A 72,089-nucleotide genomic window follows, 5' to 3' on the forward strand; every position below is an offset into this window, starting at 1 on the left:
AGCTTCCTTGCATGTCAAACTAAGAAAATAAACTAGTGCATTCCCAGAAATGAAAGAAGAACACAGATAGAAACTGGCATAAAGGAAAACGAAAAGATCATCAGATACTTACATAATGATGGCAATTGCAGAGAAATCGTTGATTGAAGGAGAGGCTGCAGGTTTAACCTTACGGTCTCGAGCAAACTAGTGGTCCTTTGTTTCTTCGGCTTGGAAAACATACACAAGCAAAAAGCTCTCTGAAATGGCTTTTGGTTTCGTCCCTTTTCTTTTGTCTCTGATGCGTGTAAAATAAGAGGAAGACGATGACTGGGGTCTTATATATAGATGGTAAAAAAGGATTAATCTGAGCCATTGGCCAGAATCCTCATAAAATCCAACGGTCAGGGATTGATGACATGATGGTACCGAAAAGGTGGCAGACGAACGATCGTGGGCGGATTTCCAAGGTACTCGAGTACCTTGAATGAGCAATACCCAACTGACATGTGTCCATTTTCAAGTGTGTGGCGGTGCGGTTCTCGAAGAAATTAGTTCAAAAGTTTCCTTCTCATAGGATTCAAACAAATGCTTTTGAGGGGGCAAAATGTTACACCCATATTTCGAGCCATAAGGATTGTGATCTCGAAAGCTGGATTCGCAATGAATGGACACGTAATGTCTGGAATGTGTCAGCAACCTACGCATCGAGCCTGCGAAGCAGAGACGACTTCGAAGATGGTAGCCTCGAGATCCTCACAAGCTTGAAAGACAGACATTGAAGTACGTCTGTTCTCAGGATGACCTCGGATCAGGGGGTCCGAGCCTGACACAAGTATGAGCTCGAAGTCGCATGATCTCGGGAAGATGCTATAGCTCAAAGGTCAATAAGAGAACTGGGTGAATATGGCATTGGCGATATAAGATAATGACTATGAATATCTTAGTGAATCATCAATGGGAGACGCGGTCTACATTGATTGCTATAAATCCCCTATAATCAAGGGATATTAATTGTTCAGTTATACACCCCCTGATCTTCAGGGGACGTTTCCTTGTATATAGGATTACAGGCTTTTAATGCCATTTAATTTATTTGCATACACAGAATAACCTCCAGAAATATGTGGGATTGTATTATGAAATATTCTCTATAAATAGAGAGGTCATGCACCATTGTAACGACCGAATTTTTGTGATCTTGAGAGAAACTCTGGAGAATTCATTCTTAAAGAATTTCCAGAAATCATCTTAAGTTTAATAACAAAGACTCGTGGACTAGGCAGAGTTAATTGCTGAACCACGTAAAAAATCTCATTTGTGTTATCATATTTCTTTTGGCCATAACTGATTATTGTTTTCGTGCTCTTATTTCACTGTTGACGAAAAACGGCGTCAACAGAGGGCAAGTGGGGCATTTTTAGGATTAATGCCTCAAAAGCATGTAAAGATATTTTATTTATTTAAATAAAAGTACAATTTTATTATATTTGAATGTTATAATTATTGTTTGAATTAATTATATAATAATATCAAGAAAATTCCTTATTCATTCATGAGAATACAATCTTCTATTAGTACGAGAAAATTAAGATCATATATAATGAATAAAATAGTCAGTAACATATTAAAGTATTACTGATGTGGATAGATATCTTAGTAAATGTGTTGTATATAATAGAGATTATATATGATAGGACCGATGAAAATTAATTATCTTTATAAACTTGCCATTTAACATAAAGATTTAATTCTTATCATAATAGATGATCATTTGTAAATCATTCTAAATCCTGAGTATTCATGAACTTCTGTTTGTGTTTGTTAGATTTTTTTATTCACTCGTTAAGGTTTCTTAGTAAAATGAGGCTGTTGACCCTCGATTTGGTCAACGATATGGAGTCAGGTAAAACGACAGAATTGAGATGAAATCAGACCAAAAAGATAAATGACACAAAGATTTATAGTGGTTCAGCCCCAGAGATGGTAATGACCTATGTCCACCTGGTGTTCTTATTAATGTAGAACTCCAAAACCTGTGATCAATAAACTAGGGTTCACGAGTTTCACAAGCTTGGAGATGAATACAAATTTGGCAGATAAAAACACTATAATTCTCTCTCTACAAATCCAAAAGTCAAAAGTCGAAAGTCCCTTCTCTTGAGCCCTTTGAATCTTATTTATAGGCTCAAGGAGTTCCTTTTGGGTCGGTGGGCATTGATTACATTTAATACAAGCGTATCTCCAATAATAATGGAAATTACAATCATTACATAAATGTGCGATTACAAATCTATAAAGGATATCTGAAATACTGCGACCAGCCTGGTCGCCCATGAAATATGCTCTCTGCTGAGTGAATCCTCTTCTGATTGATGGTCGAACAGAATGTACCCACTTGAATAGTCACGTACATCCCACGTGCATATTAATTTTGTTGTGTCATCAGGCGAATCTTTTTTAGGTAAACATTTGCCCCCCAAGTTTATGTTATTGCGACCAACATATAATAAACTTACTTGACCAGTGTTTTGTCTGACCTGTCACATTTGTCAGTACCTTTTCGAAAAAGTAAACAATCATGACCATTACAGTTTCCCAAAAAAAATTCAACGGCTAATGTGATTTCCCATGCATCAAAAACTTACCCCCATCATTACCTCTTTAACTGCACCACGATCAGTATAAATAAGTCACTTTTCCCACTTTTTACTTTTTACCAAGCCCTTCTCTCCTCAAAAACTCAGAAAAACTCCCAAGAGAAACCCAGAAAACTTCGGTGATCCGAGACGTGTTCGATCAGTTCCGAGCGACAACATCCTCGACTCCTTTACAATCTGCAACTCAAGTAAGTTTCTGAACTCGTCTTCTCTGTTGTACAATTTAGAATGAATCTCGTAAGTTCTCTGGTTTGAGTTTCTTGATGTTCTTGAGAAAAAATTCTGGATAATCGGATTTGTAAGCACAAACATGATAGAATAGGTACTTTAGGCAGTAGAAAATATTAGGTGAGGCTTAGAAATCAGTGTGGGAAGTAGGAATGCTGTTTTAGGACCCAAAATTGAAGTGAAAATTCGATTTGACTGTTTTCAGAAAAACTGGGTTTTTCCCGCCTTTTTTCGGAGTCGAAAAGTTTTCCTGGAAAAACTTTTCACTTTTACTTTTTAATCTGTTTTCCAAACTGTTCGCATGTTTTTAGTGTTTACGTTAGGATGTTGTTGGTCGTATAAAAGATTAACTTTTATACACGAGCAATGTTATCCTTTCCCTTCCTCTTCATCTATCTATTGGTCATAGATTCTCATTTCCCCTTTTCTCTTCTTAGATATTCATGCACGATCCTTGGGGAGGTGAGCGGCCAATATATGACGATCTTCTCGCGTTGCTATTCGAAGATCAAGAGCAACCGCCACTTCCTTTCTCTGACTTTCCGTCCTCTCAACAAAATCCCCCAATCAGCTCACCAGATAGCCATCCACACGTGGGTCGTGTTAAACACATAGCTCGCAGGAAAAATAAAACCAAAAATTCTCCCTCTAACCAACCATCAACTGACAACGAGGGTCCTTCAAACAACCCTCAGCCTATAAATATCGCTCCACCAGAAATCCAACCCACAGACCGGCCTCGTGACGGCCTCCGACCAGAAGTTGACTGGTATGTCGCGTCTCCTAGTGTCATATTAATTAAGATGATATCAAGGTACCTCAAGAAGTACGGTCTTCCGGGGGCTACCTTAATCAAACCCACCTCTGAAAAACTGGCAAACGTGCCTGGAGGCGCCTTCAGTGCCTGGTCGAGGTTCCACATCGAGGCAGGGGCAATCTTGCCCCTGCACGAATTTTTCCAAGGGGTGGCCAATTACTTCGAGGTTGCCCCCTTCCAAATTACTCCCAACGAATATAGAGTACTATCAGCACTCTATAACCTTTACAACCATCAGAAGTGTTATATTATTTTATAATATAATGTAATATTATATTATTTTATAATATAATATTTTAGATTAAATAAATGTGACATAGAGTGTCATATATTGTAACATATAATAGAGAGTTACATTATTTAGATATATGGGAAATATCCAAATATGTAATATATTTGGTGTTACAAATTTAATCACAAATTTGTAACTTCCAAATATTACCCATTATTTTGTAAATTTGTTGTTACACAATATTGAGATGAATTTCTTAAAGCCATATGTGATATGTCTGTTAGAGGTGTGATTTTAACCCCAATAATGTGTTTTGGGGGTTACAAAATTAATTGGGAGGGTTTGGAACCGTTTGAAAAAACAGCACAAAATTTTGTCTTTAAAATGGTCAGTGGCCGCGACCTCTGGGACAGAAAGCAGTGGTCGTGGCCACTAATGTCCCTGGCCGCGGCCACAGGCCAAAAACAGACAATTTTTTCAGTTTTTCCAAATTGTGTTGAACGGCTCCAAAAACCCAAATAACTCCCAAATTTCATTTTCAATTCCGTAAATATCCAATTAATCATTGGTAACAGCCATGGGGGTTGGTGGAATTTGAAATTCAAAGGGTGTCTCTAAACTCTATAAATAGGAGCCTATTGCTCACTTAAAAGACACAACTTTTCTATCCATTAGAGCACTTGGCTAGAAAACACCTTGGGGCTTGATTATTCCAGAAAGCATTTCCAAAATCTGTGAGAGATCCCTTAGTGCTTGAGTTAGGGGGAAATAAGCTTTTGGACAAAGGTTTCGAACCTTGTTCAAGTTGGTGATCCCCAACACTCTTCACTTTGGTTGTGTGAGTGAGAGTTTATTGTTTTTGTTCTTGTTCTTGTTCTTATTTTCTACTATTGCTTTTCTTCTTTTTCTTCTTGTTCTATTTACTTGTACTTTTGTTTAAGAGTTGTAATCCTTTTATTTCTTTTGTTCAAACACTTCTAGTTTATTTGTATCTTTTTGTAATAGAGTTGTACTTTCTATTTCTATCATTTTCCATCTCTTTCTCTTTTTATTTGTATTTTCAGTGATAGAGTTGTAACATTCTTTTTAATCAATCATTATTTATTTGTAATATATTGCATAGAGTTGTATTTTCTTACCATTTCCATTGAGGCAAATACTATTTTTCCTAACAATAAGTGGCATGTGCCAACACCTCACGAGATCAACTACTTGTTCGATCTCAAGTCCAACCCCAACCAACAGAACACCGGATTTTTTCACTTTTATCACTAGGAATCTACTCGTATATTCCTGAGTGACGTCACCTACAAATCCAATGTAGGAAAATACTTCCAGGAGTACTTCCTTACGATGGACTTGGTCGCCGACAACTTGGCCTTCACCCGAGGAGGTAATTCTCTCAATCACTGGTCGTTTATTTTCTGCTCGTTTTTTCTACACCGTCCTTATAACCTTGATGTTGCGTCTAGGTCCATGGTACCGACCAACCCCCATTACAGACATGGAGATGAAGGCCGCAACCTTGGCCAACATGACGAATATTGAGAAGAGCGTCAAAGAACTGGTCACAGAAAGTAATCTGAGGCTGGTCGGCCTTTTGGCACCTCATCAGGAAGTGAGGGAGTCCACTGTGGGGAGTGCTACTGGAGAGGAAATCCCTGAGCAGCAACAGGATGTTTCACAACCCCCGAGATGACGGGCAATAGGAGTGATCATCCGAGAACCCTCTAGCAACCCTCAGACTGTTGCTGCCCCTGCCCAACACGGTAGAGGCAAGCAAAAACTTTCGAAGTACACTGACCCTATACTTGAGTCTGCAGACGGAAATGGTATAGATTTCTCACTCTTAGATAGCTTACCTATTCCTTGTCATTTATTTGATAGGGATAACAACTTTAAATTTATGACCAGCAATTTAAATTCAGACTTCTTCGAGGCAAAGGGTGAGTGTAGCAGCAGTTCTATAAATAATGTACCGACCAGTAATTATAGCTCGGGTATATTACTTTATAATTTCCCTTTTCATTATTCCCTTGCTCTTTTAGATTATATTGTTTGATAGATTGTTTATATCTTGCAGTCATGCCTTCTGAGGAAGCCTTCGACATATACACCAACGCTGAAGCTCCTGCGAGCAAAAAGAAGGCGAGCAAGAGGCATCCTGGAGAGAGCAGCAATGATCCTTCCAAGAAAAAGGCTTGAACAGAGGAGCCTCGAGTGGAAGATCCTCCAACGCCTACTCCTTCTAGGGTTCTAACACCTCCTCCTCCTCCTCGTAGCAGTAGCCTTCCCTCTGGGTAGGCAAGGAGACCTTCGGGCGACGACCATCTAAGCAGCGCCTTCAACGCTACCTATGAGAAGCTGCAATGGATTTCAAAGCACCGCCGTAGCCAGGAGGTCTTCTCACATCTTCCTCTGCTACTGACCAGCCAGGTTATCAGCCGCGGACTGTCCGAAGTCCTCAACGTAAGTGTGTCTTCTTTTTTCTTTAATCGAATATCTTTTTCTTTAATAGCCCCTGACTGGTTTACTTTTCTCTTTCTATTCACAGGGCATCCTCACCATAGGACACAACTGGCGCTGAACCGAGGAGACTGAGGCCAGATTTGCTGAGGAGATGAAGGCGGTCGAGGCCAGACATGCCGAAGAGATTAAGGCGGCTGAGGCTAGAATTTCTGCCCTGAGCGAGGAGGCGAGGAGAAGCTAAGAGTCGGTGGCCAAGATTACTGCTGTCAAGGATAAATTTAAGGAGGCTTCAGAGATGAATTACAAAGAAGCGTCCAAACTCCAAGATGACCCCGCGATCAGCCGAAAGGAAATTGCTTAGCTGGAGGAGCGAACAAAATTGCTCGAGGAAACCAATGCTAGCAATTTGGAGAAGTTCAAAGTAGCGAATTTCAACTGCTTCTACATGTTCTAGAAGAACAATCCAGAAGTGAACTTTGACTACCTCCCCAAGCAGGTGAAGAAGGTGATAACTCTACAAAATAGAGTTATTTTACCACTTTTTATGTGCTAATTGTTGCTTAATTCTTGAGTTTTTAAGTAATTTTGAATTTATTAGGTTTATTTTAATTTTATAGTTTTTTGTGTATTTTTATAGTAATTTTGTTGTAAAATGTAGTAGTTAATTATTTGAATTATTGTTGTTTAGTTTGAGGTAAAAAAACGTTGTATTATTGAACTTAAATGTTAAATATAAATTAAGTTATAATTAATATTTTCAAAGAATTAAATTGATTTATTTTATAGTTGAAAATATTTTATTATGATTTCTTTTATATTTATTTTGTAGAAAATAATGTTGCATTTTGGTACTTTGGAGAGAAGAGGAAAGACAAGAATTAAAGGTGAAAAAATATGGAGAATGTGGCATTTTTCAAAAGCACCTTCAGCTGCCTCCACCAGCCATTTCAGGCCAAACAAGCCCAAGCTTCTCAGCTCCACTCGGCCCAGTCGGTTGCTCCTCCAAAGCCCAGTGGCCCATCACCTCCCTGCCAAGCCCCACGCCTGCCAGACCACAGCCATTCGAGCCTCCCAATCAACCTCCAACCAGCTCCAACGAAGCCACACGCCCGCACCTCCTTGCACATCTGAAGCTCCCTGATGCACCCAGCCAGCCGAACACCTCCAGCCTGCTCCCAGCAAGGTCCACCACGGGCCCGTGTCCCCCAAGCAGCCAAACCCACGCCAACTGTTTCCCCAAGCCCAATCACGCCAACAACTCCCCTAGCCTGCCACCAAGCTTCTTTTTCCCCTTTTTGAGCCCACATATTGTCACTTTGTCCCCTTGTCTAAAATACCAATTCTTTTTACCCAATTTTTCCACACATTTTACCCCAAAATCATTATTACACCCTATAATTTACCCATATTTGCCATATTTTATTAATTTAATCAATTTAATTAATTTAAATTGATTATTTTAATACTCATTTTTTGGCTATAAATAAGGGATTTGAAGTGATTAATTTTGGGGAGAGGTCATACCACAAAGTTTCTACACTTTCAAACCTCTCTATTCTCTTCATCTTTTTCTTCTTTTTGGTCATTTTTTCTATGAGGTTTTAGAGGAAAAATTTGGGGGTTTTCCTCCAAATTTTCCTAAGTTATGTTTGTAATTTTTTTGTTTGTATTTTCTTTGGAGCTAGGTTAGAATTTATTAATTTTGGTTTAAAATAGTTTTCTTTTTGATTTTAGACAACTCCTTTAGGTTCGATCTCGTGCTTACATGAACACTATATTTCATATACGATTCGTACGCTTGCGAGAATAAACTTTTAAAACATACCCGTTTCGGGTACACCAGAAGGCAGAACTGGCAAAGTGTGCTGCTCGCCTGGAAGAGGAAAAGAAAGCTCAGGAATCTCTTGAAATCTCCTTGTTGACTGGCATCAAAGAGGATGCTAGGACAACAGTCGACCAGCAATCCCAGCCAGATCCTCCCGCTGCTCCTTCAGCTCAATGATGTATTTATTTTTGTTTTTGTTTTGTAACTGGGACATACGAACTATGGTTTGTAATGTCAAGAAAATTTTGCTACGTAATGCAGCTTTTTCTTTTAATTTATTAATTTACATCCGAGCAGTAACTGCTCGCGGTGTAAAATATTTCATTTTGATATTATAATATTTGCTATTATTATAATATCTGTTCGTATGACCGAACTTAACATAACATTTTGTTACGATTTTACAAAACTTTAAACTAAATTTTCTGAAAAATACTCTAAGTACCATAGTATGCTTTCCCTTATTTTTCTCATGTGTTTACATATACATGTTGATATGCTTTGCTTGCTTGTTATCTTATATGGGTATCTTATATGCCCCCCAAGTGATCGAGGAGCTTAGGGTGCTCGGTCACTTGCCATGACCAAGTCTTGTTCGAACATTACTGCTCGCGCACTTATAAACAATTATCGATAATATAGCAAAACAGCACACGTAATGAGCAAATACTTGTAATAAATACAATAATTGGCAAGAATAATTGGCTGCGCACAGTTCCTTTTATTTCTCGTAATAAATGGACAAAATCGTGCCTGTACGAGTGATCAAAAATTGATCATACACTTGTAAGTGACTAGCCCTTGTTCATAAACTTGTAAAAAGTAAAATTAATACAAGCCAGTTCTTTAAAAAGAATTGTTTATTGATAGTACTTGCGCAGGTGTTCTTCATCCAATAACGAGGAATGAGATATCCGTTTAAGCGAGCAAGTTTATATGTGCTTGGTTGAAGAACTTCTTCAATCTGATACAGACCTTCCCAGTTCGGTCCGAGTACTCTGGCAGCTTGATCGCAAGTGTTGAGAAAACCTCTTCTAAGTACCAAATCTCCCACGTTAAACTTTCTTTTACGTACTTTAGAGTTAAAATACCGAGCGACCTTTTGCTGGTAGGCTGCTACTCGAAGTTGAGCTTGCCTCGCGCCTCTCATCGACCAAGTCCAAGGACTCCATCAATAATTGATCATTAGTGCTTTGATCGTATGTTAGCCTTCTGTGGGATGGTAGGTTGAGCTCAATAGGCAGCATGGCCTCATACCCATAGACCAAAGAAAATGGAGTATGGCATGTTGCTGTTCGATGGGATGTTCTATATGACCAAAGGACTTCTGTTAATTGTTCTGGCCATGCCCCCTTTGCTTCCTCAAGCCTTTTCTTCAGGGTATCCTTCAGGGTCTTGTTGACGGCTTCAACATGTCCGTTTTATTGTGGTTGAGCTACCGATGAAAAACTCTTTATAATCCCATGCCTTTCGCAGAAATCAGTGAAAAGATCCTTGTCAAATTGTGTGCCATTATCCGAGACAATTTTCCTTGGTAACCCATATCGACACATGATATTCTTGACCACAAAATCCAAAACTTTCTTGGTCGTTATGGTTGCCAGCGGCTCAGCCTCGGCCCACTTTGTGAAGTATTCAACAACAACTACTACATATTTGACATTCCCTTTTCCTGTGGGTAAAGACCCAATCAAATCAATCCCCCATATTGCGAATGGCCACGGGCTTTGCATCTGTTTGAGCTCATTAGGGGCTGCTCGTGGTATCTTGGAGAATATGACACTTGTCACATTTCCGAACGAAATCCATAGAGTCCTGATTCATGGTAGGCCAGAATTACCCTTGCCTTAAGATTTTCTTCGACAAACTTTGCCCCCCGGCGTGATCTCCACAGAAACCTTTATGGACTTCTTGCATTAGTTCCTTGGCCTTTTCCTTAGAAACACACCTTAATAGAGGCATCGAGTACCCTTTTCTATGTATGATTCCGTCGACCAGAATGAATCGAGCCAACTGTCTCTGGAGAGTCCTTGCTTTGTTTCTTTCCGCTGGCAGTAATCCCTGTTCAAGGTATTTAATGATGGGCGTCATCTAGGTGTCTGTCGCTTGAATCACCAGTGAAAACTCTTCTGCCTGAATGCTCGGTGTCGACAAATGTTCAACAAGTACTATGTTCAAGGTGTCAGCAGCCTTCGCGCTTGCTAACTTGGCCAAGGCATCAATGTTTGAATTCTGATTGCGGGGCACTTGTTGGAGAGTATACCATTCAAACTGTGCAATAAGTCCTTTGCTTTATTCAAATAAGCAACAATTTTGAGACCCCTAGCCTGATATTCTCCAATAACCTAATTAACCAATAGCTAGGAATCACTATAAATTTCTAGTGACTTTATATCCATGTCTCTGGCTAGCCTTAATCCTCCGAGCAGAGCTTCGTATTCGGCTTCATTATTGAACGCTGTAAAGTCCAATCTGATCACACAATGGAACCGATGTCCCTTTGGTGTTATTAAGATCAAACATGCTCATGCATTGTGCTCGTTGGAAGAGCCATCTACAAACAGTTTCCAGGAAGGAGCTTGATCTTGACTTTCAGTTCCTTCCATCGGCTCACTAATTGGGATCCCAGTGAATTTTGGGATGAAGTTTGCTAGAGCCTGTCCTTTCACAGCTACTCATGGGGAATAAGAAATGTTGAACTGCCCAAGTTCGACTGCCCATTTTAGTAACCGACCAGTGGCTTCTAGTTTCTGCAAGACTTGTCGTAAGGGCTGGTCAGTGAGCACCATGATGGGGTGAGCTTGAAAGTAGGGTCGCAGCTTTCTAGAGGCCAGAATCAAGCAATAGGCCAAATTTTCAATGGGTGGATACTGCAACTCTGCTCCCACTAACCTCTTGCTTACATAATACACTGCTTTTTGTATGTGGTATTCTTCTCTGATTAAAACAGCACTAGCAGCATACTCTGTGACTGCCAAATAGATGAACAAAGTTCTTTCTCAACTGGTTTGGACAAGAGTGGTGGTTGTGACATGTGGGACTTTAGTGCCTGGAAAGCCTGCTCGCACTCTTCTGTCCATTCAAACTTCTTGTTTCCCCCGAGTAGATTAAAAAATGGGACGCACTTGTCCATTGACTTGGATATAAATCTACTCAAGTCGGCGATCCTCCCAGTTTGGCTTTGAATGTCTTTAATCTTGGCATGAGACTCCATCTCGATTAGGGCCTGAATTTTTTTGGGATTAGCCCAAATTCCTCACGAGTTCACTATGAATCCCAAAATTTTCCCTGATCCAACACCAAATGAACACTTGAGTGGGTTTAGCTATTATATTATAATATAATGTAATATTATATTATAATGTTTTAGATTAAATAAATGTGACAAAGAGTATCACATATTGTAACATATAATAGAGAGTTACAATATTTAGATATATGAGATATTTCCAAATAATGTAACATATTTGGTGTTACAAATTTGTAACTTCCAAATATTACCCTTTATTGTGTAAATTTGTTGTTACACAATATTGAGATGAATTTCATAAAGCCATATGTGAAATGGCTGTTAGAGATATGATTTTAACCCCAATAATGTGTTTTGGGAGTTACAAAATCATTTGGGAGGGTTTGGAAAAAACAGCACATTTTTAAGTGCTGAAATTGGTCGGTGGCCGCAGCCACTGAATGTTGGTGGCTACGGCCACAGGCCAAAAACTAACCAATTTTTCAGTTTTTTCAATCTTTGTTGAACGGCTCAAAAAACCCAAATAACTCCCAAATCTCATTTTTAATTCCATACTAATCCAATTAAACATTGGTCGCAACCATGTGGGTTGGTGAAATTTGAAATTCAAAGGGTGTCTCTAAACTCTATAAATAGGAGCCTATAGCTCAATTGTAAGACACAACATTGTTTATCCATTAGAGCACTTGGCTAGAAACACCTGGAGGCTTGATAATTCCATAAAGCTTTTCCAATATCTGAGAGAGATCCCTTAGTGCTTGAGTTAGGGGGAAATAAGCTTTTGGACAAAGGTTTTAAACCTTGTTCAAGTTGGTGATCCCCAACCCTCTTCACTTAGGTTGTGTAAGTGAGATTTTTCTGATATTTCTATTCTCCATTTTACTGTATTGTTTTCTTCTTATTCTCTTGTTCTTTTTACTTGTATATTTTGTTTAAGAGTTGTAATTCTTTCTTTTGTTTCAACCACCTTTATTTTACTTGTAAAATTTTGCTTAAAGTTGTATTCTCACCATACTCTTCTTCTTCATCATCTTCTTCATTTTCTTTGTTTATTTGTAATTTTCAGTTATAGAGTTGTAACTCCTTTTAATCAATCATTATTTATTTGTAATATATTACATAGAGTTGTAATTTCTTACCATTTCCATTGAGGCAAATACATTTTTTCCTAACATTCAAAAGCTTAACCCTTTGTTTGTTTCAATGGAAGGTGAGACCATCAAAATCATGAATCAAGACCTAGTGAGGTTGGATAGGTTTGATGGATCCAATATCACTAGGTGGAAAGACAAGGTGAGATTCCTTTTGACCGCTCTCAAAATCGCCTACATTCTAGAATCCACTCTAGAACCTCTCCCAACACCATCCGACAAGGACACTCCCGAGGAGGTGGAGAAAAGAAGGAAGAGGGAGGAGGACAATCTCCTTTGTAGGGGTCATATCCTCAACGCCTTATCCGATAGGCTCTATGACCTCTACACTGAGACCAAATCAGCAAAGGAGATATGGGATGCACTTGAGAAAAAGTTCTAGGCGGAAGAGGAAGGTACCAAAAAGTTTTTGATATCTCAATACTTCGATTTCAAATTTTTTGGTGATAAACCTATTCTTCCTCAAATTCATGAATTGCAAATTATTGTTAACAAACTGAAAGTTTTAAAGATTGAGCTTCCCGAGGCCTTTCAAGTTGGTGCTTATAGTGGCTAAATTACCACCAACTTGGAAGAGCTATAGGAACAGAATCCTTCATAAAAATGAGGATTATTCTTTGGAAGAAATCCAAAAGCATATTCGAATTGAAGAGGAATCGATATGTAGAGATAAACTTGTGGAGGGGTCTAATGGAGAGACTTCCAAAGCAAATGCGGTGTCACAACCAAAACATCCCAAAAACAAAGGGAAAAAGGGAAACAAGAAACCTTTGGGTCCAAAAACCAACCCAAACAAGTTTAAGGGCGAGAAATGTCCTTGCTTTGTCTGTGGGAAAAAGGGTCACTATGCTAGAGAGTGTAGGCATAGAAAAGACCAACAAGGACCTAAGGTGAACGCAACTCAAGAGGAAAACATAGTTGCTACCCTTAGTGAGGTGAATGCGGTCCAAGGCAAGGTGAAAGGGTGGTGGTATGATACATGTGCCACCGTCCATGTCACCTATGACAAATCATTGTTCAAGACCTTTGAAGAGTCAAAGGGCAACCATGAGATTCAAATGGGCAATGAGGGCAAATCCAAGGTACTTGGCAAAGGTACCATTGAAGTCTTTTTCACCTCCGGCAAGAAAGTTACATTAGTGAATATACTTTATGTTCTCGAAATGAGTAGAAACTTGGTAAGTGGTGATTTGCTTGGAAAGCCCAGTATTAAAGCCGTTTTTGAGTCCGGTAAACTTATACTTACCAAATCAAATGTATTTTTGGGAAAAAGGTACTCTTGTGAGGGAATGGTTAAATTGTGCACCAATGATGTAACTTTCAATGTTATCAATAAAAATGCTAATTCCGCCTATATTATTGAGTACGATTCTTTATTTTTGTGGCATCTTAGACTATCGCATATAGGTTTTTCAACCATGAAAATAGTAGTTAAATGTGGTATGATTGCATGCAATATTAAAAACTATGGTAAATGTGAAACATGTGTTAAGGCAAAAATGATTAAGAAACCATTTTCTAGTGTAGAAAGATCATCTAATTTACTATATTTAATCCATAGTGATCTTTGTGAATTAAATGGTGTTTTAGCTAAAGGTGGTGAAAGGTATTTTCTTACTTTTATAGATGATTTTAGTAGATATATCTATGTGTTTCTTTTAAAGCATAAAGATGAAACTTTTGATGCTTTTAAATTGTATAAATTAGAAGTTGAAAACCAACTAAATAAAAAGATTGAGGTGCTAAGAAGTGATAGAGGTGGAGAGTACTTCTCTAATGAATTCAATACATTTTGTGAAGAAAATGGTATAATTCATGAATGCACTGCACCTTATACACCACAACACAATGGTGTTGCCGAAAGGAAAAATAGGACTTATCTAGAGATGATAAATTCTATGTTGGTGTTTTCTAAGTTGAACTTCAACTTATGGGGTGAGGCGCTTTTAACCGCTTGTCACATTCTTAATTGAATACCGATGAAGAAAAATGAGATATCTCCATATGAGTTAGGGAAAGGAAGAAAACCCAACATAGGGCACTTCAAAGTGCGGGGGTGTCTTGCATATTGCAAGAAAAACGAACCTAATAGAACAAAGTTAGGTTCAAGAGCCATAAAGTGTGCTTTTGTTGGTTATGCCAACAATAGTAAAGCTTATAGACTATTAGACTTAGAGTCTAATATTGTGATTGAATCTAGAGAAGTTGAATTTTTTGAGAATATGTTATGTGACAACAATTCTCAAGCTTCAACATCTCCAAAGGAGAATTTGTTATATGAGAACAATTATCAAGCTTCTACATCCAAAGTTGATTCTCAAGAGGAGAATTCTCAAAAGGATGTAAAGCAACCCCTTGAACCTTGAAGAAGTCAAAGGTTTAAAAATCATAAAATTCTAGTAGTGGATGAGATAGATTCTCAACGAATTTCATTCTACATGGTAGAAGGAAATAGAGAGGAAGTTATTAGGAAAATTCCTGTTGTACTTCTTGTTGAGGATGATCCTAAGACTTATAGAGAAGCTATGCAATCGAGAGATAGTGCATTTTGGAAAGAAGCCATCAATGATGAGATGGATTCCATTCTTTCCAATAACACTTGGGAATTGGTAGACCTCCCACCGGGGTCTAAGGCAATTGGGTGTAAGTGGGTATTTAGGAGAAAATACCACACTGACGGCACTATCCAAACCTTTAAAACTAGATTAGTAGCAAAAGGGTTTAGGCAAAAAGAGGGTATCGATTATTTCGATACTTATGCGCCTGTTGCAAGAACAACTTCTATAAGAATTTTGTTCGCTTTAGCTTCTATACACAACTTGTATGTTCATCAAATGGATGTCAAAACGACATTCCTTAATGGTGACCTCAATGAAGAGGTCTATATGGAACAACCCGAAGGGTTTGTCCTACCAAAATATGAACATAAAGTTTGTAGACTTGTAAAATCCTTATATGGATTGAAATAAGCTCCTAAGCAATGGCATGAGAAATTTAATCAAGCCATCATGTCTAATGGGTTTAGACATAACAATGGAGACAAGTGTTTGTATTCCAAAACTTGTAAGGGATATGTGATCATTGTTTGCTTATACATGGATGACATGCTTATTCTAAGTAATAGCATGAAAGGGATAGAAGAAACGAAAAGGTTTCTATCATCAACCTTCAAGATGAAAGATCTTCAAGAAGTTGACACCATACTTGGTATCAAAGTAAAGAAACATAGTGGGGGGTTTTACCTTAGGGCAAGCCTACTATGTTGAGAAAGTATTGAACAAATTTAACCATCTCAAGGTTAAAGATGCTAATACTCCATTCGATCATAGTGAAAAACTAGAGAAGAATGAAGGAAGAGCAGTGACTCAATTGGAGTATGCTAGTGCTATAGGGAGTCTAATGTACGCTGCCCAATGTATTAGACCTGATATAGCATTTGCGGTAAGTAAACTTAGTAGGTTTACAAGTAATCTAAGTGTGGATCACTGGAAGGCAATTGGAAGAGTCCTAGGTTATCTCAAGAAAACCATAGGACTAAGCCTTCACTACTCCAAATTTCCTTCAATTTTAGAAGGATATACAGATGCAAGTTGGATATCCAATCTTGGGGAAAACTTGTCTACAACTGGTTGGGTATTTACACTTGGTGGAGGTGCAATTTCTTGGGGTTCCAAGAAACAAACCTGTATATCTCATTCCACTATGGAAGCAGAGTTCATAGCTATAGCTGCTACCGGCAAAGAGGCCGAATGGTTAAGGGATCTATTGATAGAGATTCCCCTAATCAAAGAGAATGTATCTACTATATCGATACATTGTGATAGCCAAGTGACATTGGCTAGAGCATACATCGGAGTGTATAATGGGAAGTCTAGACATATTAGTCTAAGACATGGATATGTAAGAGAATTGATTCAAAGATGAGTCATCTCAATATCCTATGTGAAAACAAGTGAAAATCTGGCGGATCCTTTCACTAAGCCACTAACGAGGGATTTAGTGGCTGCATCATCTCGAGGGATGGAACTTAAACCCCCTAAAGAGATTCACGATTGATGGTAACCTATCTTAACACTAGTTATTCAACTAGTGTTAGGTTCAATAGGTAACAACAAGTCAATCAAGTGAATATTAGTTGTACTCAAAACAAGTCCCATCTGAGATATTGAGTACGTGTGTGTTACCAAGTGGAGGGCTAAAACCGAAAGGATTTTTAATCGAATTCAGTCTTGTGAAGACAAGTATTTTTGGTAACAAAATACTGTAAGAATTCTACCTATATGGACCTAGGGATGGTGCCGCCTCTCATGAGAATTGGGAGTATTCTCAAGAACGTCCATGAATGGAAAGTGCACATGGCCATTAACGGTGCAAAACGAGACATAGAGGTCTCAAGTGAACATCGCAAAGGTGTGTGTGTTATCACCGATTTGTTATCATGAAGAGATGGTTCAATGTCTAGTGCAACCAAATTTTCGACAAATTTTGTGATAATTACACTATAGTAAAGTTCAAGTTGAAAAACACTTTGCTTTATGCACTAATGCAATGAATCCTATGAGAGAGAGTTCTTATTTAATCAAGTGGGGGATATGTTACATTTCGGAATATAATGATTGATTAAATAAGTGTTACAATAGATAACTATTTAATCTAGTGGGGGAATGTTATATTATAATATAATGTAATATTATATTATATTATATTATAATGTTTTAGATTAAATAAATGTGACAAAGAGTGTCACATATTGTAATATATAATAGAGAGTTACAATATTTAGATATATGAGATATATCCAAATAATGTAACATATTTGGTGTTACAAATTTGTAACTTCCAAATATTACCCTTTATTGTGTAAATTTGTTGTTACATAATATTGAGATGAATTTCATAAAGCCATATGTGAAATGGCTGTTAGAGATATGATTTTAACCCCAATAATGTGTTTTGAGAGTTACAAAATCATTTGGGAGGGTTTGGAACCGTTTGGAAAAAACAACACATTTTTAAGTGCTGAAATTGGTCGGTGGCCGCGGCCACAGGCCAAAAACTGACAAATTTTTCAGTTTTTTCAATCTTTGTTGAACGGCTCAAAAAACCCAAATAACTCCCAAATCTCATTTTTAATTCCATACTAATCCAATTAAACATTGGTAACAGCCATGGGGGTTGGTGGAATTTTAAATTCAAAGGGTGCTCTAAAATCTATAAATAGGAGCCTATAGCTCACTTGTAAAACACAACATTTTCTATCCATTAGAGCACTTGGCTAGAAACACCTTGAGGCTTGATAATTTCAGAAAGCTTTTGCAATATCTGAGAGAGATCCCTTAGTGCTTGAGTTAGGGGGAAATAAGCTTTTGGACAAAGGTTTTAAACCTTGTTCAAGTTGGTGATCCCCAACCCTCTTCGCTTAGGTTGTGTAAGTGAGATTTTTCTTGTATTTCTGTTCTCCATTTTACTGTATTGTTTTCTTCTTATTCTCTTGTTCTTTTTACTTGTATATTTTGTTTAAGAGTTGTAATTCTTTCTTTTGTTTCAACCACCTTTATTTTACTTGTAGTCTTTTGCTTAGAGTTGTATTCTCACCATTCTCTTCTTCTTCATCATCTTCTTCATTTTCTTTGTTTATTTGTAATTTTCAGTTATAGAGTTGTAACTCCTTTTAATCAATCATTATTTATTTGTAATATATTGCATAGAGTTGTAATTTCTTATCATTTCCATTGAGGCAAATACATTTTTTCCTAACATTAGCTTCATCTGATATTTGTTCAAGATGTTGAAGCATCTTCGAAGGTCCTCGATGTGTTCTTCAACTTTCTCTGACTTAACCAGCATGTCATCGACATATACCTCCATGCTAACGTCGATCAACTCTTTGAACATATGGTTGACCAGTCGCTGGTAAGTCGCACCAGCATTTTTCAAACCGAAAGGCATTACTTTGTAGTAGTACAGCCTTGTATCTATTCGAAAGCTAGTGTGATCCTCATCAGGTAGATGCATACTGATTTGATTGTACCTAGAGTATGCATCCATGAATGATAAAATCTCGTGTCCTGATGTAGCATCGACCAACTGGTCGATCCTTGGGAGTGGGAAACAATCCTTCGGGCAGGCTTTATTAAGGTCTGTGAAATCCACGCATGTCCTCCACTTGCCATTCGGCTTGGGAACCAGTACGGGGTTAGAGACCCAAGATGGATAAAACGCTATTCTGATGAATCCGTTTTCCTTCAGCTTCTCGACTTCTTCTCTTAGGGCTTTCGATCTGTCTTTGTCGATGAGCCTTCTTTTTTGTTGAACTGGTGGAAAGTTTTTGTCTATGTTTAAGACATGGCTGATCACCGTTGGGCCTATCCCAACCATATCTTTATGCAACCAGGCAAACACCTCCTTGTTCTCCTTCAAAAATTCCACTAGTTTGTTTTTTGTTGTTGTCTCTGTTTTTACCGACTTTCACAACCCTGGTCGGATCTGCTTCTTCTAGTTGGACCTCCTTGAGGTCCTCCACAGGTCAAACATTTTCTTCAAAATCCCTAAAGCGAGGATCTAAGTCTCTATCCTCACTTTGGGCAACACCCTATTTGCTGACCTGTTCTCCTGATTGGGTTTTTGCTTCATTTACTAACAGCAACATTTTCTCACCTTTTTCCCCCAATCCGCTCCTTTTTGCCTTGGTGATTGAGGAATTATAACATTCCCGTGCTTCTCGCTGGTTATCCAACACACATCCTACCCCTGCGTTGGTTGGAAACTTCATGGCCAAGTGCCAGACTGAGGTTACGGCTCGCAGGTCGACTAGAATAGGCCTTCCAATCACAACATTATATGCAGAAGGACAATCAAATACTATAAAAGTAGTGAGTAATGTCCTGTTCACAGGTGCAGTTCCTGTTGTGACCAGAAGCCTGATCGACCCAATTGAGGCGAGCCCTTCGCCGAAAAAACCATAAATGGTCTGGTTGCATGGTTCCAAATTTTGCACTGACAATTTCATCATCTCCAGTGAAGATTTATATAGGATGTTGACTGAGCTTCCTGTATCTACCAACACCCGCTTAACCATCATATTGGAAATCTGGACGTCCACGACCAGAGGATCTGAATGGGGAAACCGAACATACTACGCGTCAAACTCAGAGAAAGCTATCGATTCTTCCTTTGTTCGAGCTTTTTTGGGAGTTCGCTCCTCTACATTCAACATTTCAATGTCCTGGTCGTGACGTAAGGTTCGGGCGTATCTCTCCCTCGCCTTGCCACTATCACCTGCTATATGTGGTCCTCTGCAGATGGTCAGCAATGTACCTCTAAAGGAGGTGAGCGTTGGCGTACAGGTGCCTGCTCATTGCCTCCTTGAGCCTCTCGCTGGGAACCTCCAGCTTCTCGCACATACCTCCTTAGGTGTCCTTGTCTAATAAGGAACTCAATCTCATCCTTAAGCCGGTTGCATTCGTTGGTGTCATGGCCATAGTCGTTATGAAAATGACAAAACTTAGTAGTATCTCGTTTAGACATATCTTTCCTGATTGGAGCTTGTCGCCTGAAGAGAACAGTAGTGTGATTGGCCTGATATACCTCCGCTCGGCTATTGACCAGGGCTGTGTAATTAGTGAACCTTGGCTCGTTTCTATTACTTTTTGGGCGCTTGTTCTCAGATGTTTTTCGGCTCGTGGTTCGCCCTTTTCCCCCCATTCTTCCCATTATTTTTGCCGTTGCCATTGGTCTTTCCAGACTCATTGGCGGCTTTGGCAGGAGATCCTTTTGGGCCCTGGTTATCCGTGGGAGACTTCCCTTCGTTGGCAATGTCCTCCTCGAGCTTGATGTACCTGTCTGCTTAGTCTAGAAATTCTAGGGTATTCTTTACCCCATTCTTTCGCAAACTGTTCTAGAGGGATGAGTGGTGCCTTACCCCAGCTGTAAGAGCCATCATCTTACCTTCATCTCCAATCGTCTTGGCCCCAGCAGCTGCTCGCATGAACCACTGAACATACCCCTTAAGGGTCTCTCCTTCTTTCTGGCGTATCTCGACCTGCTGATTGGCCTCAGTTGGATGTACCCGACCAGCATAGAATTGCTTGTAAAACTCCTTTACGAACATTTCCCAAGAGACTATACTGGCCGGGGGGAACTTGAAAAACCACTCCTGGGCAGTCTCAGATAGAGTGGCAGGAAATTTTTTGCACCGAGTATCGTCTGACACCTTTTGGATGTCCATCTGTATCTCGAATTTGTTCACGTGAGATACAGGATCTTCTAATCCAGTAAAGTTGGGTAAGACTGGCATCTTGAATTTTCTTGGGGTCTCCGCCATTGCGATTCTTTGCACAAATGGAGTGCCCTTCCTCCGATCGAATTCAATATGAGATTCCCGGTTCCCAACTAGTTGCTAGGCGACCTGATTTAAAGCATCAAGCTGGGCCTGTACGGCATCTGGCACTATTGGAGTGACCAGCGCTGGGGGGAAATATTTGTTGTGTCTTTCCCTTCTATCATTGACTTCCCTCAGCTCTTCCTCCCTACGCCTTTGCTCGCTCGCGCCCAGTCGATCAAAGATGTTTGGCTATTTAGGTTGCCCCCCAACATTTTGGCTCATTGGCTGGTTCTCCCTTGGTGGAGGGTTCTGCTCTTCGCCCCTCTCTTCTTTTCGCCTACCAGCATTCCTCATGCCAGAATCCGCCTTGTTATAATCATGGATAGCTCTAAATTGTGACCGATGATGGTGCGACCTGCTGTTCGCACTATTTCCCTCTCTCCCTGTTGGAATATTCTAATAGGTGGGTGGAGGCCTGCGTTGGTCAGTAGGTCCCCGGGCATTATTATGTCGTGGGGGACTCCTGACCGCAGAGCCTAATTCCACCTGCCAAAACAGGTATGTTTTAAATATATATAACTCGCAAGCGCACGAATCGTATATGGAATATAGTGTTCGTGTAAGCACGAGATCGAACCCAAATGAGTTGTCTAAAATTGAATAGAAAACTATTTTAAATCATAAGTAATAAATTCTAACCTAGCTCCAAAGATTGAAGAGATTTTTGAATAATGAAAATAAAATAAAAGACAATAATATAGAAATTAAAAACAATATATATTACTAAATTAATAATTGTAAACAAGATGGTAAAATAAGATTATTAAGGATTAGAATCCACAAAATATAAGTTCAATAATATTTATAGGTATATTGATTCCCAAGTTTTAGTAATAGTAGAAATTAATCAAACCATTACTTTTTCAAATTAGATATTCTATTTAAGCACAAGTTTTTATAAAAATATAGGATTTATCTTCACTTTTAAAAATTATAATTTCAAAGCATTTAGTGTAAATCAATCTAATGAAATAACAAATAAATCAATGAACATTATTTATAAGGCAAAACATAATATTTTTGTTCTAAGCATGGATGTGTACAATTTAATGACACATCTTACACAAAGAATATTATGTTTTTGCACTAATGAAGAACAAAGTGTAAATATGTGCTAACAATCCAAAATACATGATATTTAAGATGAAAGAAGATATTTGAAAAAGAAAATTCCATAAACTTTGTTGCACAAAATGGGAAATCAACATACAAAATAAATACTATCTAGTTACATATTGTTTCATCATCACCTTAATAATCTTAAAAAGATTAGAAACTCATAACTAGAATAGCAAATACAAACTAAAAATTACAAACATAAATAGGAAAATTTGGAGGATGAACCCCCAATTTTTCCCTCTAAAAATACATAGATAATAACCAAAAAGAAGAAGAAGATGAAGAGAGTAGAGAGGTTTTGAAATGTGTAGAATTTTTGGTATGGTAACCTCCTCTCCCAAAATAGACACCCAAAATCCCTTATTTATAGCCAAAAAATGAGGTATTAGAATAATCAATTTAAATTAATTAAATTGATTAAATTAATTATAATATGGCAAATATGGGTAAATTATAGGGTGTGATAATGATGTTTTGGGGTAAAATGTGTAGAAAGTGGGGTAAAAATTGGCATTTTTGAACATAGGGGACAAGAGGACATTTATGCATTTGTTGGGCTCAAGAGAGGGTGGCTTGGTGGTTGGTGGCAGCTGGGATGGCTGGATTGGGTCTGGTGCGTGATGGGCCTTGGGGCTGGTTGATGTTGAAGGAATTGGCAGGTGTTGGGTGAGTGGAAAGCTGGGTGTTGTGCTTTGCAGGGGCCAGGCGGTTGATGAAGCAGGCGGCTGGAGCATGTGGTTGGGCAGCTGGGAGACAAGTGGCATCTGGGAGGAGAAGCTGAAGCAAACGGGCTGGGCCTAATGGAGGTGCTTGGGCTGTTTTGCACTTAGAAAAATGCCATTTTTTTCTTTCCTCTTCAAAATTGCCATAGTTCCTTCATTTCTCTTGCTTTTTCAAGAGCAAAAACATGCAACAAATTCTCTACAAAAAAAAACATAAATGAAATTAAAACTAAATATTTTCAATAATAAAATATACAACATAAGTTCCATGAAAATATTAATTAAAACTTAATTTATTTAAACGTTTAAGCTCAAAATTGCATCTTTTTACTTCTAACTTAACAATACTAATTTCAAATAATTAAACTACAACATTTTACAACAAAATAACTATAAAAACACACAAAAATCTATAAAATTAAAATAAGCCTAATAAATTCAAAATTACTTAAAAACTTAATAAATTACTTAAAAACTCAAGAATTAAGCAACAATTAGCACATAAAAAGCGGTAAAATAACTCTATTTTGTAGAGTTATCACTTCTACTCGCAGAAGGACGTTGTCCTCTGCTTGGAGGGTTTTGTTCCTCAGTCATCTGGCATCTAGGGCTCCTGGGACGCTGCCCGACCATATTCTGCCTTTGTTGTTGTGGATTATCTCGACCAGTGCAAGTGGGTGGTTGCTGCTCAGGACCCTGGAACGGACTTTCCTGTTGAGCAGCAGGGGGTTGTTCTGGCCTCTGAGGGTTTGCTGGTTGCGGCGGATTGTGGTGATGCTGGGGATGATTTGATTGTGGATTCGGTTGTGGGTGAGTAATGGGTGGCTAAACCGGTTGGGAGGTTGGCGCGTGCTGTCCCTGGGCTAACTGAATGGTTGCCTCTAGGGTGTCGGTGGCATCCCTCTACCGGCGGTCCATGCCAGCCTACTGCTCATTCAACTCTTGGCGCTGCTTGTCAATCTCCCTTTGCTGCAACATCATTGTTTCAGCCACATTTTCTTGATTAACCCTCATATTGGCTAATTCCTCTTGCAACACAATCAGAGTCGTCCTCAGAGTTTCAGAATCCATCTCCTCCTCTTCCAATTCTAATTACGGCTCATCCTCAGCCACATTTTGTGGAGGAGGCTGGGTTGACACATTCCCAGAGGTTTTCGCCATTTGATCTCCTTGGAAGTCTTAAGTTCAGCTTTCAACGAGAGCACCAAAATGTTGACCCTCGATTTGGTCAACGACACGGAGTGAGGTAAAACGACAGAATTGAGATGAAATCAGACCAAAAAGATAAATGACACAAAGATTTATAGTGGTTCGACCCCAGAGATGGTAATGACCTACGTCCACTTGGTGTTCTTATTAATGTAGAACTCCAAAACCTGTGATCAATAAATTAGGGTTCACGAGTTTCACAAGCTTGGAGATGAATACAAATTTGGCAGATAAAAACACTATAATTCTCTCTCTATAGATCCAAAAATCAAAAGTTGAAAGTCCCTTCTCTTGAGCCCTTTGAATCTTATTTATAGGCTCAAGGAGTTCTTTTTGGGCCGGTGGGCCTTGATTACATTTAATACAAGCATATCTCCAATAATAATAGAAATTAAAATCATTACATAAATGTGAGATTACAAATCAATAAAAGATATCTGAAATACTGCGACCAACCTGGTCGCCCATGAAATATGCTCTCTGCTGAGTAATCCTTTTCTGATTGATGGTCGAACAGAACATACCCACTTGAATAGTCACGTGCATCCCACATGCATATTAATTTTGCTACGTCATCAGACGAATATTTTTTAGGTAAACAGAGGCTAATGACTTTTATTTTGGAGATTCATTATCATGAATGGTTGGGAACATGATCTACAATAATGGAATCCATACTTTCCTAACGGATCGAATATTGTTTCCCTTAAGGGTTAAATTTTGGAACTGAATAGTTATTGAGCTCTCAGCTGTGAGTGTCTAATCAACAACCTGTGCGTAAGTAGTCACTCCTGGCACAATAGTGATGTGAACATCCCAGGCTATCGTAGGCTGTAGCCCCTGGAGAAACCTCTCCCTTCTAGTCCCATCAGTGGGCACAAGATCCCCGACAAACTTTTCCATTCTGTCAAACTTCAAAGCATAATCAGTTACTGACATGTTGCCCTGAAGTAACTTACTGAACTCTTCAGCCTTCGCAACTCTAACTGTGTCGTTATAGTATTTCTCATTAAACATAGTTTTTAGTTCTTCCCATTCCATAGTATTTACATTCCTGGTCTGGGATACCACCTCCCACCATATTCAGGCATCCTCCTGAAACATATAAGTGGCATAGGCCACTCTCTCACTACCGCCTACCCTCATGAAACCTAGGATGGCAACTATCATTGTCATCCATTACTCAGCCTTCACTGGGTCTGAGATGCCCTAAAAAACTGGAGGGTGTTGTTTCCTGAATCTCTCATACAGGAGTTCCCATCTATTTTCCAATGCCTGGGGCTGTACTACTGCTGGTAGCGCTGACTGTCTCACTACTGGTATTGTGGGCTATAGGTGCCCTGTTGGAACCTATTGTTGTCTCAATAGGCGAATCTCATCTTCTTTCCTCTATAACCTGGCTTGCATATCAGCAAGCACCTATTGCTAGTTCCTTGGAGCTGGCGGTGGGGTCTGGCCCTGGACATTCTCTTCCTTGGCCAACCAACCTCTCTGATCTTTGAGGAAGCATACTGATAACTGTCCCACTCTGCAGTGATCAATTAGGCCATTAGGTAAGTGATAGCTATACCTCTTTCCGTCTGGCAGTCCAAGACTGAACAAACAAATAGATGCAATGCTAATAAGCATCTCAACACATAATATATTCAACCATGGTGCTAATAAGCACTTCCTGATATTTATCAGCAATTAACGATGCAAATAAGCATGTCCAAACATACATGTATAGCAATGCTAATAAGCATGTTCTTTAAACCCTGCCAGTATTAACAGTGCTAATAATCATTTCCTGGCCTATATGCAATTAACAACGCTAATAAGAATTTCTTTAACAATTATAATCAATCATAGTGCTAATAAGCACCTCTCTATAATGCACATTATAGTCAAGGGGTCTAACTCTGTCAAATAACCTCATGCTCCCTAACAAGGCATGCATATAAGGCATATACATTCATTTGAACAGTTAAACACTTGAACACATAAATAGTTACCAAACCCTGAGTCGAGCTTGTCTTTAGTTGCGAGTGTACATGCCTAACCAGTCTTCAGGAACCCTTAAACCTTGCCAACTCTGATACAAAATTGTAATGTCCTACTAATCAAGGACGACCTTCTAATCAAGTCCATTGGTTATAAACGTGTAACTAAGGTTAATGACAAGGGTTAGTGTTAAAATTTTTGGTCAAAAGGAAACGTTGAATTTTCATTTAAAAGTTTAGTATATACATGGGATCCCAAAATAACATAAAAAAATGATTAAAAGGTTATATACAAATCAAAATAAAAGCCAAGCCAACCTAGCTTGCAAAATAAGGGATACAACCATAGTTCCTCCAAGATAACCTTGGCTGTGGTGATTGAGCAGCTGCATATGTACACGCCACCACCGAAGCTCTCCAACTCATGGCTGGTCCAGCTTTCTTTTCCCCTTACTTGCACCACATAGACCCGTGAGCCGAGGCTTAGCAAGAAAACTTAAACATGTGCATGATCAGTAAATACTGATTCTAGATGCATATCTAGCAGGCCCAGCAATAATAACATACTTATGCATGCACACAATAACAAATAAATGACTATAGGATCATTCTGGGGCCCGCTGCCCTGAATAGGTGACCATAGAGTCAACCCCGGGCCCTATGCCCTAGCTAAGTGACCATAGAGTCACCCGGGGCCCTTTTCCCTAGCTCTGAGTAATTAGACATAAAGCTAGCCAAGCACTTTTTTTTTTTTGCAATCAACCATAAGGTCACCCAACGTAATGGTACGTCCCTGATTAGGCCTAAGCCTTTCGACCAGCGCACAACGCGCTATTGCCGCCCTTGACTAATAAGACAATGCCTTAACTAGATATTCAGACAACCAGATATAGATAAGCATATTCCAGATCATACAAGTATGCATACATATTAATCACATATCTCAGCCAATTAAATACAAACACAGTAATAACCATATTCCTTAACAAGGTCGAGCCCTAATTACACAGATAATGAAAACAAGCGTATATCATTTAACAATTATCCGGATACAAAGCATTCGAGCATGCTTAATCGACAATCACATGCATAATCTTAATAATGTTCATTCTTAGGGGCTCGAGCCCTATACATAATTATAGTTAACAATCGGGTCAAGCCTTAATCACATATATCACGTATTGGGTGCAATTTTCTTACTTCAGATCCGAGTGCAACGTATAATAAGAACGACCCTTGAGCACGATCCTGGTTCCAAGCCCCTAGTGGTAACCTAGTCACAACCATAATATAGAATCCTGTCAATAACGAGCGAATAAAGGCTTCCGGACCGAGTCCTAGCCTCCTGGACATCGAATTCTACTAAACCGGGTAGTAGAATCGATCTCGTGCCCCTAAGTCTGAGTTCCCGCACTCAAAACCTTCCCTGGGCTCAAAAGCCCTTCAATCATCGCAAGGGCTCTCCTTTTGACACACGCGCCGCGGCCCGCCCCTAAAAGTGCCGCGACTAAAAATGGAGATTCAACACCTCCTTCTCCCTTTGTTCATGAGAGTCGCAGCGACTCGACATGAAAATCTAGTTTTTTCCCCATTTTCTTCAAGCTAAAACTCACCAAAAACCCAATCAAACATAGCCAAATCCCAAAAACAAAGTTCCCAATCAACTCAACACTTCATAAGCCTCAAAACCATCCCCCAAACACAACTTAAAACTCCACACAAAAACCAAATTCAGATTTGAGTTTTCAAAACTCTAAAACTCAACTAAAACTAGAGAAAGCATATATAATTAAGACTAGAAATCGATACCTTTGCTGCCCTAAACAACACTAAGCCCTTCCCCAAGCAATCCTAAGCCTAAGCTAGCTTCGATTCTCCTTATATCGCAAGAAATTCCAAGGAATTGAGAGAGAGAGAGAGAGAGAGAGAGAGTGTGTGTGTGTGTACACCAAGTGAGAGATAGTTTGGGAGAGCTGAGAGTGTTTTTTTTCCTTTGTTTTCTGTTTGTGTGTAGGTTACTTAGGGTCTGATTGGTTCAAGTTTAGAAAACTGTATTTTTAAAAAGTGTGATTCTGAAATGAAAATATGAATTTAGTGACTGAAAAAATATTTATGAAAATGTGATTGCTTCACTATTTGTAAACTGATTTTGAGTTTTAAAAAATGGAATCTGTGATTGGTTAAAAATCTGAAAAATATAACAGAAACAAAATATGTGATTGGTAGATTTTGTATGATATATCAACAACATGAAACAAATTATGTATGATATTAAATTTTAATTTGTCAATAAATTTAGTTAAATGAAATTTTAAATTAGTGCATTGCTTAAATTTATAATAATTGTTCATTCTCATAACATTACAATTTTTTTTTTATCAAAGTTACATTATTTTTAATTAATTAAGCATTTTTATTATAGCTAACCCATATTGTCCAACAATTTCATCTCCAACATTTTTCATCTTAGTAGTATAAGTTTTGATTGAAATTAATATATGTTGACTTATAAATTTCACCTTGATCTCCACCTTGTTGAAAAATATTGTCATTAATAGATCAGTGCATGCTAAAACATCAAACAACAAAGATATATCAACATAGCAAAGAATGCTTATAAAGATTTTGCTAGCCACTCTCTTCCCATACATCACTCTCTCCTCTTTCTCTTTCTAAAATGATAAATGTATGTATAAAAGTTCACTTTCTCTCCTACTTCTTCTCTCTCTCCACATGCATAACTCTTTTTCTCCTCACACACATACTCTGTTTTATGATGATATAAATCATCACCATCTTTTCCAATGTTCATCTTTTCATTTCATCCTCCATAGTTGTTTTATGATCCAATTTTTTCATAATTTCTAGCTTTATTTCCTCCTTAGATATATTTTTCATTGGTAAAACTTTATATACTATATGCATATAAATATATGTTATAACAGAAAAAGATATATATATATATTTATCTTTTATACCGTCTCTATCTAACTACCCAACCAAACATACCCACCATCTTACTCATTAAGTATTATTATCTCATCATTTTGTATTGTTATATACACACACATATATATATCCTCATTTCTTGTTGTTGTATGATGGATTGTAAGTCCGTGTATGTCCAGCTATATATATATATTTATATACATTATGCTATCCCTTTCAAATAATAGTCTCCTTCAAAAATCCTATATAAAATACTTTAAGGGCAGCTGTTGCAGGATTCTAGATTTAACATATATATTCATAGCAAATTTTATTTCATAAAGATTTAAAATAAAAATCTCACAACATATATATACATAATGATGGGGTTTTATGCCCCAATTAAAACTCATTTTCTTTGTAATGTCATTTTATTATCAATAGAAGAATATAAATCAATTTTTGACTTGGTCAATCACTTTGCTCACATGTTTTATTTTCATGATTATTTGTTTAATATAAACTTCTATTAAATCCCGATCATATAACTAATCGTATTTATAGTGACGTAATCATAGTGGAATATAAATATAATTATATGTTCAAACATAAGTTGGTCCTAAGATTAGTCAGTGCACAAGATTTACACTGACTTGCCAATCTACGATATGATCTATTTACACATTGCAGTATTATGTTCTTTCCAAAACATTAGCAAAGTAGATAAGATCGGATGTATTTGTCACATCGGACTGGATCAATATTGACAGTAGATAGGATAAGTAAACATACTGTTATTATCTATTCTAGTCATGTCATATAGTTGACCATAGGTCAATTCAATCTCAATTCTGAGTGGTTAGTATTCTAACTGATTGTATTATTTGAGTTCTTTGACTTGTTCGTTACCTGCTTACCCTACGGACTAGCTCATACTTACATCTTGGGAACTCGGTAGTATAATTGAGTGGGAGTGTTAATCATAGATAGGAACATCTATAGCTTCTGATGAAGAAGTGAAACGATGATTTCCTTTTAGTTTGGTTCAATGTGTTAAATGATAGAGATCTCATTTCAGTAATTAAATTAGTTTACTGAAATATCATTTACAAGGAACTAAGTATTTTAAGGATAAAATACAATGATGGGTAAAACGTTATTTTAGTCCCATCACATTGTGGACTGTCTATAGAGGATTGAGTGATAATTATGGTTGTAATAATAGATAATTAATAGTGTATCTATATTTGTTATAGAGTGTTCTATGAATTCAAGAGTGCAATTCCGAGTCTTTAGTAGAGTCACGAGGAATTAATAAGTTAGTAAATTTATTTGTTAGATTTATGATAACTTATTGGAGTTTGATTTTATAGGCACATGGTCCCCATTGTACCTTGGATAAAATCATCTAGATAGTCTCAATTAATTGATTTAATTATCAATTAGAATTATCAAAGTTGACCAGGTCAATTTTGGATAGTTTCACAGAGTTATACAATTTAGAGAAGAAAAGAAATTTTAGGGCACATTTATTAATTAAGACAAATTAGTGTCTAAATTTATAAGTACGTTTAAATCAAGATTCAAATTATAAATAATTAATTTGATAAAGGATTTAAATAGTTATTAAATTAATTAATCAATAGAAAATAATACGGGCCTTGATTTTAAGTCCAGTGGGCTTATAATTAAATGGAAAATTTCACGGGCCTAAAGCCCATGAGAATTTTGACCTAATAGCTTATATTGTCTATAATTTTATTGATTTTTTAATTAAAATAAATGACATAATTGAGTCTATAAATGGAATGCTAAGTGAGAGTTGAAATCAGATGACATAAATACTATCTGGATGAAGATCAAAAGATTTATTCTTGATGCTCTAGGTTTTAGATTCTCTCTACAACATAAGTCATTTTCTAAGCCTCAATATTCTCTTCTCTTCTTCTTCTTCTATGTGTATCTATATCATGTGTTAAGAATTGCCCACTCTAGTCTAGGTGATTCTAAGGATACTTTGGAAGGTTGTGAAGAAATTGAAGATCGTTTCAGTTTCTTGGTGATACCATGCAACAGAAATGATTCAAGGGTTAGAGAAACTGAAGGAATGACTCATTCATTCCGTTGCGTATAATGTAAGTGTTCTTATCATTATCCCTGTTTAAATTCAATTGTAGAAACATGTTTTAGATTGTCTTGTATTAATATGTTTAATATATGATTTACATAAAAATAATTAAGATCCTGTATGAGTTTTCCCAACAAATAAAACATAGCAGATTTTAGTGATGGCAGAAGTGAGGTAGAGGGGAGGGGAGCAGAGAGAAAGAGAATAAATGGATTTAGTTTTTAGGATTTCGGAGAAGAACTTTAAAAAAATGAAGAAAGCGATGTTTTCTCATTTTTCATTTTGCAGTGTAATATCCAGATATTGATTTGGATTTGATTTTAAAAAAGGGATATTTGCGGCAATAATGCCTATGTAGTTCATTTTATTGCACTTAAATGCTTATGTAAAATTTTTGGCGACAATAATGCCTACCGTTACGATTTTAGAGCAGACGTTGGTCCCTGGGCCGTTAGGGGTATATTTGATACACGTGTCACGACCCGATTGGGTTAAATTATTAAAATTTAAAAACAAAACTCTATTTATTATTCAGGTTTCTAATTTGAAAAAAAAAAACTAACCTTGATTAATTAATATAACCAGAAAAACCGATTGTCTGAAGTAGAGACCCAAAATCTAAAACAAAAAAAACTCAAAACTCCATACCCATAAAAATCATCTTTCCCCCCACGATCGAAGAGACGACGACAACCGGAGGAGACGACGACGACACTATTGCAATACAATGCCGACCATTCGACAACCGGGGGAACAACCACCCGACTACGGTGAGTTCTTTTCTGTTGATTGGGTTTCATTTCTCAAAGTCTTCATGCAGTTATTTTTGGGGGAGAATGATAATGATGCTCTATATAGAGCAGTTTGGGCGGGGAAGGGTGTCGATTTTAAATTTTTTTGGGGGTGAGAATATTGTTGATTTATGGTAGGTGGTATTATTAAATTTGGGTAAAAATGTTGTTGGGAAGCATGTGCATACAATTGACAGAGTGGGGTCCATTGAAATATATACTTTGTTTATTGAAAGGAATCTTTGTTGTTGTGGTTCATGGTTCAATCGTGCGGTACACTATGTTGCTCTTCAAGTGTGTGAACTATATTGTGTTTCGGTTTGTGTGTGTGTGAAGTGTTGACTTTGCATTTTTTATTTCTATTGACAGGTGGTCATACTAACAACTTCACTATTGCAATACACCATAGGGGAAGCTGGTTTACTCCATTCGGCAATAGAAGATATGAGGGAGGTAAAGTTGATTATGTTGATTGGGTGGATACTGATTACTTCACTAGGATGGAATTGGATGAAATGGCCTTGGACTTAGGACATAAACTTCCAGTGGGTTTTATGTACAAACCAATAGGAAAGGTGCATAATATGGGCTTCATGGTGGTAGGGGATAAGGAGATCCTAAGAATTGTAGAGGATATTGAGAGGAATCAGGCTACAAAGATTGACATATTTCTTGTTTTTCCTGAAACAGTTCTACCTTTAGATTGGAAGGAAGATTCAGAAGCTGTTAAACATGTCCCTGCTAACATTTTACCTCCTCTGAAAAGATGTATTATAGAGGAATTACCAGATGATTGTGATGTCCCTACAGATGTTGTTGGTATCCCTGTTGATGCAACCATTGATGGGGAATAAGAAGAGTTTGATGCTGATCAATATTCTGAGGAATTTCATGATGCTGCCTTTGATGAACCTGACAAAGAGGAATATGAAGAAGAGTTTGACTACATGGATGATGAAAGTGATATGGAAGACCAAATACCAGAGGTGGTTGTGCTTTCAGATTCAGATGATGATATTGGTGATGTGAGGGAGGATACAGTTGAGGAGAACCAAGACCCGGTTCAAAGTGACAGAACTAGGAAAGGAAAGCAAGCTGGTGTGAGGGAAAATACATCTGAGGATAGCCAAGACAAAGTTCAAGCTGATGTGAGGGAAAATACAGTTGAGAAGAGCCAAGACAAAGTTCAGCGTGACAGAAAAGGGAAAGGAAAGCAAAGTGATGAAGATTTCATATTGGAGGAGGAAGAGTTTGAGCAAGATGTTGAAGCCGAGATAGAGATGGGTACACAGTCTGACCCTAGGAAGTGGTGGCGATCAGTTTCAGATTTTTGTACTCAAAATCTTGATGATGGAGACTCAGATGGTATATGTTCTGAGGAGGAGTTACACGAATTGAAGTCAGATGATGAGTTTAATGCTGGTAAAAATTCCAAAGAATTCAACCCGAAAACCAAAATGCAAAACTTCCAATTTGTTCTTGGAATGGAATTTGCCACTATTACAATTTTAAGGAATGCAATAAGGGAGTACTTTATTGAAGGTGATCGAGAATATGTATTTATTGCCAATGATTCAAATAGAGTTAGAGTTAAGTGCAAGGGTGCAAACTGTGAGTGGATGTTGTTTGCTTCAATAGTTAACAAGATAGATGGCAAAACAATGAGGGTCAAAACACTTGTTGACAGGCATAGTTGTGGCATTGTTTTGGACAATAAAAAGCTGACCTCAACTTGGCTTGCAAAGCACTTTTTGGAGCAATTTAGGCTAAATCCGAGTATGGAATACAATGTATTTAGGGAGATAACTGCAAAGACCAAGTACTCACGTGTGTCTAGCTGGACATTTTACAGGGCCAAGACAAAAGCAAGGAAGATGTTGGATGGGTCTGTCAAGGAACAATACGCCATTCTTGATGACTACTGTAAAAGGTTGTTGGCTACCAATCCTGGCTCTACTGTGAAGTTGAAAATTGATTTGGTTAATGGGAGAAGGCAATTTCAGCGTATTTATATTTGTCTTAAGGCATGTAGAGATAGTTGGTTGGGGGGTTGTAGACCTCTAATTGGTCTTGATGGCTGCTTTTTAAAAGGATATTGTAAGGGCATTTTATTGGCTGCAGTAGGCATTGACAGTAATAACTCCATGTTTCCCATTGCCTACTGTGTTGCTGAAAAGGAAAACACTGAGGTTTGGACTTGGTTCTTGGAGCTATTGAAGGCTGATATTGGGAGTTTGAGTCCCACCAAGGTGACAATGATGAGTGATTGTCAAAAAGGATTAGAAAATGCAGTGGGAGCCATCTTTAGTGGGTGTGAGGTGAGGTTTTCTGTTAGACATAGTCATGCTAACTTTAAAAAGGAATATCCTGGACTTTTACTTAAGCAACTTTTGTGGGCAGCAGCTAATACTACAACACAAGCTGAGTTTGCTCGAGCAATGCAAGAAGTCAAGAATGTCTCGGATGGTGCTTACAATTGGCTGGCAGGGAAGAACCCCACAGAATGGACTAAGTTACATATTTCAGAGTACCCAAAATGTGACATTTTGGTGAATAATTTGTGTGAGAGTTTCAATGCAGCCATACTTGATGCTCGTGACAAGCCAATTATAACTTTACTAGAGAAAATTAGATTTTGGTTGATGTCTCGGTTTTATAACAAAAAAGCTGAGTTGGAGAAGATGACTCAACCTGTGGGGAAGAGAATTTTGAAGATAATTGAGAAGAAAAAAGAGGTTGCAAAGCATTGTCTGGTTACTAGGTCTGACAAGTTTTAGTTTCAGGTTCAATGCAGCAATGGTAGTGCCTTGGTTGTCGATTTGGAATTCAGAACTTGTACATGTAGGAGGTTTCAACTATCTGGGCTTCCTTGTGGCCATGCACTAGCTACTATCTGGTTCATGGGAGGTAATGTCTTTGATTATGTCCACGGATTCTATAAAAAAGAATCATTGCAAAAAGCATATGAATAGAGTGTGCATCCTATGCCTAGTCCAGATATGTGGCCTCAGACAGGACTCAACCCAATTGATCCACCACCTGAGACGAAGCTGCCTGGAAGACCTAAGAAAGCTAGGAGAAGGGAGACAGATGAACCTTCACCTGCTTTAAAGAAAGCTCGAAGAACTGGACAAGTTAAAACATGCAGCAATTGTCTGAAAACAGGCCACCGGAGAGAAACATGCAAATCTGCTAAGGTGGTTAAGGTATAATCTTTATGCTTTCTTCTCAGTCCAGATAATTTTTATCATTGATTAGTTGCTTTATCATTGTTTTGTGAATTTGGAGCTAAATATTTGTTTGTTCAACCTATTTTAGAATCGTGTGGTCAAAAAGCGAGGTCGTCCACCACTGCAGAACCCAACTGAATCCACACTTTTAAGGAAGGAAAGAAGACTGAAACAACATGCTAAAGGAGGAACTAGTGGTGCAACCAATGCTCAACCCGATACTGTCTGACTGGAAGGAGTTTCATCTTTTGATTTTATTTTGAACTAGTGGTCGAATATTGTATTTTGGTGTCTGTTATGTTGACCATTTTAGAGTCATGTATTTTGGTGTCTGTTTTTTCAGTCATGACAGGGTCATGCTGGCCATGATATTGGTCATGTACAGATCAGATACATTTGGCTTTTTAGGCCTATATTTTTGTACCTATCTCTTATGGTAATGAATGTAACTAGTTGTTGATCATATTTATTTCACAAAATACATAAACTAGAATACTGAATTCAAAATAGACCAAGATAGATTACATTGATTTGGGGTTTCATTTTACAACAAAATTCATTACAAATCAATGCCTAGGGTGCAATAGCTTTGTCATTGTCAATACTGCACATGAAGATTACCCAAAAATAAACTAACAATACCAACAACTTCTACTTTGATTTAGTAGCCCAAATAACCACAGCCAATAGAATTACAGCAAAATACATAGTATTCAAAAAGTAGTAACACTGCATTCGACCTCCATCATTTACTCTACCCCTGCTTTCAGCACAACTTTCACAGCTTTCTCTTCCAACATTTTGAAGGTTGTGAGATTGTGTCTCAAATCCATTTGAAGAACCACTGCATTGCCGATGACTTCCAATGTCAGTTGTCGTACTTAGGGATGTGATTTCAGTTTCAAGGTCACCAATTTTTCTTAGTAGTCCAGGGATGACCACCTTTGCTCGATGGCACATTGGAGGGTCTATCCATTCAAAGAAATTACACCCACCATGAATCTGAAATCACCAAAACATACAAAATTTCTAGTGAACACCCATAACCATTTATTCAATGAATCAGATTACAAAAACAAATGGAGATCTTACCCGATACTTGTTGCATGTTCTGAATCTTCGCCCATGATTTTTGTTTGTCCAAGCCGTTCTTTCTACCACTGGCCTTGGTGGTCGACAATGGCAATTTTTTCCGTTCTCCATTAACCCGATGCAAAAGATGCCCTAACCCCCAATTCGAAGGAATTACAAGTTTTCTTCTACTGGGTTCACGTGCTATACTGTTGGGGGTGGATTGTCTGGGTGTGGTCAGGGGGAAAGCTTCATCTTCATCGTTTTTCTGGGTATGGAGTTTTGAGTTTTTTTTGTTTTAGATTAGTTTTAGAACTTGGTTTGAGACAAACGGTTTTTTTGGTTATATTAATTAATCACAGTTAGTTTTCTTTTTTTGTTTTTAATTAAAAACCATAACCATTAATTGTTTTTGTTTTAAATTTTACTAATTTAACCCAATCGGGTCGTGCCACGTGTATCAAATATACCCCTAACGGCCCAGGGACCAACGTCTGCTCTAAAATCGTAACGGTAGGCATTATTGCCGCCAAAAATTTTATATAAGCATTTAAGTGCAATAAAATGAACTACATATGTATTATTGCCGCAAATATCCCTTTAAAAAATAACTTACCAATCACTTATTTTATGGGACCCATAAACTTTAAGTTTTCAAAACTATAAAATTGGACCCAAATTAGATACCAATCAGACCCTTAGAGTTCACGTAACTCTAAGCAAGTCCCGAAGCTCAGGGTACCAAAAACGTTCCCGAGGGTAAAATGATCAAAATTCCCTCATAATCTCACTAACTCCGAATATATCATCAAATATTTATTCCCATTACATGATATCTCGGTAATGTACTAAATACCCAAAATATCAATTGACTCACCCTAAGTCGGATATTTGGTCCCGTTGTGACTCTCCCGCTAATTTGCTCTCTAGGATCGCCTTGTGTCAAGTAACCCAAATATATCTACATAATAATATGGTCGCACACATATATGCACATATATTCCAAATATATACCTAACGAGCCAAATTACGAAAAATGTCATTCTAACAAGAAACAGGGCCACATGCATATTTAATACACCTAAATATGCATACATAGTCATATTATAATATAATCCATGCAATCATATAATGATACACACATATATCACATAAACACATATTTCATAATTAAATCACATATATTCAAATAATTCTTCATAATTTGTCATCCTAGTCTCCTAATTATGACCTTAAGCCTTATTAGGTAATTTTTTACGTTACAGTTTTTGTGTAATTTCGGGTTGAATTGATGAATAAATATAAATTGTATTTAGTGTAATTTGAGTTTAAATTGATGAATGTAAAGTTTTAAAAAAAATGTATTTAATTAAAATTAGTATTTTTTTATTTTAACATTAAATATTTTTTATAATTTTTTTAAATATTTTAATTAATTAATTAATTTTTTAAATAAAAAATATAAATTATTAATTTGGACCAATTAGAAATTACTACGTATGCATTTACTTAATACTTAATATAAATACTTGCGACTACCACTAAATTCTCATGATTGTTAAGAAATTCTGACAGAAGATGTTTTATAGCTATTAAAATAAATAAATAAAAAAACTTATAAAGAAAAACTTAGGTAATAAGGTACAACTTTATGATAAAAAATGCATGTGGTCTTAACAGTTGGGCCCTTCAATAAATCCGCGTTTTTAGTCAAATTTCATGGAATAATTACATCTCCAACCATATTTAAAAAAAAAATCATTTTATATGCTGACCCTTTTCTTCTTTCTTTCCGTGGTTGATGATGTATAAATTAAAACCAAATTATAATTATATATTTATATCCATATGTTTCAGCCATAAGAGACAATATATATAAATCATTCTCTCGCTATTCTCTTTCTATTTTTATTTTATTTTTTTATCTTTTTCCCTTCATTCTTAATCAAAATTCAGACATAGCAAATAGTATAGTAATAAAAGTAATGATAAGTACAGCTATTATCTTCAATAGAGTAGATTAATTTATTTTTATTTAAAATAAATGTATTTATTAATATTAAAATAAATATTTATACAAATTATATATGTTACAATATATATTTAATTGAAATTAATATCAATCATAATATGTTTACCGTATACCGTTAAAGATAATCACAATATTATTATTCTATAATATTTTTATATTAAATTTATAAATCTTTGTTACAATTATATTAATTGAAATTATATAATATTTTTTCTAATGTTAGTCACAAAATATAATTCTTAATTTCTAGTTTTAAAAACTTTTGTTACAAAATTAATTTTTTAGTTAGAAAGTAGTCTATAATTTTTTTTTGACAAAAACATATATTTTCCTACTGATTTTTCTATAAATTGTTCACAAAAATGTAACATTTATTTACTAAAATGTAACATATGTTTACTTAACTATGATTTATAATATAGTAACCTTGGTTATTGACTTAATAAAATGTGTTATAATATAGTTGTTGATGGTGACAATATTATTATTTGAATATTTTTGGATTAGATTTGTAAATCTTTGTTACAAACATTTAGATGTTAAAATTATAAATTATTCTTGTAAATGTTAGTTAGTTACAGAAATATACTTTTTAGTTATAAAACTAGTTTTGTAAAAATTTGTTATAAAAATAAATTTACTTAGTTAAGAATTTGTTTATAACTTTTGTTTACAAAAGTGCATTTTTATAACTAATTTTTGTAATAGATATTTACAAAAATACATTTTTATAACTTATTTTTGTAACAGATGTCTACAAAAATATAACTGATGTTATAAGTTTGTAAATGTTATTCACAAAAACACTATAATTTCTTGGTTTTTATTTATGATTTTATCACTTTATATTTACACTTTTATATTTTATATTTTCGTGATTATGTAACGAACCATATTTTTCATATATTTTTTAAGTTTTAGTGCTTTTTATTTGTAGATTTCCCAAATTTCAAAGTATACGGGCCAATGCAATGGGCCCCAGTCAAAAGTTGATGAAAGTTGGTCCAGAATTGGGCCCAAACTCACTTTAGGCAATAGGCTTTTCGTTGCAAAGTTTGTCTGCAGATCTTCGACAATAAACCCAAACCTGAAAGCCGGCGTGGGCTACTTACGAACTGGGTTCGGCTGGACTGGGCCTATAGTATCAAGACTTGTCTGAACCCAACTAAAATAAAATTGAAAAAACAAAAGGAAAAGAGTAAAAAAAAAAAAAAGGAAAAAACAAAGCATAGAGGAGAGGTTGTCCTTGCCCCGACCTAATTTCTATAGCTTTTTATTTCGTGTAATTTTTGTTTAAAAATATCTGTGTGATACCCTTTTTTAAATATATTTATTTGTACAAAACAAAAGGAATGGTTAAAATTCTCAATGTTTGACATCAGAAGAAGATGTTCACCCTTCTTTTCATCTTTTGTTTAAAAAAGAAGAATAAAAAAAGTTACTAAATATATTTTATTCTAAAGCAATACACTATTACTACCATACCTCATAAACAAAAAATGAGCTGTTGGGTTCATAAATTATTATTCGACATTGTTGGCAAAAGCTTGGAAAAGAGCATGTATAGCTCAAAATATAGGGTTTCTCCTTTAGCTGCATCAAAATGCGTATTCAAGTAATAGTTTTGACTGTGATCTTTTTTTTTTTATAAAAAATTATTTTTTATACATAATATTAGAAATGATAGGTAACCAATTGATACTTTGTGTATTTTAAAATTATTATTTTTGTACTCTGTGTTTATAATAATGCTTATTTGGTAGTCTGTATTTTGAAATCGTACATATTTAGTACCATAAACTCAAATTTAATTAATAAAATTTTATCAATTTAATCAAAATGCTCTCAATTATATGATTTCTAAATTCATATTTATTTAATTAATTACATATAACTGATTATAGTATAGTCATATTGACAAAATTTCATTTATCAATTATAAGAGTACCAAATATGTTTGATTTAAAAATAAATAGTACCATTATTGAAAAAAAAGGTTACCAAAACGATATTTTACAAAAATATATACCAAATTAGTAAATTACCTATTAGAAACAATATTACATTTGTTTGTCCTTAATAAATTTTCTGATCATTATGTAATATGTGGACGAAAAGAACAAGTAGAGTAATTTGCAGTAAAAAGGAAAGTCAAAATAAACAGTGAAATAATTTTATCATTTTAGTTATATTTGATGAAGGAATTTTTTCATATTTATAAGTTTTTTTAAGTTGTTTTACAAAAATATATGGATATTTAACTCTTTTTTTTTTAGTTTTTTATTTGGAAGTTCATATTTATATGATTTTCTTTCGCATGAATTTGAAAAAATATATAATTATGCCACATTTTTAAGCATAGATATATTTTCTTTGATGTTGAAAGTAATTTTATTTTATTTTTTTAATTTTTAATTTTTTTCTTTATTATTATTTTTTATTTTTCCAACTTTTTTTCTCTCTTTTTTTCCTTACTTTTTTATTCTTCCATTTTTTTTCAACCCATATTTTTTCCTTCCTTATTTTTTTCTTTCCAATTTTTCATTGTTTATCTCTTTTTTTTTTTTTCCATTTTTATTCATTTATCTGTATTTTTTCTTTCATTATTTGTTTTTTTTTCATATTTTTTCAATTTTCTTTCCTTTTTATTTTACTTTTTTTTTCCATCAATTTCTTTTTTTTTGTACTTATTCTTTTCTCCTTCCATTTTTTTTTTCACATATTAGTTTTTCTTTCTTTCTTTTTTCCTTACTTTTTTTTTCTTCCATTTTTTTTCCTTTTTTTTTTCATTTTTTTCTAGAAACTTTTTCTTTCACCTTTTTTTTCTTTCTATTTTTCCATTATCTTTTTTTTTTTCCATTTTTATTCATTTGTCTATTTTTTTTTCGTTCATCATTTATTTTGTTTTGTTTATATATATATTTTAGTTTTTTTTCCTTTTTTTTTCCCTTTTTTTTTCTTTCATTTTCTTCCTTCCTGAAGCATGTCATATGCCGTGTCAAATTTAATTATTTATTTTAATCACTTATACCAGCTACTTCAGCATAGCGGTAAATAAGTGTCGAACCCATGAGGACTACGATTCTAATTATTATTCAAAATAAGAAATAAACAGAAATTAACTAGAGGATTTTGTTTTAAAGATTAATAACATAAAATAACAATAACAATAAAAGTAGTAAAGATTAAATATTAACGATTCAAGAACTAAGGAAACTGTAATTTTAAAGAAATAGTCAAGAGTTACTCTTCACCTTCGACAATCAATCTGTCAACAAAGATAAATAATATTCTCTTATTCCTAATTAAACTATTAACCCTGTTTACCCAAAAACGGCTGCCGATGACGTGGCAAGAATTTCTCACACATGGTTGACACGTGGCAGAGTCGAAATAAAGAGGTGTTGTTCAATTATCGACCAGCTACCTGTTGCTTCGTCAAACTTCACGATTAGATGCGACCAAGCTGGTTGTATGCTTCAGTTTATTTCCTTAAAAGATTGTAATCTTATAATAACTACGTTGATTATTTCCTCTTTATTGCCTTGATACACGGATATTAAGGATAATTAAGGCCCATTGGCCCGTGTAACCCCCCTTGAGCCTATAAATATGCATGAGAGAGCTCAAGGAGGGGATTTTGACTTTTGAATCTTTTTTCTGAATACTCAGAGAAAGAGCATATAGTGCGATTATCCTCCAAACAGTTGTATTTCCCCTTAGGCTTGTGAAACTCAAGAACCCTAGTTCTTTGATCACGACATTGAGATTCAATATTAATAACAACACTAAGTGGACATAGGTCATTACCATCTATTGGGGCCGAACCACTATAAATCATTTGTGTCTATTCTTTACCATTATATTCCATTCTTAATTATCATCGCATTTCTTGACGTATTTTTGACTCCGTGTCATTGGCCAAATCAAGGGTCAACATTCTGGTGCTTTCATTGAGAGCTTGATCAAGAAGCTGTAAGAAAATCTAAAGGCAAAGACATCTAAGAAAGCTGGACCGGCCGCTGGCGCTGCATCATCTCAACCTCCTCCTCCAAATGTGGAGGAGAATGAACCACATTTAGAGTTTGAAGAGGAGGAGTTGGATACGGAAACACTGAGGGCAACATTGGGGGTGTTGTAGGATGAGTTGGCCAATCTGAAGGCCAATCAGGAGAACGCAGCGGAAACAATGGCGCTACAGCAGAGAGAAATTGAACGTCAGCGCTAGGAGCTGAGTGAGCGACATGCGGACATGGACCGCTGACAGAGGGATGCCATGGCCGCTCTCGAAGTAGCCATTCAACTGGCTCGAGGACAGGCTACGCTGATCTCTCAACCGGATTAACCACTGAGTGCGCCCCCACAGCGGGCTCCCAATCCAAGTCCTCCACTCCAGCCAGCATGCCCCCAAAGGCCGAAGCAGCCACCTGTGGCTCAGGATGATGCCTTGGTTTGGGATCCTGAGCAGCAACCTCCATCTCAAGCTGGTCGAGGAAATCCCCAGCGCCAGAGGCAGAATAGGGCCGGGTAGCCGCCCCGCAACCTTAGACGCACAGGGGACGAAGAGCCAAATCCACCGAGCAGGGGGCAGCGTCCTTCTGCCATCAGAAGGAACAACGAGTCGAGCTTTGCGGTCAGGGGCCCCCCACGGCATAATAATGCATGGGGGCCCAACGACCAGCGCAGGCCTCCCCCTGACACTCGGGAAATTCCAGCCCGAGGAGGAAATAGCGTGAACAGTCGATCACATCGTAGTCAGCCATAGTTTAGAGATGACCATGAATATATTGAAGCCGATTCTGGCAGAGGAAATGTTGGTCAAAGGAATGAGAAAAGAGGTGGAGACAGAAGCTCCCCACCTAGAGAAAATAGGCCAGCAAGCCATAATGCTGGGGGCAGCCCAGGCAGCATAACGTCTTGATCGGCTAGGAGTTAGCGAGCAGAGGCGCATGGATGATGATTTGAGGGAACGTGCTTAACGACCGTTGTGAGAGGCACGATGAGTACGCTCCCCCGGCACCGGTCGCCCCAGCAATCCCAGAAGTGGTTCAAGCTTAGATTGATGCTCTGAACCAGGAAGTACAACAGCTGGTCGGGGGTCGAACTTCCCACATAGAGTACGATCAGAGGAGGGGCACTCCGTTTGTGCAAAGGATTGTTGTGGCAGAAATCCCCAGTAAATTCAAAATGCCAACACTGCCAAACTTGGATGGGTACGGAGACCTAGTATCTCATGTAAACAAATTTGAGATACAAATGGATATACAGAAAGTGTCAGAAGATGCCCGCTGCAGGATCTTCCCCGCAACATTATCTAACATCGCCCAGAAGTGGTTCTTTAAGTTCCCTCCTGCTAGTATAGTATCCTGGGAGATGTTCGTTAAGGAATTCTATGGACAATTCTATGCGGGTCGCGTACACCCCACAGAGGCCAACTAGCTAGTCAAGATACACCAGAAGGAGGGAGATCCCTTGAAGGAGTATGTACAACGCTTTATGCGAGCAGTAGCTGGAGCCAAGACAGTGGGCAACGAAGGAAAAATGATGGCCCTAACTGCTGGGGTTAGACGCCAATCTCCCCTCTGGAGTAGCCTAAGAAAGAATGGGGTAAGAAGTACCCATGAGATTTTGGATTGAGCTGATCGATACATCAAGCTTGAGGACGCGATTGCCAATGAGGGGAAATCGCCCACAAAAGACAAGGGGCCAAAGGAAGAACCTGCCAAGGCCGCCAACGGCTCGGAGAAACCCAATGGCAAGGGCAACGGGAATGGAAATGGTAGAAATGGTGGAAAACGAGCGAGCAATGAGCCGTCGACATCTGACAATAAACGCCTTAAAGGCAATCGATATGAGCCGAGATTCACCAACTATACGGCACTTGTCGAAAGTCGAGCAAAAGTCTACCATGCGACCATCTCTAGCATGCCTTATAAGCGACCCGCGCCTATAAGGAAGGATATCTCCAAGAGAGATACAACAAAATTCTGTCGTTTTCACAATGACTACGGGCACAACACTAATGAATGCAACTAGTTGAAGGACGAAATTGAGTTCCTGATCGGGCAGGGACATCTAAGGAGATATGTGCGAGCTGCAGGAGGGTCTCAGCGAGAGGCTCAAGGTGGCAACGAGCAGGTGCCTGCACGCCAACGCTCGCTGCCTTTATAGCCAGCTCTTGTGGCAGGCACGCTACTCACCATCTGTGGTGGCCCACACCTTGCAGGGGACAGTGGGAAGGCAAGGGAACGTTACGCTCGAACCCTACGACACGACCAGGACATCGAGATGATGAGTGTGGAGAATTGAGCATCAAAGAAGGCTCGAACAGAGGAGGAACTGATAACCTTCTCTGAAGACGATGTCCAGCACGTACGATTCCCACACTCCGATCCGTTGGTTGTGGACGTGCAAATTGCCAACATGATGGTGAAGAGGGTGTTGGTTGACACAGGAAGCTCAGTCAACATCCTATATAAGTCCTCATTGGAAAGAATGAAGTTGTCCATCAAAGACTTGGAGCCATGCAACCAAACCATCTATGGTTTTTCTGGCGAAGGGCTCTCCCCAACTGGGTCGATTAGGCTTCCAGTTACAGCAGGTACTGCACCTGCTAACAGGACATTACTCACTACTTTCATAGTAGTTGATTGTCCTTCGACATATAATGGTGTAATTGGAATGCCAATTTTGGTCGACCTACGAGCCATTACCTCGATATGGCACCTGGCCATGAAATTCCCAATCGATGCAGGGATAGGATGCGTGTTGGGAAATCAGCGGGAAGCGAGGGAATGTTACAATGCCTAGATAACTAATGTAAAGAAAGGTATATCGAGGGAAGTTGCCGGAAAAGAGTTGCAAATGGTGGCTCATGTACAAACCTGTAATGCCCTGGATACCCCAAGACCATTACAGTGAACGTTGAACTGTGAATTTAACTCGCTACCCGAGTTCTTTGGTTAAAAACGTGCTTCTAGGTGTTATTAATAGGTTAAGGTGGAAAACCAATCAAAAGGAAATGATATATTTTATTTAAAACATGAAACTGTTCATGGGCCCATCAAAACATTACACAAGTTATTTACAACTCAAAATGGTCATTACGGTTTGAAATTTACAACCTGCTGACCTAAGTGGGAAAAATAGGGTAAACCCCCTAGTTCCCTTGAGAACTCCTTGGCCGTGGTGGTCAAGCGACCGCATATGTACACAACACTACCTAAGCTCTCCACTCAAGGCTGGGTGAGCTTTTCTTCTTTTTACCTGCACCACATAGCACCCATGAGCCAAATCCCAGCAAGAAAACACAATAATGCAAGTATATAAATATTATCAAATGATTATTATTATAATCACACAGAGCTTATAGCTCTGAACATATGAGTGAATATCACTTGAGGTTCTGGTAAACCATAATGAGTGACTGACAAGCAAGTCACTATCTTAAACAGATGAGTGACTGCTGGGTAAGCCACTAGCTTAAACAGATGAGTGACTGTTGGGTAAGTCACACAGGGTTTGAAACCCACAGCCATGTGACTAAACAATCACTGTGGCTCTAAATAACTAGCCTTTGGCTAGACAAGCACTTATAGTATTCATCGAACATGAGGCCGGTCCGACATTAATGCTCTTCTGAGTCATTTAATGCAGATGTCGATTAAATCTAATCTTTGTTGGCTTGCGTTGAACACGCTAAGGCCGTTCCTGACTTTTGAGTCAGCACTGTGTGACCAGTGCCCAGTACCACTGCCGAACTTGACTAATGAGTCACAGCTTCACAGTTGATACTGACACCTTTGCCAATTCTGACTATTCAGTCAGTACCATGCACAAGTGAGCAAGATTTTCTAAGCATTCAATAATCAATCCATGTCCACATTTAAACATTCAACATGCCTCAAGAATAACCATGCATGTCACATATGGGGTGCAGTTTTCTTACCTCTGGTTCGAGTGAGAATTAATCGAAGAACGACCCTTCAGAACGATCAACCTTTTAATTCCTTGACGGTCACCTGGTCATAACCAAATATGGGATTCCATCAATAAAATGAATAACAAAGGTTCCTGAACCAAAACCTAGCCTCCAGAACATCGAATCCTACTAAACCGGGTAGTAGGATCGATCCCGAGGCCTAAGGCTTGAATCCCCAAGCCAAAAACCTATTTCTGGCCAAAATGCCACTAAGGGCTGCGGCCCTGCCTGGCCATGCTGTGGCCCGCCCCTCAAACAGAGGCGGCCTCCCTGGCCATGCCGCGGCCCTTCGACCCTTCAGCCTCTTCCTCTCATTTTCTTAAGCTTGGGTCGCGGCGCTCTAGAATAGAGCCGCGGTCCCACCTGAAAGTCAGTCAAAAACCATGTTTTCTTCCCTTAGAACTCAATCCAAAACCTCATTAAAACTCCCCCAACATCACCAAGCAAAACCCCCAATTGCTACCACAACTTACCCACCATACAAGCATCAAAACCCAAGTGAACTTCCTCCAAAACTTCCATTAGTTCTCAACTTAACACCTTAGATTTTACAGCTGAAAACGATAAGAAAAATAGAGCATAGCTAAGGTTTCATGGATAGATTCTTACCTCAAGCTGGATTTAACTCCTCTTCAATGGTTGAACTAAGGTCCTAAGCTCCAAACTTTGATTCCTTAGATTAGTTCTTCAAGTTGGAATAAAAAACTCCAAAGGAAGCAAGAGGAAGATGATGAATGTGAGGGAGGTAACAAAACTCTGTTTTGGTTCTATTTTCTATAGCCTTCAGCCCATATATCAATCCTAGGGGTAAAAAGACTAAAATGCCCCTAGGTCAAATAAAAGTTTCTAAAGACTCCCATGGGCAAAACCGTCCTTTCCCCACTTATTTTGTTAATCATAATTAACACCCTTCAATTCCCGCTATTCTCGATATTCTCAAATACTACTAATTCATATCCTATTACCCTTTAATTCCCGGTAACACTCTAATCACCGAAACACCCCGAGACTCTCCCCGAGCTTAAGCCTGTTATGACCAAACCGATAGTTAATATTCAAAGATCGTCTCATGCCGAATAGCTCGAACAGATCCAAATTATAATGTGGCCTCAACAATTAATCACAAACATGCGCCAAAACATACAGATATACCCTCAACGTGCCAAATTACCAAAATACCCTTATGATGAAATGTGGACCCACATGCATGCATTTAAAATCATATTATAATATAATTCACATAAACATGCATATAATCATTTAATGGCATAATAAAATAATTATGGCCCTCTCGGCCTACTAATCCAGCCATTAAACCGTATTAGGGATTTCAAGGCATTACAAAACCTAATCAGGTGATGATGTCACCAAACAGGGCGTTGCCCAAAGTGAGGACAGAGATTTAGATTCTCACTTTGGGGATTTTGATGAAGAGATAGAACCTATCGATGACCTTGAAGAGTTCCAACTCGATGAAGAAAATCCAACCAAAGTTGTGAAAGTCGGTAAAAACTTAGAGACAACAACAAAACAAGCACTGGTAGAATTTTTGAAGGAAAATTAGGAAGTCTTTGCCTGGTCGCACAAAGACATGGTCGGAATAGTCCCTGTAGTCATTAACCATGTCTTGAACATAGACAAAAGTTTTCCACTAGTACAACAGAAAAGGAGGCTGCTCGACAAAGATAGATTAAAGGCCCTAAAAGAAGAAGTCGAGAAGTTGAAGGAGAATGGATTCATCAGGTTAGCGTGTTCTCCATCATGGGTCTCTAATCCCGTGCTAGTTCCCAAGACGAATGGCAAATGGAGAACATGCGTGGATTTCACAAACCTTAATAAAGCCTGCCCTAAAGATTGTTTCCCACTCCCTAGGATCGACCAACTGGTCGATGCCACTACAGGAAATGAGATTCTCTCATTCATGGATGCATACTCCGGGTATAATCAGATTAGTATGCATCCTCCTGATGAGGGTCACACTAGCTTTCGGATTGACACAGGGCTTTACTGTTACAAAGTAATGCCCTTCGGTTTGAAAAACGCTGGTGCGACTTACCAGCGACTGGTCAACCACATGTTTAAGGAGCTGATCTGCATAAACATGGAGGTATATGTTGATGACATGCTGGTTAAGTCAAAGAAGGTAGGAGGGCATATAGGGGATTTGCAAGAATGCTTCAACATCTTGAACAAATATCAGATGAAGCTGAATCCCCTCAAGTGCTCCTTCGGAGTAGGATCAGGGAAGTTCTTGGGATTTATAGTAAAATCAAGAGGAATTGCGGCCAATCCCGAGAAGATCAAAGCCCTGGTCGATATGAAATCGCCAGCAAAGATCAAGGATGTTTAAAGCTTGATCGGAAGAATTGTTACTCTGAGTAGATTTATTTCCAAATTGATGGACAAATGCGCCCATTTTTTAATCTACTCAGAGGCAACAAGAAATTCGAATGGATGGAGGAGTGCGATCAGGCTTTTCAAGCATTGAAGACTCACATGTCACAACCACCGATCCTATCAAAGCTGGTTGATAAAGAAACTTTGTTCATCTACATGGCGATCACAGAATACGCTGCTAGTGCTGTCTTAGTAAGAGAAGAAGAAGGTGTACAGAAGGTTGTTTATTATGTAAGCAAGAGGATAATTGGGGCGGATCTGCGGTATCCTCCTATTGAAAAGTTAGCCTATTGCTTAATTTTAGCCTCCAGGAAGCTACGACCCTACTTTCAAGCTCACCCAATCACGGTTTTGACCGACCAGCCTCTACGACAAGTTCTGCAGAAGCCAGAAACTGCAGGCAGATTATTGAAATGGGCGGTCGAACTTGGGAAGTTCGATATCTCTTACTTGCCACAAGCAGCAATAAAAGGGCAAGCCCTGGTTGACTTCATCACAGAGTTCATTGGGCTTCTAGATGGAAAGTAGCCAGAAGCACCTGAAGAACCTGAGCTTCAAAACCAAACTCCTTCATGGAAGTTGTTCACGGATGGCTCCTCTAATGAACATCACGCAGGAGCATGTGTGATTTTGATGACGCCTGAAGGGCATCGATTTCACTGCGCAATCAGGTTTGACTTCACTGCTTCTAACAATGAGGCCGAGTATGAAGCACTGCTCGCTGGGTTACGATTGGCCAGGGACATGAATTTAAAGGCACTTGACATCTACATCGACTCTCAGCTAGTGGTAAATAAGATCATGGGAGAGTACCAGGCTCAAGGTTAAAAAATGGTTTCTTACTTAAACAAAATGAAGGATCTATTAGCGCAATTTGACAAGTACACCCTTCAGCAAGTACCTCGCGACCAGAATTCAAACGCTGATGCTTTGGCCAAATTAGCAAGTGCAAAGGATGCTGATACTTTGAACATAGTGCCAGTTGAACGACTATTTGTGCCAAGCATCCAAGCAGAGGAGACCTCTTTGGTGATCCAGGTGGCCGATACATGGATGGAACCATACATACAGTACCTTACGCAGGGCATCTTACCGGCGGACAGAAACAAAGCTAAGACCCTTCAGCGACAGGCTGCTAGATATATTCTGGTCGATGGAATTTTGTACCGGAGGGGATACTCAATGCCACTCCTCAGATGTATCTCGAAAGAGAAGGCCAAGGAATTGATGAAAGAGGTACACGAAGGCTTTTGTGGGGACCATGCTGGGGGGCAAAGCTTATCAAAAAAGATCCTAAGACAAGGATACTTCTGGCCAAAAATGAATGAAGACTCGATGGAATTTTTGTGGAGGTGCGACAAGTGCCAGAGGTTCTCCAAAATTCCACGAGCAACCCCTAATGAGCTGAAATAGATGCAAAGTCCGTGGCCGTTCGCAGTCTGGGGTATAGATTTAATCGGATCTCTCCCTACAGGAAAGGGCGGCGTCAAGTACGCTATGGTTGCTACCGATTACTTCACTAAATGGGCCGAAGCTGAGCCACTCGCAACCATAACGACCAAGAAAGTGCTGGATTTTGTGGTAAAAAACATTGTATGTCGCTATGGATTGCCAAGGAAGATTGTCTCAGACAATGGCACCCAGTTTGATAGTGATATGTTCACAGATTTTTTCAAACGACATGGAATTATCAAGAGCTTTTCTTCAGTCGCTCATCCTTAAGCAAATGGACAAGTCAAAGTAGTCAATAAAACGCTAAAGGATACTCTGAAGAAAAGACTTGAGGAGGCAAAGGGAGCATGGCCAGAACAATTTCCTGAAGTCCTTTGGTCGTACAGAACTTCTCATTGAACAGTGATAGACCATACTACATTTTCCTTAGCTTATGGATTTGAGGCTATGTTGCCTGTTGAGTTAGATCCGCCGTCGCATCGCAGAATAACGTACGATCAAGGCTCTAATAGCCAGCTATTGATGGAATCCCTTGATTTGGTCGATGAAGGGCGAGAGCAAGCCCAAATCTGAGTATCTACTTACCAATAAAAAGTCGCCCGGTATTTCAATTCTAAAGTATGTGATAGGAAATTCAATGTCGAAGTTCTAGTACTTTGAAGGGTTTTCCTTAACACCTGTGACCAGACTGCTGGAGTACTCGGACCTAATTGGGAAGGACCATACCAGATTGAAGAAGTCCTCCATCCAGGCACCTATAAACTTGCTCACTTAATTGGAGATCTCATTCCTCGCTATTGGAATGGAGAACACTTGCGCAAGTACTATCAATAAACAATTCTTCTTAAAGAATTGGCTTGTATTAATTTTACTTTTTACAAGTTATGAAAAATGGTTGGTCATTTTACGTGACTGATCGCTTATAAGTGTAAGATCTTATTGATCACTCGTATTGACATGTTTTGTCCATTTATTACGATAAATATAAGGGACTGTGCGCAGCCAGTCATTCTTGCCAATTATTGTATTTATTACAAGTATTTGCTCATTACGTGTGTTGTTATGATGAACTATCGTTTTAAATTCTTTGCTCCGAGCAGTAATGTTCGAACATATTTTGGTCAAGGCAAGTGACCAAGGACCTAAAGCTCCTCAATCACTTGGGGGCATATGAGGCATCTAGTAAGCAAAGCATATCGAAAGGTATGTAAACACATGAGCAAAATAAGTGAAAGCATGCTAGGGTACTTAGAGTATTTTTCAAAATTTTGTATTTTGTTAAATCAAACCAAAGTACTATACTAAGTTCGGTCATGCAAAAAGATGTTATAATAACATTAAAATATTATAATATCAAAAGGAATTCCTTTACACCACAAGAAACAACTGCTTGGATGTAATTGTTAAAAGTAAAAATTTCCCATGCAGCAATAAAAATTAAAAATTAAAAAAGTAATTGTCTTTACATCACGACCCGTAGGTCGTGTATTAAAAAAATAACAAGAAAAATAAAAAAGACTACGAGGATGGAGGATCTTGAGGAGCATGCTGGTCGACATTGGCGCCAGCTTCATTATTTGTGCCGTCAATCCCGTTGCCAGGGAAATCTTTGGAGAAGCAAGAATTATAGCCCTTTCTTCTTCCTCCAGGCGAATGGTGCACTGGGACATTAAAGTCTGTCTCAAGCGCTCAGACAGATAGCTGAAGTCGGCCTTCTGATTGTGCTTCCAAAACTCGTAGAAGCAAAGGTGGGTGGCTTCCTTATACTTCTCCAAGTTTTTGGCATCAGTTTCTTCGAGCTCCTTCACGCGCCTTTCCAACTCCTTCGTCTCCTTCCTGCTCGCAGTCAGATCGAGCTTAAGCTGTTTGGATTGTTGGTAATTGAGTTTGGCACTCTCCCTGAATTTTTCTTTATCTTCATTGGATTTGTTCAGGGAGGCCCGACTTTCCAACAACTCCTCGGTCAGCGTGGCTTTCTGCTTGAGTAGTTCATCGTTCTGCTTATTCAGCTCTGCGTTTTTCTCAAGCAGTTCACCGTTCTACTTGGCCAGTTCAATGTTCTCTCGAGCAGGTCAGCATTCTTTCCCTCGAGTGCCTTCATTGCCTCAGCGAGCCTGGTGTCAAATTTTTTGGTCCGGGAGACCATTGCACCCGCGTGGCGCCAGCCAGCAGTCATGGTCAGCCATCCCTATGACCAGATGAAAGGAATAAGGTGATGGCATAAAATTAAAAGTAAATTACTCAGCAACAGAAAGAAACTTACATTGACTATCTCATTAAGCTCTCGATTTATTATTTGGTCAGTTTCCATGGAGATGGTACCATCGATGGCCTCTTGACTACGTTTGTGTTTGGAGAGTTTGTATATTCTCTCCCTAGCCGAACTGACCACGGTGCTGGACAGGGAGCCTTCAGGCTGAGTACGGTGTGGCTGGTCGGAAGGCATTGGAGGAGTGGGGTGCTAATCGACCGATGGAGTTGAGGCCGGCTGGTCGAGTGGAGAGGGAGGTGGCGTATTTTCCTTCGAAGGAACAACTGATGAAGGACCCTCAGCCCGTGCCTTCTTTGAAGCAGTTTTGCTGCTCTCCCCCCGACCCTCTTACTGTCTTTCTTCTTGCCTGAGGAAGCAGCAGCGACCTTGTAAATGCTCAAACACGTATTCAGACGACATATCTGCACAAAAGGAAACAATACGAGCAGTGAGACAAAATATATAGATGGAACTAAAAAAGAAAGTAAGGAGATTATAAGTAAAGTACCCGTGCTACAACTACTGGTCGCTACATTACTTACTGAACTACTTCTACCCTCACTTACTGCCTGGAAGAAATCTGAATTTAAGTTTGGAGTATACTTAAAGTTGTCGTCCCCGTCAAATAAGTGACAGGGAATTGGCAAACTATCTAAGAGTGAGAAAACAATACCGTTCTCATCTGAGGACTCTTTGATGGGAGTAGAGGGTTCAGTGGCTTTGTTTTTTCCCTTTCCCAGTGGGGCGGGGGGGGGGGGGGGGGGCAGCCCGCGGGGTGCTAGAGGGCTCCCTGATTGTCACTCCAGTCATCCTCCTCCTTTGAGGTTGCGACACGTTTGGGTGCTGCTCGGGAATGTCCTCACTGGTGGCACTCCCTGCTGTTGACTCCCTCACATCCTGGTGAGGTGCCGAAAACCCGACCAACCTCAGGTTAGCCTCTATGACCAACTATTTGACGCTCTTCTCTATGTCAGTCATGCTGGCCAAGAGGGTTGATCGGACTTCCATGTCTGGAGTGGGAGCCGGTCGCAGCCACGAGCCTAAAATGCACTAAATCTCTAAGAGAAATGCAAGAAGAATTAAAGGAAAATAAATGATCAGGGGAGTAAAAATATTACCTCCTTGGGTGAAGGCCAGGTTGTTGGCGACCATGTCTGTAGTCAGAAAGTACTCTAGATGGTACTTCCCCACATTGGATATAAAGGTGGTATCACTCAGGAAAATGCGAGACGTTTCCTGGTGACAGAAATGGAAGAATCCCGTGTTTTCTTGACTGGGGTTGGATTTTAGGTCGAACAGATAGTTGACCTCGTGTGGTGTGGGGACATGCCATTTCTTATGGCTATAAAGGATATAGAGTCCAGAGAGCATTCTATACCCGTTTGGGGTTATTTGGAAAGGAGCGACCCATAAATAGTTGGCCACTCCTTGGAAGAAAGGATGGAGAGGCAGGATCGCTTCTGCCTCGATGTGATACCTCGACCAGGCGCTGAAGGCGCCTCCAGGCAGATTTGCCCGTTGGTCTCTGGTAGGTTGGACTAGGGTCACCCCAGGAAGCTCGTACTTCTTAATATAATTTGCAATCATCCTAACCGTTACTCGAATAGGAGGGGCAACGTACCATTCAACATCTGGTTGAATGGCATTTCAAAGTTGGGCTTGAATTTGGATTTCAGGGTCGGGGGTGTTTTCTTTCCGACCACTGGTCGAAGGAACTTCAGCCCGAGGAGCAGGCTGATTTGAAGGGGAAGCAAATGTTTTCTTTTTCTGGGCTTTGGACTTTACTCGACCCATATTTTGAAGTGGGGATGATGGAATGTTTGGGGTGACACGAGAAAAAGGGATCTCTGGTATCAACAGCGACGGTTGCTCCTTGTCCTCAAGCAATTGGGCCAGCAAGTCATTGTCGATAGGCCTCTCACCTCCCCACGGATCTTGCATGAAAATCTGCGAACAAAAAAGGGGAGATGAGAATTTAAGGCCTAAAACCTTGTGTTTAAAAGTTGGAATAACGCTGCTCATGTATAAAAGTTAAGCTTTTATACGACTAACATCATTCTGATAAAAAACTGTATTTCAAGCGAACAGTTTGGAAAATAGATTAAAAAGCAGAAGTGAAAAGTTTTTTAGGAAAAACTTTTCGACTCTGAAAGGGCGGGAAAAACCCAGTTTTTCGGCTAGCTTAAAAATCGAATTTTTACTTCGGTTTTACGCCCTAAATCTACAATCTCAACTACCAAACTGACTCCTAACTCCTATAAAACATTATTTCACTACCCTATCAAACATCGATCAATATGCCCACTTACCCCAAAACAGTTTCAGCCAAGAACATTCAAGAGCTCAGGCACGAAATAGATATAAAATGGTTTTACATGACATCTCAAACGACTGAAAGATTCGGGAAACTTACTTGGATGAAAGTTAGAGTACGAACATGAACGTTTTGAACGTCTGAGCGAAAGTTCCTTAGATCAGCGATGAAAGCTTCTAGGTTTTCTAGGCTCTGATGGTCGAAGTTCTTCAGAGTTCTTGAAGAAGATAAGATAAATGAAAAGTAAAAAGTAAAAATGTGATATTGGGGTATTATTTATAGTGATCGTGGCACCGTAAAAGAGGTAATCATGGAATTACTTTTTTCAAAGTATGGGGAAGTGAAATATCCGTCAGACAATTTTTTGGGAAAATGAAAAGACTTGATTGGCCATGATTAGTTACCTTTTTCGAGAAGGCATGGGCGACTGAAAGATTTGGTGGGGTACATGAAGAGTCGGTTTCAGAAGTTTACTTTATGCTGGTCGCAGTAAAATAAACTTGGGGGCAAATGTTTACCCAAAAATGGCTGCTGATAATGTGGCAAGGATTTCTCACGCGTATTTGACACGTGGCAGAGTAGAAATAAAGAAGTGCTATACAATTATCGACCAACTACCCATTGCTTCGTCAAACCTCACGATTAGATGCGACCAAGCTGGTCGTATGCTTCGGTTTATTTCCTTAAAAGATTGTAATCTTATAATAACTACGTTGATTATTTCCTCTTTATTGCCTTGATACACGAATATTAAGGATAATTAAGGCCCATTGGCCCATGTAACCCCTCTTGAGCCTATAAATATGCATGAGAGAGCTCAAGGAAGGGACTTTTGACTTTTGAATCTTTTTTCTAAATACTAAGAGAAAGAGCATATAGTGCGATTATCCTCCAAACAATTGTATTTCCCCTTAGGCTTGTGAAACTCAAGAACTCTAGTTCTTTGATCACAACATTGGGATTCAATATTAATAACAGCACTAAGTGGACGTAGGTCATTACAATCCATTGGGGCCGAACCACTATAAATCGCTTGTGTCTATTCTTTACCATTAGATTCCATTCTTAATTATCATCTCATTTCTTGTCGTACTTTTGACTCTGTGTCGTTGGCCAAATCGAGGGTCAACAAACCCCACAGATAACACTTAAGCAGTCAATTATCTCAGTTTCCCTATTATAATTAATTAAAGCTAAGCGCTCTTAACTAATCATTTTTACCAAGCAATAAACCCATTAAGCATGCGATCTATTTAACCTAGGAAAAATATTGCACTCCATAGAAACAAGTTAATCTAGGTTCTATTTTTCATCATACCAAGATACCCGTCACAATACCCTAATTGCAATTTATCACACCACTTAGAATCCTAAATTATTATGTGAATAACAATCCTAAGATGATAGTAGAATAATGCAAAACCCTAATAAGTGGCTGTCTAAACAAGATTTTACAAGATCCATGACATTCAAGTAGAAAAATATAAGCAATTTAATATAAGGAAATAGAAATAATAAGATTTATCAATGCATTCAAGATCTCATGTATAGGGTTTTGAAATAACAGTCAACTACAAAGAAAACTACTCCATAATCACATTCATATTCACAAACATAAATATTCAATGACAATAAAGAAGTTTTGAGAAGAAAGAAAAACTAGAGTGAAAAATGTAGATGATGGTGTCTTTTCTTCTCCTCTCCCGCTATAGACTCTAAAATTCACAATCCAAAGTTTTTCTAAATGTTAACCCTAATATCTTTTATAGCCCCTTCAAAATTACATTTAAAAATCAAAATTTAAGAAAAAATTCTTTCACTGGCTGCGGCCACAGAACTGATCTAGGAAAAATGAGCGTGCTGGCCATGGCTAGGGGTTTATGGTGGTCGCGACCACTGGGGCTGGGGTCTGGAATAAGGCTGGCCGAGGCTAGCACACTTTTTCCGCGCGCGTACATTTTTCTTAATTTTTTTCGTGTTTCTTCAACTGTAGCCACTGATGATATTTTAATCATAACTTCCTTAATATAACTCGGAATTGGATGATTCAAAAATATATGGAAAGCTAAGAAAAATATATAAAACTTATATTTCTAGAAATATTTCTAAAAGAGTAATAAAAAATTGTCAAAATAAAGTGTGAAGATTTAGACTTGTAATTATGAGTTTAACCATTGCTTGTAAAACATCCCACATTCATTCTTTTTCATCCAAATGTCTTGAAAATCCTAAAAACACACAATAAAATTACTAAACATATATAAATAAATAATGAAGTGTATAATCATAGAAGAATAATGAATTAAAAATAGTCAATTTGATACTTATCAAATTCCCCCACACTTGACATTTGTTCATCCTTGAGCAAATAAAATAAAAATTAAAAGTTGTCTCAAAAATTGATCAAACAAATAAATCATAGGAAAAATTCAAATTCAACATTCCTCAAAATTTCAACTCAATGCCCAATCACCACTTAAACTCGTCCTCTTTATGAATATGCACAATCAAACTTACCAAAACACAAACATTTGAATCAATTTATACATGCCAAACTATGTTTTAAAGTCTCTTGTATAGTAAATATTTTCATGAAAAAATCCACTCCATAGACGTTAACTAATTATTCTCCACTAATGTAAACACACATAATCAAGAATCAAAAGGTCTTTAAAAGCTTGTAATGTAAGACTAAGGTTAAAAGCAGATGAAAGATTAATATTTAAGCTTAAATCACACCATAGCCTTTATTTTTGTCTATTATCTAGATCTTCCCACAAATTTCTCATACAATTCAAGAAAATACATAACCTTTCCTTTTTTTTTCTTTTCACATTGATCATACTATTTCCCCCACACTTATACTTTCACAAACTTTTCTTCTTCTTTTTTTTTTTTTCAATGCATAATTTTTCTTCTTTTTTTTTTCAACTTCATAGGGAGAAATATTATATCATATACATTCACATTACAATCCAACAAACCAATACAAATTGTCCCCTTCTTACAATTCATAACCCAACCCACAAAATCAAACATTCATATAAAACTATGGTGTAATGAGTCAAAAAGAGATAAAAATTTAAGCTACAAAGGTTTAGATATTGAATTCATAAAAGAAAAAAAAAGAGTCATTATGGCTCAAAAATGAGAAACTTGTTGGGTTTTATGCCCTTATAAAACCATGTCGGACATGTAACACGATTTCATATTGTCAATAAAAGTAGTAGAAATCATTTAGTTTGAAAATCGTGTTGCTTGCTTGTTTTATTACATGGTTATTGAAATAATACAAACATTTATAAAATAAAAAAAATATGGATAGTTACAATTATAGTGACTAGGTCACAGTGGATTATAGTTGTAATTATATGTTCAAAAGAACGAGTCCTAAGATTAGATCAGTGCATTGGATTTTCACTGATTAGGCAATCTACGATATGATTTACTTCCACATTCGGGGTGTGATGTCTTGTCCAAGGCATTGACTAAGTAGATAAGATCAAATATATTTGGTTACATTGGACTAGGACCAATATTGATTGATAAATAAGTATCGTTGTTATCGAATCTAATCAATGTCACAATGTTGACCATAGGTTAAGTCGATCTTAATTCTGAGTGATAATATTCTGCTAATTATATTATTTAAATCTTTTGACTTGTTCGTTACCATCTTACCCTACGGTCTAGCCCATACTTACATCTTGGAGATTTAGTAGTGTAATTGAGTGGGTTATTATTCATAGATATGAAATCTACAACTTCTGTATGAGAAGTGAAAATATGATTTCCTTAATTGCTTTGTTCAAAATGTTAAATGATTGAGATCTCATTTCTATTATTAAGTTCATGGAAATATCATTTATAAGGAACTTAGTGGGAGTTAAGGATAAAATACTGATGAGGGGTAAAACAGTAATTTGCACCCAACTCGTTAGTAAGTCATATATAGAGGATTGACTGACTGTAATGGTTATAACAATGGATAACATATTTATGGTTTGAAAAATACGTTCTATGAATTCAAGAGTTCAATTCCGAGTCTATAGTGGAGTCACGAGGAATTAATGATGTAGTGAAATTATTCGTAAATAAATTCACGGTAACTTATTGAAGCTTAATTTCATGGATCTATGGTCCTCGCATCACTTTTGATTAAATCATCTAGAATGTCTCAATTAATTGATTTAATTATCAATTAGGATTTTTAAAGTTGACTAGGTCAATTTTGGAAAATTTACAGAAATATGAGATTTAGAAAATAAAATAGAATCTTTGGTTAAATTTATTAATATTGATAAATTGGTGTTAATATAAATAAATAATATTAAATCAAGTTTCAAATTATAATTAGTTAATTTTATTATGGATTTAATTAATTAATTAAAAAAAATAAAATGTTTTACATTTAGGCCCAATTGAGATTTAAATTCAAAACAAAGAGATTGGGCCCAAGTCCATTTGTGGGAGCCTAAGCCTTTTATCTTTATGTTTATTATTTTAAATTTAAATTGAAATAAAGCCCATTAAGTTGCCTATATAAGGAATATGATATCTAGAGTTTTCATAAGTCAGTCTCAGTTGATTCATTGGGTAAGTGAAAACCTAGACAGTCTAATCCTTTCTTGGGCAATCTCTCTCTTCTTCTTTTCTAGATCTATATCTCATGTGTTGAGAATCAGCCCACACTAGTTCTAGGTTGATCAAAGGCTTGGTGAGGAAAACAATGTTGCTGATCTAGTTCAATCTCTTGATAATACTCTGCTACAGAAAGGAATCAAGGGTTAGAGAGATTGAAGGAATGAGTTGTTCCAGTTCCACTGCGTAATGTAAGTTTTACTTTACTCTATATTTGTAACGTCCTCCTAATCCAGGACCGTTACATTGTGTACTTTAAAATTGTGTCAGACTTGCTAACCAAGTCATTTGGTTTAAAATGTGTAACTAAGGTTAATGTCAAGGGTTAGTGTAATGACCCCAAATTCGCTAATGAGGCTTAAGGGCCTTGATTAGTGTGCCAAGAAGGCATTATTGGATTATTATGTGATTTAAATGTGTAATTATATGTTTAGTAATGTTTTTATGATAATATGATATATATATATATATGTGTGATAAATGTGAGAACCGCATTATTATGTGGGTAGGTTTGCAGGGCACGACTCGAGGCGATCCTAGGGCTAGTTAGCGGGGAAAAGTCACAACAGGGCTCAACAACTGACTTTGGATAAGTCAGGGGTATTTTAAGTATTGGGTAGTGATTTGGACTATTGGGTTATGAAAATAAATATATGGAGATATATTTGAGGTTAGGAAGTCTAAGCGGGAATATTAGGGGATTTTACCGTTTTGCCCTCGGGGACGTTTCCGGCACCCCGAGCCTTGGGATTAACTTAGTGGGTAAGACAAAAGTTAGGAAGTCTTTAGAAAAAAATATAAACCGACTTATTTCCTTCCTCAGTTAGACTTCTCTCTCAAGGAACACTCAAGATATATTCAAGAGGAAAAACATAGGAAAATTCTTGAGAAATTGGAGCTGTAGATTGCTGGGAATTCAGAGGAATTCAGGGGGAATTTAGAGGCTTAGCTCAGTAAACAATCCAGGACTAAATCAAGACTAAGGTAAGGGTTAATCCATGTGTTTTCCTGAAGTCTAACTTTGTGTACCAACTGGTTATTGAGTTGTTGTCCAATTATTGATTAGGGTGGAATTGAGCTGGGAAACTTGGGAATCAACTGGACTTTGGATAGAGGAAAGGTTCTGTTAATAAGGTAAGCTCTACTCCATGAATTAGAGGTTTGAATTTGAGTTCTTGACTGGTTATTTTTGGGTGTTTATGTTCTTGGGTTTCAGAAATTAAAAAAAGAGAATTCTAGTGTGTGTTGGGCTGGGTTTTCTGTGGAATTGTGTTGTTTAAATCATGCTAAAGTGTTGGGATTGTTGGGTGTTGAAGTAGGGAGCTTAAGGGTGGTTTTGGCTAAGGTTTCAAGCCTAGAAATGGTGGGAATTCTGGGTTCGAAGGGAAGGGCTGCGACTCTGTTCTAGAGCGCTGCGACCCTAGGATGAAGAAAAGCCAAGGAGGCTCGGCCAAGGGTGGGCGCCGCGGCGCCCAAAGCAAGGGCCGCGGTGTGTGTCCTTGCCCAGGGTGGTCCTTGGTTCTGTTTTGAGGCTAGGGCCGCGGCTAAGCTTCAAGGGCCGCAGCCCTTAGTTGTTTACATGAACTTTTGAGGATTTTAGGCATGGGAATTCAGTAACTGTAAAGATTAAAGGTAAGAAAACTGCACCTGGTTGAATATATGTGATGGGACTAAGGGTTACCTATTGTAAATGCTTGAAAAGATGGTATTATGCCATGCAAGCCATTTAGTGAACCAACGGCCTAAGAGTGCCAAGGGTTTCACTAGCGCACAGGGCGCGGCTCGGCCACTGGTAGCCGAGGACAGCTTATTATGCACTGAGCTCGGTTTAAGCGGGCCGGAGTCAGTGGGATAAATAGAGGGTGCAGCCTAAGTCATCGGCCCTGAATATTATGTGCTATGTGTAATATAAGTGATTGATTGCATCTTGAACCTGAGTATATGTGCTGAATGTCTATTGTGAATTATTTGATGAGAGTTCATGCTTGATGAATTAACTGTCTGATATCATTGATTGTGTTGTATATGATGTTTTCTTGCTGGGCCTTGGCTCACGGGTGCTACGTGGTGCAGGTAAAGGCAAGGGTAAGCTCGATCAGTCTTGATTGGAGAGCTTTGCGAGCGAAATGTACATAGCCAGCTGCTCAACCGCCACAGTTGAGGTTTAGGCAGGGACGCGTGACCCAGAGATTTACTATTTTGCCTTAGTATGGCTAACCTTTGTTTATGTATTTTTTTTTTGGAGTCTGTAAATCAACTTTTAACTCTGTTACTTTTGGGATCCCGTGTATGTGACAGTTTAATTATATAAAATGAGTCTTTTGAGACCAAAACCTTTTAACCCTAGCCCTTACATGTTACTAACACGTTTTTAAAAATGATGACTTGATTAGCAAGTCTTGCACCTTTAAAAGTACATAGTGTAGCGGTCTTGGCTATCTAGGGTGTTACAGTTAGGGATAAAATTTTTGGTCAAAAGAACCTTTGACTTTTATATAAAAAGTTTCGTACAAACATGGGATCCTAGAACATTACAATCAACTTTTAAATAGGTAAATATTCATCAAGATTACATTCAGCCGACCTAAGCGAAAAAAATAGGGCTATAACCCTAGTTCCTCTGAGATGTCCCTGGCCGTGGTGGTTGAGCAGTTGCATATGTACACGTTGCCACCGAAGCTCTCCAACTCATGGCTGGTCAAGTTTTCCCTTCCCCTTACCTGCACCACAAAGCTCCCGTGAGCCAAGGCTCAACAAGAAAAATTAACATGTGTATAAACAAAGAATATAAACTTCCAAATATCATCATTTAGTTACAGACAAATGGTCGTTGGACCAACTTGGGGCCGCTGCCATATACAATTGACCATAGAGTCAATCCTGGGGCCTATGCCCTAGCTACGTGACCATAGAGTCACTTGGGGCCTTTGCCCTTAGCCTTGAGTAACTAGCCGTAGAGCTAGTCTAGCGTACCTGACGCTTTAATGTTTCATCGACCATAGGGTCGGCCAACGTAATAATACGTTGCTGGTTTAGGCCTAAGCCTTTCGGCCAGTGCGCAACGCGCTATTGCCGTCCTTGACTAATGAGTCAAGCCTTGATCCAGGAATACATACCATAATACAGAAACATATATGGATATGCATATCCCAACAATAAGCATGCATGCATGTTTATCATATAACACCATCGAATAACCATTTTCACGATACTATTCATACTTATCTAATGGGGCCTCATGCCCTAACCACAGAATTCACACAACGGTCCTAAAGAACTTAAGCATATATCAACCAACATATGAAGCAAAAGCTTAAATATAAATGTCCTCGGGCCCAAGCCCTAGTCATGATAATTGATAACAGTCGGGCCAAGCCCTAATCACATATAACACATATTGGGTGTAGTTTTCTTACCTCAGGTCCGAGTAAGCGTAAATAAGAACGACCCTCGAGCACAATCTCGGTTCCGAGTCCCTAGCGATACCCTAGTCACAACCACAAAATAAGATTCCATCAATAACAAGCAAATAAAGGCTTCCAGACCGACTCCTAGCCTTCGGGGCCTCAAGTTCCACTAAATCGAGTAGTGGAATTGATCCCGAGTCCTAAGAAAAAGGTTCCCTTTTAAAATGAACTCCCCAAGGCCAAAATGCCAAGGCGAGCCATTACCTGGCTCAGAGGGTCACGGTGCGCCTCTCCTATTAGCAAGCCCCTCCTCTCTGTCCAAGGCACAGGCCGTGACTTGCCCTAATGGGTCGCGACGCACCCCCCAGGCAGAGGCTTCCCCAAGCACCTGGGCTCAGGCTGAGTCGTAGCCCCTCAAGAACACAACCGTGACTTGGCTGCTCGAGCCCAGAATTTCTTCAATTTTCAGCAACTAAAATCAATCCAAACTTACCCAAATTCATTCCAAATCTATAATTCAATTATCACAATAGTTCTAACACCTTCCTAGCAACAAAACCCAACAAAATCCAGTCTTAAAACTCACCAAAACATCACTTTCAATCCTTGAGCTAAGAGGTTCAAGAACCCCTCAAAGAAACCATGAATTCTATAGAAATTTAACTATAAAAGGAAGTTCAAATGGTTACCTCAGTTGTAAGTGAAGACCCTCTAGCTTCAAGCAATCCGAAACCCAATCCCAAGCCTTCAATTCTTGTATTTCTAGCCAAAATTCCTCTTAATTCTTCAATGGAACAAGCTTAGGAAAGCTTAGAGAGAAAGAGAGTGAGGTGAGAGAGAAAGAGTCGATTTAATGAGTTTCTAAGTGTTTCTGAGTGTTTCCTAAGACTTAAGTGACTTAAGCTAATTCCGAGGCTCGGGGTACCGAAAACGTCCCCGAGGGCAAAATGGTCAAATTCCCCAATATTCCCTATTAAACTCACTAACTTCAAATATATATCAAATTATTCATTTATATCACCTGATAACCCAATTAAATACCTAACACCTAAAATACCCCTCGACTCGCCCCGAGTCGGGTATTGAGCCTAGTTGTGACTTTTTTGCTAACTTGCTCCCTAGGATCGCCTCGTGCCGAGTAACCCACATAATAATGTGGTCTCTCACATATACCACATATATGAACATAGATATATACTTATGCCCCCAATGGGCCAAATTCTCAGAATTTCCCTTCTAATAAGAAATGGGCCCACATGCATATTTAATATCTCTAAACATGCACAGCTAGTCATATTACCACATAATCCACATAATAACAATTAGGTAATTTTGGGACGTTACAACTATCCCCTCCTTACAGAAATTTTTTCATTGAAATTTTACCTGAACAACTCGGGATACTGAATCTGCATATTTGCCTCCAGCTCCCAGATCGCTTCCTCGACCTTGCTGTTCCTCCATTATACCTTAACTAAAGGTATAGTCTTGTTCCTCAGGACCTTGTCCTTCCTATCTAGAATTTGAGCTGGTTGTTCTTCATAGGACAAGTCTGCCTCTAGTTCCAGATCCTCATAGCTCAATACATAAGTTCCATCTGACACATACTTCCTCAAGATGGAAATATGGAATACATTATGCACACTAGATAGTGCAAAGGGTAAGGCCAACCTGTAGGCCACTTGTCCGATCCTCTCCAGGATCTCAAATGGTCCCACAAACCTAGGGCTCAGCTTGCCCTTCTTCCCAAACCTCTTCACCACTCTCAGAGGTGAAACCCTACGGAAGACATAGTTTCCCATCTGGAACTCTACGTTCCTCCGCCTTGGGTCTGAATAGCTCTTCTGTCGACTCTGAGATGCGAGCATCCGAGCTCTAATCTTTTTAATAGCCTCGGTGGTCCTCTGAACTGCATCAGGACCTAAATATTTCCTCTCACCCATCTCATTCCAGTGGATAGGTGATCTGCATTTCCTACCATACAACATCTCATAAGGTGCTACCCCAATGGTAGACTGGTAGCTGTTGTTATAAGAAAATTCTACCAGAGGAAAATATTTACTCCAGGACCCTTCAAAGTCCAACACACATGCTCTCAGCATGTCCTCCAATATCTGGATAATCCTCTTAGACTGACCATCGGTCTAAGGATGATAAGTTGTGCTGAACTTCAGCTGTGTACCCATCGCCTTCTGCAAACTTCCCCAAAACTTGGAAGTAAAGATAGGATCTCTATTCGATACAATAGACCTCGGAGTCCCATGAAGGCGAACTATCTCTCTCACATAGAGATCTGCATACTGGTCAATTGTGTAATTCATCCTCATTGGTAGAAAGTGAGTTGATTTCGTATAATGATCCACGATGACCCAAATAGAATCATGCTGGCCCACTGTCCTGGGCAATCCTTCCACGAAATCCATCGTGATAACTTCCCACTTCCACTCTGGAATATCTAGAGGCTGTAACAACCTTGCTGGCCTCTGATGCTCAGCCTTGACCTACTGACAGGTGTAACGCCCTAAACTCCAGGGACCGTTACGGTGTGCCTTATAAACAGTGCTAAACTCGCTAATCGAGTCATTTGGCCAAAATCGTGTAACTAAGTATGATTAGCGGTTTAAGGATTAAAATTTTTGGTTAAGATATAACGTTTCATTAGAACGTTTATTATATACATTGGGATCCCAAAAATATAATTTAGAGGTCTATTACAAGAAAATATTTACAACCATCCGATCTAGGCGGCAAAATAGGGTTTAACCCTATAGTTCCCCTTCAAACCTCGGCCGTGGTGGTCGAGCAACTGCATATGTACACATCATCACCTAAGCTCTCCAACTCAAGGATGGTCCAGCTTTCTTTTGCCTTTACCTGCACCACATAGCACCCGTGAGCCAAAGCCCAGCAAGAAAACTTAAAATGCTCATGAACAGTAATAACATGTCATCGAATCATAAGGCACACACCTAGCAAATATAGCCCTGGTCAAGCAGGCAAATGAATTCACGTATTGTTGAGTATAACACATCAACCAATGATCATAATAATCATCCAGGACTTTTAGCCCCAAATAGAAGAGTGACAGTTGTAATAGTCACTAAGGTGGGTTTATTCCCAATAGCCATGTGACGATAGGGTCACCGGGGCTTTATAGATAAGTGAACCTTTCACTAGCTTAACCAGGATAGGTGCATGATGACTAGTCACCAACATAACCTTCCTCATGACTCTAGAGTCATAACTATGGAACTCTGTTCCCTAGCCATGTGACAAGCAGTCACCTAGGCCTTAGGCCCTGGCTCTGAGTAACTAGCTTAGACTAGTCAAGCGCTTATAAGATTCATCGACCTTAGGGTCGGTCCAGCATTAATGCCCTAGAGTCATTCAATGCTGATATCGATTAGATCTAATCTTTTAATCGGCCCTGCGTTCATGACGCTATGCCGTTCTCGGCTGTTAGGTCTGTGATACTCGACCTGTGCCGGCCTTGACTAGTCAGTGCCATACACAAGTAAGCAATGCCACCAAACATATATCATATGTCAAATATCCGAATACAGGGCATTCAGCATGCTTACTCAATAATTACTAGCAAAATTAGGATCATGCATAAACACAGAAGCTCAAGCTCTGAACAATCTCACATTCAATAATCATGGCATGCCCTATTCATATATTTCTCGTGCATCACATACATCACATTTAATCACTTGACATGCCTCAACTATAACCATGCATGTCACATTTAAACATCCAACATGCATCAAGAATAACCATGCATGTCATATATAAACATCCAACATGCATCAAGAACAACCATGCATGTCATATATATAGGGTGCAGTTTTCTTACCTTTGGTCCAAGCACAGGTTACCAATAAATAAGCCAAAAGCACGATCCTTACTCCAAGCCTCTAGTGATAACCTAGTCACAACCATAAACGGTGATCCAATGAGTTCAAGTTCTAAAACCAATCCCGAAACCAAGACCTAGCCACCGAGACATCAAATCCCACTAAACCGGGTATTAGGAATGATCCCGAGGCCTAAGGTTTGAGTTCCCATGACTAAAAATCCACTTTGGTCACTTTTCCTCTTTTGAGCCGTGGTCCCAACCATTAGAGCCGCAGCCCCACTCAAGTCAGGCCCAAAAACTCTTCTCTGACAGCAATTAGAGCCACAGCTCTACCCAATAAGGCCGCATCTCAAATAGTCCATTAGCCCCAAACCACCAACTTCTTCAATCTTGAGACGTAGCGCCCAAGAATAGAGTCGCGGCTCAACCTCGAACCGAGCCAAAAAAACTCCATTTATTCATCTAAAAACCTTTCAAAAACATATCCAAACATCTCCAAACTCAAAAATCAAAGTTCCCAAACATCCCCGTGATCCAAAACCAACAAAACCCAAGTCTAAAATCACCCAAAAACACATCAAAACACAAAATCCAATTCAAGCTTAAAAACTTTAAAAACTTAGAACTTAAAACTTGAATTACCTCCGATTGAGTTGTTTCCCAACTAAATTCTGGCTAATAAGCTTCTAATCTTTCCTAGGATTGCTATGCCTCAATCATCGCTTGAATCCGAGTCCTAGAACTCAAGTTTCCTTCGAAAATGCGATTGGGAGACGAAAGTGGAACTTAGAGGGAGAGAGAACGTACAGAACGTTCTTTTTATTTCTTAAAAGGTTACTTCAAGCTTAAGTAGCCTCAACCAAATCCTAATGCTCGGGGTCCCGAAAACACCCCCGGGGACAAAATAGTCAAAACCTCCAGAATTTCCCCCCGATCTTACTAATTCCCAATTTATCATCAAATGTTAATTCCCATTACCCAATAACCCGGTAATGCTCTAAATATCCCTTGACTCACTCCGAGTCAAGAATAAATCCTGTTGTGACTTTCCCACTAGCTTACCTCCTAGGATCGTCTCGTGCAGGGTAACCCTGACATAACCAAATAATAATAAAGCACCAAACACATCTATCACATATATGCCCGAAATGGCCAAAATATGAAAATCACCCAATTACTCAGAAATGGATTCACATGCATATTTAATACACCTAAACATGCATATAATCATTTAATAACATAATAAATCAATTATGGCCCTCCCGACCTCCTAATCAAGGTCCTAAACCTTATTAGGAAATTTGGGGCATTACAACTATCCCCTCCTTACAGAAATTTCGTCCTCGAAATTCATCTGAACTGCCCGGAATAAAATATCTGCACAACTGATTCCAGTTTCCCAGGTCGTTCCCTCGACCTCATTGTTTCTGTAACATACCTTAACTCAAGGTATAACTTTGTTCCTTCGAACCTTATTCTTTCTGTCTCATATTTGAACTGGCTATTCCTTACAGGATATCTTAGCCTCAATCTCCAGATTCTCATAACTTAACTCATGAGTTTCTTTTAACCCATGTCCTCAACATGGAAATACAAAATACACTGTTCACAACTGACAGGGCCAAAGATAAGGACAAACCAAAGTCAACCTGACTAGTCCTATCCAGGACTCAAACTGTTATACTACTCTAGGGCTCAACTTACCCTTAACTCCTCACCCCTTTCCATGGTGATACTTTTAAGGAAGATACATTCTTCTATTTGAAATTCCATGTTCATGCTTTTCAATTCAGTAACACTTTCCCATTTACTCTAAGAAGTGAGCATCCAAGCTCTAACTTCTAATAATCTCAATGGTCCCCTGTTCTACCTTAGGATCCAGATATAACATCTCACCCATCTCATTCCAATGAATGGTTGACAACATGCTCTACCATACCTTATCTCATAAGGTACCTTTTCAACACTGAATAACTCTCTCTCTGATTAGCATCAGTCTGAGGACAATGAACTGTACTGAATCCCATCTATATACTCATCGCCTTCCTTAACCCCTCCAAGACCTGGAAGTAACAATAAAGTCTTCATCTGATAAGATAGACCTTGAATTTCATGAAGGCACACTATCTCTCTTTCACATAGAGATCTGAATACTGACCAACCGTATTATTCGTCCTTACTGATAGAAGTGGCTCACTTTAAATACTGGTCCATAATGACCCAATCCAAATCACACTGACCCACTAACCTGGGAAATCCCACCGCGAAACCCATCGCGATGCTTTCTTATTTCCATTATAAAGTACTCAAAGGCTACAATGGCCCCACTGAATTTTGATACTCTGACACTGCTTAATCCTTAGCTAATCCAGCTAAGACTTTCCACTCAATCTTTCTTATCTTTGGTTCACTTAGTCATCTTTCCTTTTTGATTCTTTCCGAAATGATAATCTCAAACATAAAACTGGCCACCTGGCCCACTAGAAACTCTACTCTAGTTCTGGTCAAATCCTTTAACCAACATATTGTATAAGCAATCCATTCCCCTATCACTGAGGTGTCATAACCACATACTAACTGATTCTGATCCGCAACAAGACTCAGAACCCTTTCCCAAGGTACATGTGATATCTTGCCCATACAAGGAAACTCCTGCCTATCGAGGCATTCCTTGACCTTGGCAAATCTCTGTAGAGAAAACACCAGAATACCATCGTCCAAGACAATCACAAAATCCCATTCAAATAATCCTTTGAATGCTCTGTCCATCTAACTCAACAAGTCAACTCAACATTAATTACCCGCTCAAATAACTCAGCACTCCTAGTGCTCTTATCTGTTATAAAACAATCTCCTGATTAATCTTCTCCCTGGTCTCTAACTGGTACTAACCAGATCAAAAATCCACTTTTGAGAATTCCATCTTACTCAATATCTAAGCCTCGAGTTCTTACAACCCTGCTAAGTCATTCAACACAGTGTCAAAAATCTGATTCCATCCTTGGTACTATCCAAGTGGTATCCACCACACTGGCTAAGAGTTCTATGCATCCCCCTGCAATAAAACTCTAGCTCTCAATACAGATGTCATCGGCATACCAAATCTATGCATAGTGTCATCTGCCACAAGGCTTTCCGCTCTTAAGCCTAAGAGCTACCATTCTTTCCTTGCCATTTAGCATTGCCCCCACACTTACTTAACCCATCTATATTCAGGATCATCTCAAAATCAATCATAACCAACCTTATCATATCAACTGATGAGTCCTTTTCATCATAATCCACCTCATCTCTTAAATCACCAGTACAGTATTACTTTCCCATCATAGCATAACCATGTGATCTGCATACTAACTTTATGCTTCTCTATATGCAACAAACAAAGGAACAATATGGCACCAAAACCAATCAGCATAACTCAAAAATCAAAACTAGAAAACTGACCTGCCACCCCTGAGGAACTAGTCTCAGTCTCAGACCGCCTCGGAATAAACACTCGAGCTGGAGTCGAGCTGTCCATCCCCTTTTGCTCATTCTCTCCTAGCCTTGGGCAATCCTTCTTGAAATGTCCAACCGTGTCACATAAGAAACATCCCTTTGCTCGGCATTCTCCCAGATGACGCCTCTTGCACCGAGTGCATATTGGATAAGTCTTCCAACTCTTCTTCTTGCTTGCTCCAATAAATGGAGATACCACTATCTGAGCTCCATGTTCTCTGGCACTCCTCTTCTCATTTCTTACACTCTCAACAACAAGAGCCTACTCTACCACCTGAGCATAGGTAGAGATTTCATGCACTGGGGCAACTCTAATGCCCCGAGCTATTTCAGAATTCAATCCTTGGACAAACCTTTCCCTCTGAGCTACATCTGTGGGTACCATGTCAAAAGCAAACTTGGCCAACCCATCAAATCTGTTAACATACTCGGTTACTATTGCATTTCCCTGAACGAGATTCAGAAACTCATTCACCTTAGCAGTCTTGGCTACATCACAATAATACTTCTCATTAAACAGCTGCCTAAATTCTTTCCAATCCATCACAGCTGTGTCTCGTGTCTGGGATACTACTTCCCACCACGTCCGAGCATCATCCCGCAACAAAAATGTTGCACAAGGCACCCTGTCGTGACCGACCAGCCCCATACTATCCAGAATGGAACTGATCATGCCCATCCATTGCTCAGCTCCGAATGGATCTAGGCCTCCCTCAAAGATTGGAGGGTAATACTCTTGGAATCTTCCATAGAGAAATTCCAATCTGTTCTCAACCCTAGGCTGAACAAAGCTGATGCCACTCCTGGCATAACCAAGGAAGAAGTGCTCCCCAACAGATTCCGCTGTTGCTTCAGACACCTAATCTCTTCCTCATGCCTCTGCAATCTTGATTGCAAATCTGTAAACATCTGCTGAAAATTCATAGGAGCAGATGAAGAACTAGAACCCTGGTTGTAATTCCCAGCCTCTGTATAACCACCACCAGGCCTCATTATCTGCCTTGAATATAAACCTGCTGATTGAATCTGCAGTCAATAACTTGACCCATTAATCATAATGAGCATATCAAGAACTTTCCCCACGGGAACAATCTTACCACACCACACTCACAAACCACTTACAGTACTAAAAAACATGCCCATGGCATTCATACATCAATCATAATCCCTGCTCTTCCAACATTCATACCATGCCTCCAACTCCAGCATACAAATATCACAATTATATATTCATGGAGCAGGTAATCATATGATCACATTCATTTATATATACATATTCACGGAGCATATAATCATTTAGTCAAGAGCCAGGTTCTATCAAAATCTCATGCTCCCTAATACAATGTGCAGGTAAAGCATTTACATTCTATTTAGGCAGTTAAGCACATAACTACAGAAATAGTTACCATTCCATGAGTGAAGCTATCTTCAGTGACGAGTGTACATGCCCAGCTTGTCTTCAGGAACCCATAAACCTTGATAGGCACTGATACCAAATTGTAACGCCCTAAACTCCAGGGATCGTTATGGTGTGCATTTTAAAAAGTGCTAAACTCGCTAACCGAGTCATTTGGCCATAATCGTGTAACTAAGTATGATTAGCGATTTATGGATTAAATTTTTTGGTTAAGCTATAACGTTTCACTACAAAATTTATTGTATACATTGGGATCCAAAAAAAAAATACAATTTGAAGGTCTATTACAAGAAAATATTTAGAACTAGCCGATCTAAGTGGTAAAACAGGGTTTAACCCTAGTTCCTCTTTCAAACCTCGGCCGTGGTGGACGAGCAGCCGCATATGTACGCATCGTCACCTAAGCTCTCCAACTTAGGGATGGTCCATCTTTCTTTTGCCTTTACCTACACCACATAGCACCCGTGAGCCGAGGCCCAGCAAGAAAACTCAATATGCTCTTGAACATTCATATCATGATATTATATTATATCTGGCATGCCTAGCAAACATAGCTCTATTCAAGCATGCAATTAAATTCAAATAATGTTGGGGAATCTAGGATAAGAAATCCTGTCCTCCTGATTGGATGACCATCAAGCCAATCCTAATCAGATGAGTGATTTA

The 72,089-nt window shown here is 38.4% G+C and overlaps 2 protein-coding genes across 2 annotated transcripts; one reads left to right on the top strand and one right to left on the bottom strand.

The window, feature by feature from the left end:
- Window positions 1-32,820: 32,820 nt before the first annotated feature.
- Window positions 32,821-34,650, top strand: LOC133814508 (uncharacterized). Its single transcript, XM_062247457.1, has one exon. It carries the CDS (start codon window positions 32,821-32,823, stop codon window positions 34,648-34,650), a length of 1,830 nt encoding a protein of 609 aa, XP_062103441.1.
- A 1,104-nt stretch (window positions 34,651-35,754) lies between these two features.
- LOC133814509 (uncharacterized) lies at window positions 35,755-36,365 on the bottom strand. The gene is made up of 2 exons (XM_062247458.1): window positions 36,196-36,365; window positions 35,755-36,105 (listed from the first exon to the last, which is right to left on the bottom strand). The coding sequence occupies exons 1-2, from the start codon at window positions 36,304-36,306 to the stop codon at window positions 35,755-35,757; spliced, it is 462 nt and encodes a 153-aa protein (XP_062103442.1). The 5' UTR covers window positions 36,307-36,365.
- Window positions 36,366-72,089: the final 35,724 nt, after the last annotated feature.

The sequence above is a fragment of the Humulus lupulus genome, chromosome 2, assembly GCF_963169125.1.
Source record: "Humulus lupulus chromosome 2, drHumLupu1.1, whole genome shotgun sequence".
In the NCBI taxonomy this organism is placed as follows: Eukaryota; Viridiplantae; Streptophyta; class Magnoliopsida; order Rosales; family Cannabaceae; genus Humulus; species Humulus lupulus.

Excerpts from the sequence above, each read along its gene's own strand:
- LOC133814508 (XM_062247457.1), top strand. The coding sequence starts at position 32,821 with ATGGATGATGAAAGTGATATGGAAGACCAAATACCAGAGGTGGTTGTG.
- LOC133814509 (XM_062247458.1), bottom strand. The coding sequence starts at position 36,306 with ATGGAGAACGGAAAAAATTGCCATTGTCGACCACCAAGGCCAGTGGTA. Across the intron at positions 36,106-36,195 it reads GAACATGCAACAAGTATCGG|ATTCATGGTGGGTGTAATTT; the intron begins GTAAGATCTCCA and ends TGGTGATTTCAG.